Below are 66,310 nucleotides of genomic sequence, written 5' to 3'. Positions count from 1 at the left end.
TATATATATATATATATATATATATATATATATATATTTACACATAGTTGGTTTTTTTTAAGAAATTCAGAACAATAAAATTAACTATATAAGTAATATTATCATAATTAATGTATATAAATAAGTAAAAGAAAAACTTAATATATTTATTTATTAGTTTTGAAAAGACGTTAGTTTATATATACATATATATTTATTTACATGTTATTTAAAAGCCTAATATATTTATGTATATATAATATATTTTCTTGCTTGAAAAATGTAACTCTTTTTTTTAATTGAAAAAATATATATACTTGCTTGAAATAAAATGAGAGGTAGTTCTGAATTTAACATCGTCGGCTCGACTTATTATTATATGTATATATATATTAAGTAAAAAGAACCGTTGAAGCCTGTTTGTCAAAGATTCTGGTGACATAAGATTTCAATCGATGCTCGTTCACTTTGAATTTTTCTCCTCCATCTATGTGTTGTATTTCAAAAGCACCATAAGCGGTCACTTCTATTATGATTTACGGTTCTGTCCAACATAACTTGAATTTTCCAAGAAATAATCTCAATCAGCTATTGTACAATAGAACTTGATCTCCAAGTTTAAAATTCTTATGGCAAATATGGTTATCATGCCATTTTTTTGTCTTTTCTTTGTACAACTTAGCATTTTCATATGCTCCAAGCCTGAATTCATCCAATTCATCATGCTGCAACAAACGATTTTTACTTGCATCTAATAAATTTAGATTTAATAATTTTATCGCCCAATATGCTTTATGTTCCAATTCCACAGGTAAATGACAAGCTTTTCCAAAAACGAATCTGTAAGTGGATGTTCCTATGGGTATTTTGAAAGCAGTTCTGTAAGCCCGTAAAACATCATCTAATTTTAAAGATCAATCTTTTCGGGATGACCCAACAGTCTTTTCTAAGATTCTTTTTAATTCTCTGTTGGATACCTCTATTTGTCCGCTTGTTTGAGCGTGGTATGGAGTTCATATTTTATGAGTTACTCCATACCTTGACAGCAAGCTAGTGAATTGTTTGCTTATAAAATAAATTTCCTGATCACTTATGATAATTCGTGGGGTCCCAAACCTAAAGTAAATATTTTTTTTTTGAGAAAATTACAAACACCAACCTCATTTTTCTTAGTAGCTACTGCTTCTACCCATCTTGAAACATAGTCAACAACCACTAATATATATTCACAATCATTTGACGAAGGAAATAGACCCATAAAATAGATACCCCAAATATCAAATATTTCACAAACAAGAATGAAGTTAAGAGATATTTCATCCCTTTTTGAAATGTTACCGCTTCTCTGACATTTATCACATATGACAGCATAATTTCTTGCATCATTGAAAAGACTAGGCTAGAAGAAACCTACTTCAACTACTTTTGTTGTCATCTATCTTCCTCCGTAATGACCCCCCACTGCTCCATCATGACAGTGCCTTAAGATGTTGTTCATTTCTATTTCTGGTACACATCTTCTGATTATTTCATCTGCATAAAATTTAAATAAGAATTTTCCTAGTAATAATGTCGTGCATCTTTTTAAAGCTTTTTTCTTTGTTCGTATGAAAATTTTTTTGGGATTCATCCTTCAGCTAAATAATAAGTAATGTCAGCAAATCAAGGTGGCTGATTTATAGCTGATTTGATCACATAGATATGCTCATCAGGAAATTCTTCCTGGATTTCAGATGACTCAGTAGGAGGATTTTCTAAACGTGATAAATAATCAGCTACCTGATTTTCAGATCCTTTTCTATCTTTTATTTCGAGATCAAATTCTTGTAAAAAAAGTATCCATCTTAGCAATCTAGATCTGGCATTCTTTTTTGTTAAGAGATACTTTAAAGCTGCATGATCAGTGAATACTGTGACTTTCGCTCCTATTAGATAAGAATGAAATTTGTCAAATGCAAATACTACTGCTAGAAGTTCTTTCTCAGTTGTGGCATAATTTCTTTGGGCTTCATTGAGCATTCTACTAGTATAGTAGATAGGCCTGAAAATCTTGTCTTTTCTCTGTCCTAATACAGCTCCAATTGTTGTATCACTTGCATCACACATTATCTCAAAGAATTTGCTCCAATCAAGGAAAACAACTATTGGAGCATTAGACAACTGTTCTTTAAGAATCTCAAATGCTTTCCTGTAATCATCTGAAAATTCGAACTTCACATCTTTCATTAATAGTTTATTCAGAGGTTTTGAGACTTTTGAAAAATCTTTTATAAATCTTCTGTAAAAACCTGCATGTCCTAAGAAACTTCTAATGCCTTTAACAGTAATAGAAGAGGGTAATCCTGCTATAAGATCAATTTTTGCTTTATCAACTTCTATTCCTTTAGCAGTAATTTTATGACCTAAAACAATTTCCTCTGTTACCATAAAATGACATTTTTTCCAATTAAGAACCAAGTTTGTCTCTTCAAATCTTCTAAGCACCAAAGTCAAATGATAAAGACAATCTTCAAATGTCTTACCAAAAAGTGTGAAATAATCCATGAATATTTCAAGAAACTTTTCATTCATATTTGAGAAAATTGCCGACATGCAACGCTGAAATATAGCAGGAGCATTGCACAGTTCAAATGATATTTTTCGATAAGCATACGTACCTTGGGGGCATGTAAATGTAGTTTTATCCTAATCTTCTGAAGAAATTGATATTTTATTGTATCCAGAATACCCATCAAGGAAACAGTAAAATCCATGACCTGCAATTCTCTCAAGCATTTGATCAATAAATGGTAGAGAAAAATGATCTTTTCTTGTAACCTTATTAAGTTGTCTATAATCAATACAGACTCTCCATCCCGTGACTGTTCTGGCAGGTATGAGTTTATTATTGTCATTTTTAATCACTGTTATACCTCCCTTCTTTGGTACTACCTGCATAGGACTCACACAAGGACTGTCAGATATTGAATAACTAATACCTGTTGCTAGAAGTTTTATCACTTCATTCTTGACAACTTCTTGCATTTTTAGGTTTAGTCTTCCTTGAGGTTGGACTATTGGTTTGTAATTATCTTCCATAAGAATTTTATGTGTGCAAATAACTGGACTTATTCCTTTGATATCAGTTATAGCTTATCCGATGGCTCTTTTGTATTCTTTCAACACTCCAATTGATTTATTTTCTTGTTCTGTAGTCAAAGAAGAGGAAATAATCACTGGACATAATTCAGATTCAAGAAAGACATATTTCAAATGAGATGAAGTGTTTTGAGTTTAATTTTTTGTTGAACTTCTTCTGGTGAGATTTCCTCATTTACCATATTTTTTCTAGCATTTCTACTTCTTTTCTAATTGTGGGATCGTCATCACTTGTCGTACCTGACTTGGCCAAACATCTTTCCAACGAATCAGTAATCAACTGATCATCTTTGTATTTATCTGTAAGGTCATCTAGCACGTCAATATGAAAACAAGAAGATGATGACTCATTATCAGGAAATTTTATTATTTTTTGCATGTCAAAAATTACTCTTGCTTCATCAGCTCGCAGTATTAATTGTCCTTGATGGACATTAATAATTGCTCTTCCTGTTGCGAGAAATGGTATATCTAGAATTAATGGTACCTCAGTGTTTTCTTTTATTTCAAGTACTATAAAATTTACAGGAAATACAAATTTATCAACTCTTAAGAGAACATCTTCAATTATTCCTTGTGGCTTTTTAGTACTTTGGTCGGCCAATTGAAGAGATACTCCAGTATCTTTCATCTTACCAAGTTCTAGCTTTTTGAAAATTGAAAATGATATTATATTTATTGAAGCACCAGAATCGCATAATGCTTTTTCAAAATGAGCACCTCCTAAGATACAAGAAATTGTAAAACTTCCTGGGTCAACAAGTTTCTATGGCATCTTATTTTGAAGTATAGCACTACATTTCTCTGTAAGCTTAACCAATGAAACTTCTTCCAATTTTTTTTGCTCGATAAAATCTCTTTAAGAAATTTAGCATATGAAGGCATTTGTAACAAAGCATCTGTGAAAGGTATGTTAATGAAAAGTTGTTTTAAGATTTCCAGAAACTTTGAAAATTGTTTGTCAAGTTTTTCTCTTTTTATCTTTTGGGTAAAAGGAAGAGGTACAAAGTGAGGATTTGTGATCAATTCATTTTCCTGCTCCTTTTTTTCTTTAATTCTTTGTTCTTTTGAATATTCAGATTTCTCATTTTTTTCACCTTTATTTACCTATTTCACTTCTCGCGGACTTTCTTGTCGGCCTACATATGGATCATTAAGATTTTTACCTAAGCGCAAAGAGATGGATTTAAGATGTTCCTTTAGATTTTTCTCAGTGTTAATTGGTAGAGGACCTTGAATTTTTCCTGATATGAGTGTTGCTAATTAACTTACCTAATTTCTAAATTCTTGATGGCTGAATGTTGACTATCAATTTTTTCATCAGTTGCCTTAATGAATTTGTACATCATTTCTTCAAGGCTCTATTGGTTGGCTTTTTGAGGTTTTTGCTGGTATTGTGGATAATTTTGTTGTTCTTTTATCTGATTTTGAAAGTCAGATGGTCCCTGTAATTGTTGTTTTTGATTAAAATATTTCTGAGAATTTTCAGCACCATTAGGATTACTCCATTGAAATCCAGGATATTTATTTGCCACGAAACTACCAAATGGATAATTATTCTTATAACCAATTACATTTACATGTTCTTCATTTTGTATTGGAGCTTGACATTCATGATTAAGGTGATTACCTCCACAAACAACGCAATTTTCAAGTTGGGGAGATGACTGAGTGCTTACCTGAAAAGTCTTAAATTTTTGTGTGAGAGTTGTGATCTGTTGTGTCAATAAATTTAAAGCTTCAACCTGATTGACTCCTGCTGCTTTCTTGATAATTATACTATTAGATGGCCATTGCACTGCATTTTCTAAAATTTCATTAAGTAGTTGTTTGACTTCTGCAGTTGTTTTGCTCATTATAGATCCACCTGACGCTGCATCAATTACATTTCTAGTAGAAGGTTTAAGATCGTGATAAAATATATATAAAATATCAGGATCTAAAATTTTGTGGTGTGGATATTTTATTAACATTGCTCTTAGTCTTTCTCATGCCCGATAAACAAATTCAGTATTTGTTTGTAAAAAATATTAATTTCTTATTTCATTTTAATTGTTTTTGCAAGAGAAAAGAATTTGTTAAGAAATTTCTAGGTCATATGGTCCCATGTAGTGATAAAACCTCTTGGTAAACTTCGCAACTGTGTCTTGGCTTCTCCTTTTAATGAAAAAGAAAAAAGCCATAATCTGACAGCATCTGTTGTGACCCTATTGTATTTACATGTTTTAACTAACTCAAGAAAATCAATTAGGTGGGCGTAAGGGTCTTCACTTATATCACCTGTGAATTGACATGAATTTTGAATTGTCTGAACCAATCCTGTGTGAATTTCTAAGTTATTTGTTGCTACTGGTGGTCTCCTTACACTTGATTCTTCTTCAAAGTGATCTGGTCTTACATAATCTCTAAGTACCCTATTCACGTCGTGGTGCCACCTCATCAAACTGTTCTTCCATTTGATGTAGTGGAGGTGGATTGTTGTTATTGTTAAGCTTGTCGCCCTTCATTTCTTGTTGTAAAGACACCTGAGATTGTGTGTCCTGTTCTTTCCGTAACAAATGTAAGAATTTTTCAATTTAAGGATTGTATGATACTAATTCTCTTGAAGAAGAACGGGTCATACACTTTCTGAAATTTCAATTTGAAATTCAAATTAAAAAATAACTCAAATTAGTAGTAAAATAATTAATCTGCAGTAGATTTTACCAATTTTCGATAGCGGCGTAAAAATTTGATGAGTCAATGGCATACATATATTTTTTTACTCGCACTCTGTCAAATAAATAGTATAGAAAGATATCGAACCCACATAAATTGGTTTTATCTATTCTATGGATATTTCTAGTTTTAATTACTATTTGAGAAAATCAGAATTAGTTGAATGGTGAATTAACTAATTGTTAGTACATAAACAAATGGTAGAAAACACACACACACACACACACACACACACACACACACACACACACACACATATATATATATATATATATATATATATTTTAAATATGTTAAAGGTGTTGAGATTTTGACTCCACTCAATATTTTGTATATAAAGTAAACTCTTTGTTTCTCAATTTCTTTTTCTCAAAAATGTATAAATACCTCTCATGATTATATTTATGTTTTATTACTAATCTTGAACAATTAAATGCACTCCTCTCGGTTATACAATTTAATCATCAAAATAGTAATATTAAATACCCAAAAATATATATTTGAACTAAAACATGCTCTTTCTGTAGTAAGTCCCTTTCGGTTACCTTACTCGTTATAACTAATAAATACACTATTCTCCTTTTTCGATTACAAATAAGTGAAATTAATTATAATATAAATTAGATAGATGTCATTAAATAAATATTAACAATCTATCAATATTTCAATTAACGGTATTATTTCTTCTGTCTCTCTCGATTATATAATTAATAACATGTTAATTTGAAGTACAAAATAGATAGATTTAATAAATAAAGTAACATCTAACAGTAAAGCTGATAAAATTAAATAGAAAGCTTTAGCTCAAGTATGTGAAATTTTGGAATAATACTTACTGTTATATAGAAATATCAAGATTCATCATTTTCCCAACACAAAAGAAAATTACTCCATACTAGAATAGGTACTACTAACGAAAATATTCTTCTCCATTAAATAAGAAAATAGAAGAAATATTCAAGAAGAATAATTTCGCTATTTAGTTAAAAGCAGGATCTAGAATAATTTTCAACATTGAATAACTAACAAGTAGTAAAAGAAAACTTGAAGAAAATTTTTAAGTAGTTGCTTCAACTCTTCCTTTTTTCTGATGCCCTTTCCTTCCTTGTTGAATTCCTATTTATAGGAAATATAATGCAGGCCTCATGACTTTGTGGAGACATCAAATGTTGTTGCCACTTTAGAGATCATTTTTTCATTTGTTCATTGTTGCGACACTAATTTTTGTTGATGCTTCATTTCTCAGTATTTTCATGTTTACTCAATATGTCTTTCTTTTGTTCTCTTATTCTTTCAATATTTTTTTTCTGCAAGATTGTTAGTAAATATGGGATAGTAAATATATATTGTTCATGGGTTTACTTAAAATTTTTATTTATTTACATATGAAAATACATGAATAATTTATACTTATTACTAACATCTAAGAAGTACAAGTGAATCAATATCTAACTTAAGAGACAAAGGAAGAGAAGAAGAGAGAATTAAAAAACAGTCAAAGAAAAACGTAAAAAAAAGGGCACGCATATATGTTATTGAAAGACCTAAGCATATTGTGTGCATAAATTAGTATAAATAATTATTTTTATATCTCAATAGTTATAGAAGTATTTCCTTAAAAGAGTTCTATTTTAGGAGGATTTTTCTAGTTGACCAGTATAAAGGAAAATATTAATTGATTCTCCTTTCATATATTTTAGAGTACCATATATTTTTGGAGTTTAGTATAATAAAAAATAATTAAATAATAAATTAAATAAAATAATGAAAAAATAGTTTTATCTAAAGGAGAGTCTTTTCATGAAGAACAAAAAGTTCAAATCGCTTTTCTAAGGGGCTTCACTCTTTTAATATAATAGTTTAGCTACGTGCGTTGCCCGTGAATCTCATGACAATTAATAAAGTTATATAATATAGCTGATCTAATTCACCATTTTGTAACACTCGCCTTTAAATTTTGGTGATACAATAGCGTCCTTAAATAAAGCTTCTTACACAATCATATAATTTACATACTTTTCTAGCAGGTATTAGAGTGCTTAGGCAAGACAAAATTTTTATGAAAAAAAAATATTACAAGACGAAAAAAATATATTTAGCGGATATCTGAATTTAAGGAAAAACTTCCTTCAATGAAGAACCAATGCACTTCCGCACAAGAAATTGTGGAAGAACCAAAAATACAATAACCACCCACCGAAATTGATACAATATCAATATTCTTAGGTTTAGTTTGCCTGTAACGGGACAAAAAACATATGCATATACATACATACATATATGAAAAACATAGGAAAAGTAGAGAAATGACTGCCTAAAATAAATTGCATTCAAAATATAAGTTAAATATAATTCTTAAATGACTAAATTTATATTTACGTACCAAAATTCAATAGAAAAGAATCTTAGGTAATTTTTAAATCATAATTAATAGAATAAATTCTAATATGCATCTTGATGTTGAAAAACAAGTTATCAACCAAATTAAAGAAAAATATATTTCTTTATTTATTTTCACTTGTTCAATATATTAAAATTAAATATATTAAAAAATCACACAAAACTAAAGAATTTCAGCATTATGAAATAAAAGACTAAAAAAGGAACGTAAGTCAAATCATGTTAGAAAATTATCTTTTGTTATCATAAAGAAGGATGTAATTGAACAGAACCAAAACATACATACAATGAAGAAAGACTTTGAAGTGGAATTTTAAAGTTTTGGACATTAATATATGTATTTGAACCTCCTGGATGTGCAACTGTTTGACATACATAAAGCGAACTATAAACTGTAAATATATGATAATAGATATGCAAGCATAATATAGTTTATATAAATTATATAAATTTGTTGGTTTGAAACTTTCTCGGTGTGATTTTATACTTTGCAAAATATCTACCATTAGAAGAGACACTAAATTAAGGAAAAGAATAAAAAAATTGAATCAAAGTATAAGGTGAAGTAACAATACATTAAATAAGATAAATTAATAAGAAAATAACTTACTATAAAGAACCAAAATTTAAAAAGCTGAAAAAAAAAGGTCAATGTTAGATTTAATGTATTCTTCTAAGAAAGAAATATATTTCAAATAATTACATGATCAAAGAAGCTACTGGTCATATAATTAATTAACTCGTACAAAATATACCACAATTATACTTACCTCCACCCATTATTCCTTCTCCATTATATTTTCTCTCAACCTCGATGAACAATGTGGGATTCAAGTCCGGCAATCAAATTCCAGCAACCACAACTCTCACTCCCTTCTCCCTTTTGTTGGTTGTATGTCCATTCAGGTAATTCGTCAAAGCAATAATCCAGGGATGAAGACAAATAAGGTCAGAAATCTTTTATAGATGAATGAGCTTTTCTAACCCTAATAGAATAGGATTTCCTCTTACCATATATTTTAGAATTTTTAAAGAAAAAAAAATAAAAGGACGATTTTGTATATTGCTAAATATTTTTGATGAAGGACAAAAAATTCAAATTATTTTTTTTAACGATGTTTACACTTTTAATATATTGTAGATATAGATGTAAATAGATAGATGTAGTTGTAGATAAGAAAAGAATTTGTATAAAATACAATCCTAAATTACTGAAAATCCCAAAACTTATAAAAAAAAAAAATGAGAATAAAGGGTATTTTAGTTGTGTTATTTAATTTTAAGTATGTAAAGGATTTGTATCTTGTACCAAATAGAATTCGAAATTGATTAGAATCCAAAGTTTTAGCTTTTTTTTCTTTTTCTTTCTACAAAATATAATTAGAAATTGATTGAATCCTAAATTTTAGCTTCTGTTTTAAAAAATAAAGTAGTCTATGAGTTTTTCTTCTTCCTTTTTTGTATCAAGTTTTAATAAAATAGTCTATGAGGCCTCTTCTTTCTTTCTTTTTTTTTTTTGGTTAAGAAAAAAAACTCATACGTGATTCCTAAATTAGGAAGACTCTCAATTGTGTGAAAACTTTGAGATCAACGTGGAATTCTTATTTTTTGGATTAATTTGTATTTACCATATATTTTTCTCTTATAATATTATATTAGGACTTCTTAATTTAATTATTTGATTTTATTTACTTTTTAAATCGAAAAAAGAAAGTAAAAAGACGGTTTGTCTATTACAGAGTCTTTTAATGAAGGCAAAAAGTTCAAATAACATTTCTAAGGTGCTTCACACTTTTAATATATTATATAGATATAGATTATAAATATAGATTATAAATTATAGATATAGATTATAGATATAAATATAGATAAATACCTACTTTTGTTTTAAAGACATGTTGCTTTATTTGACATAACTTTAATTAATGACCACAAGATGCAAAAAAAAATATTATTTTCTTATACTCTATGTCAAGTTAAAATGAGACATTCTTTTCTAAATGAAGGGAGTAATATAATTTTTTATTTTTTTATTACTCAACTAAATAATTTACTATAACCAAATGTGCAAAAAAAATTTAATTCATATTTGCATGTGGATATTTCATGAACAAAATGAAATTGAAATTTTACCACTTATAAAAGAAAATAGAAATGGGTATTGTGTATTAGAATTCACAACAACATTTATAGAAAGTTGTGAAGATAATTGTGGGTCCACGTGAGATGTTATACAATTTGGAATATGATTGACATTTACAGAAAGAGGTTTATTTTTTTTTCACTAAAAGGAATGTACAAACTTTGAGGCTTACAAAATGAGCAAACAATGCACTTTTCTTCTTTGAAATGACAAGAATCCCTTGGTCGTCCTATTTACTCACTAAAAATATATAAATATATAAATATATATATATCACTGCGTCATTGGGTGTTTGGGCAGAAAAAAGAGAATAGAAGATGCCCTTGGAATGTTTCGGAGAATGGTAGAGGCTGGAATTTATCCCGATGAAACTATGTTTGTGATAATGATTAATGCTCTATCAAGAAATGGGAAAGCTATTCTGTGGCCCATGAGCTCTTTGAGAAAATGTTGGAAGATGGTGTTCAATCAAGCCGCTATGCTTATACTGCTCTTATAAGTGGGTTAGTTAAGAAAAACATGATAGCGAAGGGCTGTGTATACCTCGATCGAATGATAGAAGAGAGTTTCATGCCAAATACTGTTCTTTATACTTCTCTTGTAAAACAATTCTTAAGGAAGAGAGAGTTTGAATTCGCATTTAAGTTGATTGATTTGATGGAAAGAAGTGAGATTGAGTGGGACCTGGTAACTTATATTACTTTGGTCCGTGGCGTTTCTAGAAATATTAGGTCACTTGATGGAAAATGGCTTGTCCCACAGAGACTGTATGAAGAATCTAAGGAAATATTGTTTCGTCTACTTCATCAGAGTGCTATGTTGCCTACAGAAAAAATGTTTAAAAATCTCAGTTAGCTCTCATGAACAAATAAAATTTCTAGCACTTCGGCTGATAAACAAAGTGAAGAGCACTCCCCTAGGGCCACATTTGTACTTGTACAATGGCATAATTTCTGGGGTTTGCTGGGCAGAGAGTATGAAAGATGCATACAAGCACCTTAATACGATGCAAAATGAAGGCATCCAACCAAATCAAGTTACTTTTACTATTCTAATTGATAGACATTTCCGAAGTGGTGAGATTGATCGTGCTGTTGGTTTTTTCAACAGGATGAATTGACAGGGTTGTCTTCCAGATAATATTGTCTTCAACACTTTAATAAGAGGTCTATGCAAGCATGGAAGGATGCTCTATCCCTCTCATACACAATGCTCAAAAAAGGATTGACCCCTTCTAAGGCTTCATATGTAATTAAAGTTTCCTCAGTTCTCTTTGTGCTAATAATTGGGGTGTTCATGCACTGAAGATATGCCACGATATGCTTGCCAATAAATATGTCCCTTGTCGCTATAATCTTAAATGGTTGATTTGTATACTAGATGAAGGAAATAAGTGCCAGGAAGCTCGTTTTATGTATGATTTGCTTCTTAAGAAAAAAGGATTTATGTTGAACACAAGCTAGAGGCTGTATATGATCTCTCTGAAACTGTTTGGCTTCCTTCCCTGGTCGTGTGTATCAACAGAATATGGACTTTTGCAGGGAGCTGCACATTGTAGCCTTGTGTTCCCTCAAAATTCCCTTTGGCAAATTGGTGTAAGCCACCAACTCTCGATATTTCTTAACTCTGTTTTTCTCCTTAAAAGTTTTTAATTAGTATGGTATTCTCTTAACTCCTAACGTTAATGATCTATTGACCTGGAGGTTCTCAGGTGTAGATAATCCTTTTGTTATTCCTTTTTCAGGAATCTAACTTTTGAAGTGGTTGTATGCTATGTGCAATTGACAACCTCTAGGTAGTCCTCGATATTTATTTATCATATTTACCTTTAATATCTTTCATATATTAGGAAGTAGTGTTGGGTTCAATATGCAAAGTGTGAACAGAAAATGAAGGGAACCAAGTGGAGAAAAAAAATTGAGAAAACACTAATATGAAAAATGTTCTCTAAAATTGAAAAGTCTACTGATTCTCCCACATTGGTGGGGGAATGTGATTTTTGAGTGTTTATATTAAGAAACACTTACTCCATGTGGTAAGTTAGACGAGAATCAAGAGGTGCCCTGTGCTGTTGTCATCACTTGCTTGGCTTTGGATTGAGATCTATCTTTTTAGACAAAATTTAATCCGAAAACTAAAGGGAAGTTTCAAAATTCGAAATGTAGTGCAGAATGCGAAATGCTGTTTCGAAAGGAATACAACCCTTCGACGAAAGACACACTGATTCGTGAAATGGTATGCCTGTTTGGATAGAAAAGAAACACTCCTTGGAATGAATAGACATGATCTTTTAGAAGGGATGCACTTTTTCAGTGAACCATTGCCACCTTTCGAAAGGGGCACCTGATGGCTATGTAAAGCTGCTTTTATCCATGGGTTTAGAGACGAAATTTTTTGAATATAAAAACACTTTTTGTCTTCAAAAACATTCTGTGTGATCATTTAATCGTTGAGTGAGTTCTATGATATTCCAATTGTTTGAGGTACCACTACAGTTGTTTGTTTGACAATTTTATCCTGGGAGAAAAATTTCGCAACCTCGGGTACTTGAGGGGAATTATTTCCATACGGACGTTTCGTGAATTTGGAGGACTTGACCATTTCTGTTTTATCTTATTTTTCTGAAAAACACACTTCTTAGAAAGATCACTTTGATCTTGTGTTGAGGATTTTGTTGTACTTCATAGTGTTCTTGTTTTATACTTGAACTAGGTTTGAAATTATTCTTTCGAATTACAGATTCTGTGTACCCAAAAACATTAAAAAATAACAATCTTAAAGAAATAACTTTCAGAACCTGTATTGCTTGGTTTTTGGAGATTAAATCTTTAAACTTTCTACTCCATTTGAACTTAACTAGTGATTTGAAGAAATAAAATCTTTATCACAAGTTAAAGATCACTCGGTTGACGATTGGAAGTCATAAAAACTTCATCATTAAACTAGAAATAAGAGGTGCTTTAAAGTTGCTGCAACTTTATTAATAATATTTTGATATACTAAAGTTTTTGTCTTCTTGTGACAGGAAAATGACTACAGACAGTCAAGTGCATGATACTGCAATGACTGTGGCAGCAACTAATGTTGCCACAACAAGTAGTACAAATGCTCCGCCGGCAATGGCACCAGCGGAGAAACTCGACAAATTCGCGGGTATTGACTTCAAAAGATGGCAGCAGAAAATATTCCTCTACCTTACAACTCTTTGTCTTCAAAGGTTCACATTTGAAGAAGCTCCAAAGGTGCCCGAGGAAACCTCTGACCAAAAACGATTTGTCATTGTAGAGGCTTGGAAACACTCAGATTTCCTATGCAAGAATTACATTCTGAATGGCCTCCAAGATGAATTATACAATGTGTATAATGAGATAAAAACGACAAAGGAGTTGTGGGGGGGGGGGGGGGGGGGGGGGGGGGGGGGGGGGGCGCCGGAAAAAAAGTATAAGATTGAGGATGCGGGAACTAAAAAGTTCTTCGTTGCAAGATTCCTTGAGTTTAAAATGATTGACAGCAAGTATGTTGTATCTCAAGTTCAAGAACTGCAAGTTATCATCCACGATCTCCTCACGGAAGGTATGAGTTTGATGAATACCTTTGTTGAACATATTAAAAATGTTCTTAATGTTCACACGAACTTAATTGTAGGTATGGTTCTGAACAAGGCGTTTCAAGTCGCAACAATAATAGAGAAGTTACCACTTATGTAAAAGGACTTCAAGAACTACTTGAAATATAAGCGAAAGGAGATGACAGTCGAAGATCTTATAGTAAGACTGCGTATTGAAGAAGACAACAAAGCCGCAGAAAAAAGGTCGAAAGAAAATTCTGCAATAAGTAGAGAAAATATTATAGAAAATGACCACAACAACTTCAAAAGGCGAAAGAAAGCTAGACATGAAAATAATCAACCTAAGAAAAACTTCAAGGAAAAATGCTTTAACTATGGCAAGATTGGTCATAAGTCAACGGATTGCCGTATCCCAAAGAAAGGCAAAAAGAAGGACCAAGAAAATATGACTGACTCCAAGAAAGAAACGGATGATATGTGTGTCATGCTGTCTGAATGCAACTTAATGGGAAATCCTCGAGAATATGGATTCCGGTGCAACCCGCCATGTTTGTGCAAATAAGGAGTTATTTGCTGCTTTGGCTCTGGCTCAAGGGAAGAGAAGATATATATGGCTAACTCCCCAACTGCAAAAGTTGAAGGAACAGGAAAAACCTGTCTGAAAGTGACATCAGAAAAAGTTGTGAATTTGAACAATGTCCTGTATTTACTGGAGTTACGGAAGAACTTGATTTCTGTATCACTTCTTGACAAAAATGGATTCAAATGTGTATTTATTTTTGAAAAAATTATACTTAGTAAAGGAGAAGTGTACGTAGGAAAAGGCTACCTCACTGAGGGCCAATTCAAAATGAATGTAATGAATATTGAAATTAATAAAAGTTTAGTTTCTTCTTACTTGCTTGAGTCTTATGATTTGTGGCATGAACGATTAGGACATGTCAATTAAAAAATATTACGAAAATTAATTAACTTAGAAGTTTTGCCAAACTTTGGAAATAAATCAAAATGTCAAACGTGTGTGGAATCAAAGTATGCAAAGCATCCGTATAAGTACGTTAAAAGGAATTCAAATCCCTTAGAATTAATCCACACTGATATTTGTGATATGAAGTCAACACCATCTCGTGGTGGAAAAAGTATTTTATAACTTTTATTGACAATTGCACTAGATACTGTAATGTCTATTTGCTAAATAGTAAGGATGAAACAATAGATGCGTTTAGGCAATATAAAATTGAAGTTGAAAATCAGTTTTTAGAGAAAAAGATCAAAACGATAAAAATTGATAGGGGCGAAGAATATGAATCTCCCTTCGCGCAAATATGTGTAGAGAATGGAATTGTCAATTAAACTACGGCCCCATATTCACCTCAATCTAATGGATTACGGAAAGAAAAAATCGAACCTTGAAAGAAATGATGAATGCCTTACTAATAAGTTTAGGTTTATCGCAAAACTTGTGGGGGGAATCTATCCTTATAGCTAAGCGAATACTCAATAGAGTGTCCCATAGTAAGATACAATCAATTCCATATGAAAAATGAAAAGAAAGGAAATCCAACTTGAAATATTTCAATGTGTAGGGGTGTTTAGCTAAGGTCCAAGTTCTTATGCCTAAAAGGTAAGGATAGGACCTAAGACGGTGGACTGCGTGTTCATAGGATATGCTAAAAGTAGTAAAGCATGTCGGTTTTTTATTCATAAATCAAAATATTTGGATATTAATGAAAATACGATAATTGAATCAGATAGTGCTAAATTCTTTGAACACATTGATCCGTATAAAACTAGACATGAACAGTTTAGTGGGAGTCTAAACGACCTTGAGGTGAACCAAGGGAGAATGTACATAATGATGAGAATCTAAGACGTAGTATATGTTAAAGAACGTCAACTTCGTTTGAATGAAATTTTGTAACATTTTCTTAGAAAATGAGCCTCAAACATTTAAAGAAGCGATGTCATCGCCAGACTCATCCTTTTGGAAAGAGGCAGTCAATAGTGAGATTGATTCAATATTAAGTAACCATACGTAGGAACTGGTTGATTTTCTTTCAGGAAATAAACTTTTAGGTTCTAAATGGATCTTCAAAAGGAAAATGAAAGCGGATGGTACTATTGACAAATACAAGGCAAGACTTGTAGTAAAAGGCTTTAAACAAAAGGAATGCCTTGATTACTTTGATACATACTCGCCTGTAATGAGGATAACATTAATTCGGATGTTAATTACCTTGGCGGTGGTATGTGGTCTTAAAATCCATCAAATGAATGTGAAAACATCATTCCTAAATGGAGAATTAGAGGAAGAAATTTACATGGAACAGCTTGAGGGTTTTGTGGTTCCAGGAAAAGAAAATAAGGTATGTAAACTTGTTAAGTCACTTTATTGATTAAAACAAGCACCTAAACAGTGGCATGCGAAGTTTGACCAAACCATGTTGGCAAACGGGTTCAAGATAAATGAATGTGATAAATGTATTTATATTAACGACACTCTAAATCACCAAGTCATTGTTTGTTTGTATGTGGATGATATGTTGATAATCAGTAGAAACATTTCTGACATAAATGCTACAAAATGAATGCTCGAGAGCAAGTTTGATATGAAAGACCTTGGAGTTGCGGATGTGATCTTAGGAAAAAAAATTCATAGAACTCCACAAGGGTTGGCATTGTCACAGTCTCATTACATCAAAAAGGTACTTGACAAATTCAAGTATTTGGAATTTAGTATTGCCAAGACTGTATTGGACGTGAGCTTCATTATAATAAATATCCCGTTGTACTTGAACGATATAGTGGTGCTAATTGGATTATCGGATCGAACGAAGTAAATTCCACGAGTGGATATGTATTTACTATCGGTGGAGGAGCAATCTCTTGAAAATCATCCAAGCAAACATGTATTGCTCTCTCTACAATGGAATCTGAATTTATCGAATTGGATAAAGCTGGTGAAGAAATAGAATGACTCCGAAATTTCTTGGAAGATATTCCTTATTAGTCTAAACTAGTGGCACCATTATGTATACACTGTGATAGCCAAGCAGCAATAGGTAGGGCAGGGAGCATGATGTACAACGGTAACTCTCGTCACAAAGACGAAGACATAATACAGTTAGAGAACTTCTCTCTAGTGAAATAATCACTGTTGACTATGTAAAGTCAAAGGATAATATGTCGGATCCACTTACAAAAGATCTGTCTAGAGAAAGAGTTAAAAGGACATCCAAGGGAATGGATTTAAGGCCTAGGACAAGTCAGCATAGTGGTAACTCTACCAAGCAGACTGGAGATCTCAAGAGTTAGGTTCAAGGAGATCAAACAAAATTGTGTTTGACAGGTTTAACATTGTCAATTTACCCAATCCATTCTTGTGATGTAGACAATGTTTAGTAAACGAGGATAAAACTTATGATGTGAAGTCTTTTGATGATTATCTAAATTTGGCAGATTTGACCAAATAGTTTAATCTTCAGCATTGAACGCTTAGAAATCACCTATGTGAGGGTAAAGTTGAAGCCGCTTCAAGGAGAATGTTAGTAAAGGCATGTTTTCTAAGCTCTCATGAAATCGGGACGTGTTCATGGCTGAAACGAACAAAATCGTGAGAACCATAGACGGTAAAAGGCTGATTGTGTGACATATGTTGTCTAGGTGTATATTAAAGCTCGACGGTTCAAAGATATCAAATCTACCAATTGACCAAGTGCATTCGATGCATGTTCACTACGGAAAGTTCAAAGGGAAGCTCACTTATCCAAATGCAATCATGCTTTGCTTGATGATCACATAATTGTCCGTAAAATTTTACGAAAAAGTAGCCATTCCCCATTCACGTGGGGGATTGTTGGGTTCACTATGAAAAGTGTGAATAGAAAATGGAGAGAACCAAACGGAAGAAAAAAAATTGAGAAAACACTAATATGAAAAGTGTACTCTAAAATTGAAAAATCTACTAATTCTCCTACATTGGAGGGAACATGTGACTTTTAAGTGTTTATATTAAGAAACACTTACTCTACATGGTAAGTGAGGCAAGAACCAAGAGGTGCCTAGGGCCGTCGTCGTCGTCGCTCGCTCGACTCGGTTTTAGCTTCGATTTGAATTTGAATTTGTCAAATAATCGATCGATGAGATCTATCTTTTTAGACAAAATTTATTTGACAGAAATTTAATCCAAAAAAATCAAAGGAAAAAATGCAACAAAAACAGAAACTTTTGTGTGTTTTTAATCCTCCATTAACGTGCATGCATGCAGTAACATAGTTTCGAAATTCGAAATGCAGTGTAGAATCCGAAATGCTGTTTCGGAAGGGATGCAACCCTTCAGTGAAAAGACACACACTGATTCGTGAAATGGTGTTCCCGTTTGGATAGTTGTGACTGTTCGAAAAAAACACTCTTTGAAATGAACAGACATGATTTTTCAGAAGGGATACATTTTTTCAGTGAACCATTGTCACCTTTCGAAAGGGGCACCTGATAACTATATAAACCTGCTTTTATCCACAGGTTTAGATACAAAATTTTCTGAATATAAAAATACTTCTTGTCTTCAAAAATGTTCCGTGTGATCATCTAATCATTGAGTGAGTTCGAAGAGATTCCAATTGTTTGAGGTACCGCTACAGTTGGTTTGTTTGATCATTTTGTCCTGGGAGAAAAATTTCGCAATCTCGGGTACTTGAGGAAAATTATTTCCTTAAGGACACTCCGTGAATTTGGAGGACTTGATCATTTCTGTTTCATCTTTTTTTTTTTTCTAAAAAACACACTTCTTAGAAAGATTACTTTGATCTTGTGTTGAGGGTGTTGTTGTACTTTATAGTGTTCTTGTTTCATACTTGAACTAGTGTTGAAGTTATTCTGTCGAAGTACAGATTTTGTATACCCAAAAATATTAAAAAAATAATAAGTAGATCATATATAATTAGACTAAAATATTCTTTAATTATATTTATCATGTATAATTCTTACCATTTATAGGATTAGCCATGTATAATTAAGAAAGAGTGAACGAAACTTGACATAAGAGTTGTTCAAACAAGCCAAAACTCAAAACTTTTCAAGAGAAGTAAGTTTGGAAGTTGAAGAATAGCATATTTGCACTACAGTGAGCAAGTAAGTAGCAGATCCCTGAGCAGCTAAGAAGGTCTTAATAATTATCAATTCTAGAGTAACCCCACCACCACTTCCAATGAACACGGTTGAGCAGCTCGAAATGTATCAATCGAATCGAAATATGAAACACTTTAATCACAAAGTCAGGTTAAAAAAAATTTTCCAACAGCCTGAAACTTCAAAAAAAAAAAACATGAAACTTTAAACACGAAACCAACTTCAGCAGGATACTAGCGATTAGAAACAGATCGAAGAACCTGAGACCTTAGCTAACAAACCCGCGTTAACAAGATACCAGTTATTCCAAACAACAATCAGAAGCACGAACTTCACAAAAATGTATGGTCTTTAAGACCTCAAGAACTAACAAATCCAACAACCACGATTCACAACATAGCTAGACGGCTAAAATACTACAGCAGCATCGCTTAGAAGAATAAAGAAAAAGAAGAACACATTTCGAAACCAAAAGAGATGAAGGGTTACCTGCTTCAGGGAAGCAAAACAGGACTCCCAAGCTAATATTAGACTCCAACACATGCGAAAATCGGACCCTCTAGAAAGATGAGTAATTGACAGCTCGAATAAACTTATTGGAAAATTGAAGTTTTATTGTGTTTTCTTCCCCTCCCAGACCCTAAAGAAAAATATTTCCAACCGAGATTTCTCGCCCAATTTTTGAATCCTAAACAGTAACCCCTTTCCCAAAGAAAGATCTCCCCAAGCTTCTAACTCCAAAAATTTTTTATTTAAATTTTTGAACCCTCGCCTCTTCGAGAAAAGAACCCCTAGAAAACCTCTCCAAATCCCTTACTTTGAATTAATGTCAACCAAAACCCCAAATTTCCCCACTCTTAAAACCTTAGAGCTCCCAGAAAAATCCCCCTCTTCAGCCCCTAAAGAGAGCTATTTATAGAAAGGGGGGTTGAGGGTTCGTTTTAAATTCAAAAGAGGAGAATCCTCACAAATCGCACCCCTATTGATTTTCTTGAACGGATTTTCAACAGATGGACAACAACCATTGGGGGAAAATGGATCATTTTCCCAAGAACCAATAAAAATTTGCCAAACAGGTATGAATCCGTATGCGTTATCCCAAAAATCACGGAATTTGGACGTTGGGAGTAACACCTCACCCTCTTTCTAGAAGATTTCGTATCAAAATCGTGTGGAAAAGCACGTGACTGTGAAGAGGAAGCAGAAAATGGGTTGGATTCGGGTTTAGATAAGGGGAATCGGGGGGAAATGGGTTGGGGTTTTGCATCGTGTTTGGATGGTGGTTTTCACATTGTATTTGGATGGTGGTTTTCGCATTGCTGTTGGTGTAGCTTGTACGCGGTTTTTATCGTGGCTGTTTTTTGTTTTTGGTAAGCTATAAGCAGCTTTTGTTTATTGAAGGAGAAAGGATTAAATGATGTAGGCTAGGTAGGTTTTGTAGATGTTTGGGTTGTTGTTGGATGTAGTTTTAGGTGAGCTGCTTAAATTTGGGGCTAATTTGGCAAAGTCAAAGGAAATTGGGCTTTGGCTTGTTAATTTGAAGAGTGGGTTGGTAATTTAAAAATAAGAATAAACTGAAATTGGGGTTATTTAATTGATAACCCCAATCAAATTAAGAATTAGTCAAATACATTTAAATTTTAACCAAATTGAAGTTAATTGGCCAATTGCATTGCAATTGAAGTCAATTTTATTTGAATTATAGTCACTTTAATAGATTGACCAAATTAAACCGAAATCCGATTCAAATTAATACCTCACTTAATCTCGAGCTTCTTGGTTTAATAAAATCAAACGTATATTTATTCAATTAAAATTATTTTGAGAATAAATTACGTTTAAATCAAGATTATAATTATTTATTTATTTTTCAAATAATCCTTAATTTAAAGCCCAATTTGATGAAAATGTTCATTTAAAATGACATCATTTATACAATCTCGTATATGCAAATACGAAAATATATAATTATTACTTAAATGACAAAATTAGCCCAAATACCTATTTTAAAATGCATTTATTTGGAAAAATAATTGTTATGGTTTTATTTGAAAATCGAAGAAACTCGAGATTAAACGTAGTTGTGGAGGGCAAAAATTAGGTGTCAACAACTGCCCCCTCCCTTTGAGTAGAATGGATGCAAGTAATCCTAGGCAAAGGAAGGTTGACATTCCTAATTTTTGTCCGACCATAAATTTGTATCTAAGAGAGGCTGGTTTTTCGCACGAGTTTCATGGAATTATGGCCGAACCTCGGTATCAGGTTTCCTACATATCTCAGGTTTCATGAGAATTCAGGCCACTTGTAGTTTATAAAGCTTGATTTTAAGCATAATTTTCAAAAAATTCACAAGTTATCTCGATTTTAGAGTTTTTGATAAAATCGAGAAACTAGGAAATAAAGGGATTAGGGGGAGGTTGGAATGCAGTCAAGTTTTCTACAAAGATCCCAGCCTACATATCCCCAAGATTTTAGGGAATCAGACTGTTTGTAGTTCGACTCTATCGGTAGAAAAGATAGTCTTTTATTTCAGACGATCTTTAGCTCGGGATGAGTGACAAGTTAATGAGTTACAGAAAAGAGGCTTGTAACCTCTTAACCATGAACGTGGAGCTCTTCACATCCATAGGTAAGAATTTACCTGGACATAATTTCCAAAACTCTTAGTATGTTGTCACCCAAATTTGAAATAAAAAGAAAGTTCCCTCGATATGAGTTAAGAAAACATCCCAGAGGTAAAGATGAGACCAGAATATCCAAAAATACCCCCATGCCTTCTAATAGAGGCGTGGTTAGATGGTGGCAGTGATCATCATTTAGCTCGCGTCTAGAGAGTTTGACATCCCTTTCTAGACTATGTCCTGTTTTGCTGCTGAGAAAGAGTTCCACGTTGTGCTGCGTTCTTTTTGGAGTCGTCCACACCTGTGGTTTTGATTTGAGATTTTTATCATTTCGGATGCTCTCGATAATTTCTCACACAAAAATCATTAGTGATAAGCTCAATTCACGAAAGAAGTATATAGTATTTTACCATATCTCCGCGTGAGTTGTTGTCTAAAAAACGAAGTCATCCTTTCTTGTACCTATTTGATAGGAAATAATTGGCAATAAAAAACACAACAACCCTCTTGGTTGTTGTATAATTATGACATTTTTCGGTTGAATATGTCTTCAAAGTGGGTGGCCCTTTTGGACACCGATGATACTTTATGCAGAACGGTCGCTACAACCGTGTAATCTTGTGCTGGAGTGAAAACCCTTTTGATTACCTATAACACTTGTATATGGAATGATAGATTTATAAATTTTCCTTAAATTGTCGATCTTTGGATAATCTTGCGCATTATTTGACGTTGGATACGAGGCGACTTACAGATATCTTTTGAATTGCTAGATTTTAGGTGATCCTGCACATTATCCGACCTTGGATAAGAGATGGCTTACAGATATCCCTCCAATCGCTAGCTTTTAGGTTTTCTTGCACATCATCCGACCTTGGATACAATATGACTTATAGATATCTCTCAAATTGTTAGTCCTTGGGTAATCCTGCACATAATCGATCTTGGATATGACGTGGCTTATAGAGAACCCTTGGACGTATCAATTTGATAATCTTGCATATTCTCAGGTAAGGATTTAGTTGTGACTTACGAATAACCTTCAGACTATCAATTTTTTGGCGATCTTGCACACTATCCGGTTAGGATGTTGTTGTGTCTTACGAATGACCTACAGGCTATCAACTCATAGGTGATCTTGCACACTATCCTATTTCAAATAATATGACTTATAGATGACCCTCAAATTGTCAATTTCTAGGAAATCTTATATATCATTCATCCTTAGATAGCGACTTAAAGACGTCCCTTCAAATCGTGTGCTCTCGATGCATTCAGATGCTGATTCATAAAATGATGAGATATCCTCGATGCCAGCATTTATGTCTTATGTGTCAACATATATAAAATGATGATGATATCCTCGACGCCAGCGTTGTGTCTTGCGTATCAATAGATGTATTGGATGCTGATTATATCCTCGACGTCAGCGTTGTGTCTAGCGTGTCAACAGATATTGAATGATGATGATATCCTCGACTCCAGCTTTGTGTCTAGTGCATCAACAGATGTTGAATAATGATGATATCCTCGATGCTAGCGTTGTGTCTAGAGCGTCAACAGATATTGAATAGCCTTCTTAGGCGATGGTATGAGATGGCCCTTTTGGCAATGATATGCAATGACCCTTGCGGCAATGATATGTAATGGCCTTTGCAGCAATGATATGTAATAGCCTTTGCGGCAATGATATGTAATGGCCTTTGTGACAATGATATGTAATGACCTTTTTGACAATTTAAAAACAGTTTTACCTGAGTTCATTTGTCAGCGTCTTGCTTTCTACATGTACCTGTACTCAAGGTAGACAATTAGTAGACACAAAGTCGCTTTGGCTAGCGATCATTTTTTGAGAAAAATTCTAAATACAATATTTGTAAAAAATACAAGCTTTTGTTTGTCCTCTATGATCTCAAGAAATGAGATGAACAATTCAAAAGGTCCTCAATAAATGTGTATTAAACCCATCTTTAGGGATACCCAAAAAGTACCGATATTAAGCATTATATGCTCTGTTATGGCTCCTAACTTGCTTGGGGATTTCTCGAAAGAAATACTCATTTTTGTGTATCGATCCCTGCATCCACACAAAATGATTAGTTTGAATGAAACTACTCCGTGTTGACCTCCTTCGATCCTTGATTTGCCCCCCGCCATCTTTCAGGTACTTCGTCATATTGGGTTTCCACCCATGACTCCCCGTCCCAAGTGATGTCTAGGCAATCACTAAGTAAAAAATTTATATAGATTTTTGATAGTTCTTAATTTTTAGGAGATAGTTTCGAAAGCTTATATAAAACTTTAGAAAATCTCTGCCAGTTATGTCATGTAATAGCTCAACGAACATCTGCCTCTTGATTTTAACTATATCTGACGGAGGATTTCCAAAACTCATCATCATTGTTGGAGGGTTCTTCAAATAGTTCTGTCATAGACAGAAATTGAGTCTACCTAGACTTTGTCACAATTGGTGTCTTCAAGAGCTTGGCTTAAACCTCAGGTGCTGGGGAATTTGAAATATATTCCAGTATTTGGTGGAAATTTTGAGGCTTCCCTCAAAATTTCTGCCCCATTTTAGAGTAGTCTGATATGATATCATCTTGAGTGGATCTGAAGCCTTTGCTGATCTTCTTTCTCTTTGTTGGATGTTGATCTTCTCTTGTGAATTTTTGAGATTTCTTCTCGAAAATTCTGCCCTAGTTTCCATTTCTTGGGTTATATGATCGAGATCCCGTTGAAGCAGGAATCAGGTCAAATATAGTTCAAGCTAAGCTAGGGATATATATAGAAAAATCTAATGGGTTGACCGAACCCGACATAGGCCGCCTACGTATCTTATTCTTGGGAATTCAGGTCATCACGTAGTTCATACATAGAGGAAAGGATAAATTTTTCCAAGGGGTTGACCGAAGCCGACATAGGCCGCCTACATATCCCTTTCTTGGGAATTCAGGTCAAACGTAGTTCGTACATAAAGGAAAGGATTCTAGGCGATTACTCATCATAAAATTGATACTATTATAAAGGTGATTACAAATAAGCCTAGAAAAAAAAACTATAACATCTTTCAAGCATGATATATCTTTACCGCATCAGAATTGATTGGTTTGGTCTAATCTTGACCATCCATCTCAGGTAGAATTAGGGCTCCTCCAAGTTGGGCTTCTTTTGATTTTCACATTCCTCTGTATCTACTACTAACTGCTCCTCATCACCTTTTATGTTTATCATTATTTCTTTCGCCTTGTTTGACTTACCCTCGACATGACATGACAATGACAGGTTTTAAAATTATTGCTACCAAAACAAACCATGCTAGATAATCATATTTAAAAAGTAACTTCTTAAATAAAGGGACGCCTTTTGGAAAATAAATAAAAACTATGGCTTATGACCCACACAAATATGGGCCCATACCTTTTTAAAAGTTGTAAAACACGAAATGAAAATTTGAGACATAAAAGGGTGGATCACGGGGCTTTCTCCAGATAATCGCCGATTTTAAAAACTATTAGTAATTTCCCTTTCATCTACCGCGATGGGTGACGGGTTATGAGTGGAGTGGAGGTCCGGTTTTGCAAGGCCTCCCATGATGCAATCCTCTTCACCCCACTGGACTTTGGAAAATCATCTGGTAGAGCATTGTTTTCTTTGAATAGATCTTTTATCCCATCCCCAAGACCATCATCGTTTGACACCTCATGTACGGGAAATGACTGGTACAAGATCGACAAGGGCCTAAACAGACTCTCCTTTGAATTATCTTCGATCTCATTTTTGTTTCTTAGATGGTACTCTATTCCATGCTTAAAGACTTCTTCTGGGACCATAACAGGCTCAATAATTCCTTCCAAATTCTTACTTAAGGAGGCAACAACTTTCTCTTTCTTCTCGATCTCTTCTGTTCTTTTGAGTCCTTCTGAATTTAACTTAGTGATGGTCTTGCTAGACGCCCATTTACCCTCGATTTCAATCATGTTAACTGTAGGTCCCCCATGGTTAGGCAATAGATTACTATTAACATTTGGTGTCGACGGCTGAAGTGTGATGACCTTCTGATCGATCAAATCTTGGATCTTATGTTTCAAGTTAATACAATCCTCGATACTGTGCCCCGCTTCTCTTGAATGGTAGGCATAATTTTGATTGGGATGATAAAACTGGGAGTTGGGATTGATAAGCTTTGGCTGGATTGGTTGCAAATAACCAGCTTTCATCAATCTTTCGAAGAGCTGGGTACAACTTTCAGCTAGCAGTGTAAAGTTTCGAGGAGGTTTCTTTTCGAAGTTCGAACGTGGAGGGTTATAATGGTTCTGATTTACAGAAGAAGGTACTTGACAATAATTTGGAGATGTTTACACATTTACTTGGTTATTTGGAAAAGTAGCTTGAGTATGAGGCTGATAAATTGGCTGTGGAACTTGGCATTGGGATAAAATATTTGAAATTAGAGCTTGACATTGGGGTTAAGCAAAGAATACAAGCTGAAAGCTTGATGGCGATGATGAGGAAAGAATATTCCTAGGCTTGAATTTCCTCTTTAACTTATCAATAGAATTAGTAGAGACTGCAGTCGCATCCTCTCTTTTCTTCTTTAGGAATGCAGAAGATTTAGATGATGTTGGGGTTTTGGAAATTTTTCCTATTCGGATGCCTTCCTCTAACGATTCCCCAATCTTTACTAAATCTGCAAAAGTTGCTTGGACCACGGATACCATCTTGGTATAAAATTCTCCTTCCTATACGCGAGAGAAAATCGATGCCATTTCTTCTTCAGACATGGAAGGTTGTACTTTAGCAGCCTCTTTTCTCCAATGAAAGGCGTAGTCTCGAAAACACTCATTATTCTTTTGTTTGATCCGATATAGTGAGTATCAGTAAGGGACTATCTCAATGTTAAATGCGAACCTGTCAAGGAAACCCTTGGCCAATGCTTTCCAACCAGTCCATCTTTTCAGTTCCTAAGACATGAACCACTCTAAGGCTTTGCCACCTAAACTTCGGCTGAACAGACGCATCAATAACGTCTCATTTTTTCCTACCCCCACCATTTGATCACAATACCTTCTCAGATGGGCCATTGAATTTTTAGTGCCATCGAACACTTCAAATTTAGGGACCTTATACCCTTCTAGTAGATCTATTCCAGGGTGAACACATAAATTATCATACCCTAAACCGTCGTGGTCCCTCACTCCATGAGATTCTTTGATCCTCATGATCTCTTCATTCATAGCTAGCAACTTCATTTTATGCTGGGTCCTTCACTCTTTCTCCTTCTCCTCGTAATGGTCCATCTCGAGATTAGGAAGAGGATTATAAATATCAAGGGGTATAATGGCATCGAGAGGATTTGGAAGGGAGACTTGATTTTGTGGATGAAACGAAGTGGGTTGGTAGGTAGGGTGGACGTTATGAAAATTAGAAAGGTTTTATGAAATTTGAGAGTGGTTTGGTGGAATCTGAGAAGGATATTGCGGATTTGGAAATGAATTTGGTGGATTCGAAGGTAGGTTTGACGTATTTTATGGGTTTGAGAGTGAATCTTGTGGATTTGGGAATGCATTTTGTTGATTTGAAAATGTATTTTGAGGATTTAGGAATGGATCAAAGACAGGTTCTGTGGGGTTAGAGATGGATTATGCGGAGGGTAGGTGTCTGGGTTATTTTCACCATTGATATTTTGGACAAATGGGGAGTGGAGACGGATGATACGTTATTTGGATGATCCCCAAGAGTAGGGGTGCTGAGGGGAGGAATTTGGAGTAGAGTCCTGTGTCCTCCCGGAGCGGGAGCATTGACGGTGATGGATAAGTTAGCCAAATCCCAAGTGCGATTATTTCTTCCTGAAGCATTTCTAACTTTCTTGCAAGTTCCGCAATCATCCCATTCTGTTCCGCTATCACATTATCCCGGATAGTCAGTGCCCTTTCTTCATCATTTCCTGTCATTTTTGAATGATGGTCAGAGGATGGGATTTTGTGCGCTTTTGATCAAGTGAAGTAGGGATGTTCTGCTAGCTTATATCAACACGGAGTAATTTCTATTATCTATAAAGTAAAACAACTCAAAGGTAGATGTGTTAGTTTTCGTATGTGATAAGTAATGCAAAATATTTGACAGAAAATAACCACATAGAGTTGTTTGGGTCATAGGCAAATTCATCCGTAGGAGCATAGCGGATAAACTTGCTTTTGATCCAAACAAGCACACAAGACAGTTATATTACACAAACATTATAATAATGCGTATCCTAACTGGGGTGACCCTTTTTGAGCCAAGGGTTCAGACTTACCAATTTTGAAGAAAATATATGCTTCCTTAAAGTCAATCCATTATTCCTCAACTTATATAGACACTAAAAGGGCATAAATTCCTACAAAAGATAATGAAAGAGGGATACAATCTTTAGAAAAAAAGGGAAAAAACATGAAAGAGGATAAGTTCCCGCGCAGAGGAAATAGAAAAACTAGCTACTGGAGGCTCCTTCGTCTGCCTTTTCCTTCTTTGCCTCGTCCACTTCTTTTATTGGTGACATACATTGACGTTCAAACTCTGCCTTAGATGCAACCTCCCAAATCGATCAATTTTTTGCTTATCTTGCTTCAATTCTTCTTACAAAAGTAAACAAATCAAGCTTTTTCCTGACACCCAAAGGATAATGGATTGAATTTAGACAAACATGCATTTTTTCAACACATAAATATGATTCATCTGTAATTAACTCGAGGTCAATAGACGCAGGGCAGGTTTTCTAATGGGCCCAATACCCTGCTCGGGTATTGTGCCGTCCTAGGCTCATGCCTAAAATAGGGTTTTGGTTTCGCTTTATCCTAAGTATTTAGAGTGAGTTTGAACACTGGTTCTCAAGCGGACAAATTGAGTTTGAAAATACAAACAATCATCAGACGACTCACGTGCTAATAAACTGTTTGTATTTCCAACACATTTTTGGAATTGATCAATAAGGACTGGGATACCCACGAAATTCCAAAACAGTTTAAATAATGTAGGAATATGCCATGCGATGCAATAGTTAAACTTTACAAAATCGAAGCATATAAACACATAAACAGATAATCAAAAGAAGAAATCAAACAATTGGTTAGAACCTAATTCCAAATCCCCAGCAGAGTCGCCATTTCTGTTTTGCGGAGAAATTTTAACTTTTTGAGAAGAGTCGTCACTTAATTTTGAAAAGGAATTAAGAAACCTTTAGAGAGTTACTTCAAACGATCCAAAACAGAAAAATCGTTTAAGTTAAAAAATTCTGAGTAAGCGATTTTTATTAACGTTTAGGAAGGTGCTAGACACCTAAAACGCCTGCTAACTTGCGGTTATCCGATCTATTTGAAAACGTCTTCAATTAACTTCTAAAATTTGATTCATTGAAAAATGGTTGGTTTTAGAGATATTTTTGAAAGTTTGCAAAAAATTAGTTTTTAGCGAATTCATTAGGGGATTTGACTAGGTTCGTAAAAGACATGTAAAACAAATAATCAAAAAGAAATGGGAAGGGAGGAGAAGTAAGATTTAGGCTTTGAAGCCCAAACCGTTGAGCCTGTCCTAATCTAGTTGGGTTTTCAACCCATTTTTCCTCTCACCTATCCTATTTCTATGTTTTCGGGCCCTTTGGTTCGAGTTTTCACTTCACCTGTATTAAATACAACTTTGGCTTCGAGGTCCAAATGAATGAATAATATGAATAAACAATAAAAAAAAACACTGATTAAACAAAATGAAATAATAAATGAGACTTTTGTCTCTTAGCCGCTTCAAATACGGGACTTTAACCTTTTCCTTTTCTTGTGACTCCTTGTATTCGCGCGCTATTTATCCGGCTTTGGGCTCTTTTTCTGGATTGACCCAACAAGATGGGCCTCACTGGCCCATGATGAATGTGCAAGAGGGAGAGAGTCCATGTAGGACTCAGTCGATTCATATGCAAGAAAAGAAAGTAGGAGAGATTAATGTGCAGGCCCGAAGCGCAGTACACCATACAGATATCCAACACAACAAATCAATAACAAAAGACATGGAATTATTGTAATTTTAAACGACATAGCAAATAGTATGCAAAAGTATAGAAAGTAAAAGAAACGGAATTATTGCTAGCACAAATATATAAATGAAACGTTTAAGACCAAATTTGTAAGAATACTCATAAACAGGAATAAGTAAATAAGGAAACGTACAATAGAGTTGGGAATTTAAAATAAATCTCTTAAGCGACCTATTCATAACATTAAGTGGGGAAAGAGCCATTCTTTTTAGAGAGATAAAACAGAGCCCCTCCCTGTACAATTTCTTCAAAAAGGATACAACTCCTCAACACACCATACCAAAAATCGGATAGCTTGGAACAGCGAACAACGGAATACAATAATGACTTAAGAAAGAGTGAATGAAACTTGACATAAGAGTTGTTTAAACAAGCCAAAACTCAAAACTTTTCAAGAGAAGTAAGTTTGGAAGTTGAACAATAGCATATTTGCACTACAGTCAGCAAGTAAGTAGCAGACCCCTGAGCAGCTAAGAAGGTCTTAATAATTTTCAATTCTAAAGTAACCCCACCACCACTTCCAATGAACACGGTTCAGCAGCTCGAAATGTATCAATCGAATCGAAACATGAAACTTTAACCACAAAGTCAGGTTAAAAAAAAATTTCCAACAGCATGAAACTTCAAAAAAAAAAAAACATGAAACTTTAAACACGAAACTAACTTCAGTAGGATACTAGCGATTAGAAACAGATCGAAGAACCTGAGACCTTAGCTAACAAACCCGTGTTAACAAGATACCAGTTATTCCAAACAACAATCAGAAGCACGAACTTCACAAAAATGTATGGTCTTTAAGACCTTAACAACCAACAAATCTAGCAACCACGATTATACACAACATAGCTAGACGACTAAAATGCTACAGCAGCATCGCTTAGAAGAATAAAGAAAAAGAAGAACACATTTTGAAACCAAAAGAGATGAAGGGTTACCTACTTCAGGGAAGCAAAACAGGACTCCCAAGCTAATATTAGACTCCAACACCACCAAAAATCGGACCCTCTAGAATGATGACTAATTGACAGCTCGAAATAAACTTATTGGAAAATTGAAGTTTTACTGTGCTTTCTTCTTCCCCTCCCAGACCCTAAAGAAAAATATTTCCAACCTAGCTTTCTCGCCCAATTTTTGAATCCTAAACAGTAACCCCTTTCCCAAAGAAAGATCTCCCCAAGCTTCTAACTCCAAAAATTTTTTATTTAAATTTTCGAACCCTCGCCTCTTCGAGAAAAGAACCCCTAGAAAACCTCTCCAAATCCCTTACTTTGAATTAATGTCGACCAAAACCCCAAATTTCCCCACTCTTAAAACCTTAGAGCTCCCAGAAAAATCCCCCTCTTCAGACCTTAAAGAGAGCTATTTATAGAAGGGGGGTTGAGGATTCGTTTTGAATTCAAAAGAGGAGAATCCTCACAAATTGCACCCCTATTGATTTTCTTGAACGGATTTTCAACAGATGGCCAACAACCACTGGGGGAAAATGGATCATTTTCCCAAGAACCAATGAAAATTTGCCAAACAGGTATGAATCCGTACGCGTTATCTCAAAAATCACGGAATTCGGACATTGGGGGTAACACCTCACCCTCTTTCTAGAAGATTTCGTACCAAAATTGTGTGGAAAAACATGTGACTGTGAAGAGAAAGCAGAAAACAGATTGGATTCGGGTTGAGATAAGGGGAATCAGGGGGAAATGGGTTGAGGTTTTGCATCGTGTTTGGATAGTGGTTTTCGCATTGTGTTTGGATGGTGGTTTTAGCATTGCTGTTGGTGTAGCTTGTACGCAGTTTTTGTCGTGTTGTTGTTTGTTTTTGGTGAGCTATAAACAAATTTTGCTTATTGAAGGAGAAAGGATTAAATGGTGTGGGGCGGGTAGGTTTTGTAGATGTTTGGGATGTTGGTGGATGTAGTTTTAGGTGGGCTACTGAAATTTGGGGCTAATTTGGCAAAGTCAAAAGGAAATTGGCCTTGGGCTTGTTAATTTGAAGAGTGGGTTGGTAATTTAAAAATAAGAATAAACTGAAATTGGGGTTATTTAATTGATAACCCCAATCAAATTAAGAATTAGTCAAATCCATTTAAATTTTAACCAAATTGAAGTCATTGGCCAATTGCATTGTAATTGAAGTCAATTTTATTTGAATTATAGTCACTTTAATAGATTGACCAAATTAAACCGAAACCCGATATAAATTAATATCTCACTTAATCTCGAGCTTCTTGGTTTAACAAAATCAAGCACATATTTATTCAAATAAAATTATTTTGAGAATAAATTACGTTTAAATCAAGATTATAATTATTTATTTATTTTTCAAATAATCCTTAATTTAAAACCCAATTTGATGAAAATGTTCATTTAAAATGACATCATTTATACAATCTCGTATATAATACGAAAATATATAATTATAACTTAAATGACAAAATTAGACCAAATACCTATTTTAAAATGCATTTATTTTAAAAAATAATTATTGTAATTTTATTTAAAAATCGAAGAAACTCGAGATTAAACGTAGTTGTGGAGGGCAAAAATTAGGTATCAACAATACACACTTTAAAAATATTATAATTGAATGAGTATCATAGAAAGTGATAACTAAAATAAGTAAAAATATTTTAGTGATATTTTGAATAAAAGATAATGATTTATTAGCTTATAATTTGATAATAAAAATAGAAGTGTATTATTGGTATAAGTATTATTATTATTAATTGATTAGTTGTCCTATAACTTGATAACTATACTAAGTAGTTATGCACTACGAAATATTATTGATCGATTAATCTATATGCCAATAATTATAATAAAATAGAAGTGCATTTTTAATATCTTTATTAAAATAATATTGATTTGTTAACTTATACGATAGTTAAACTAAGTAAAGTGTATTAGTGTTTTTTTTAAAATATGATTGACAGGCTAACTTATACATTGACAAATATATTAATTGTAAGAACATTAGTGATATCATTTAGAATTATTAGCGAATGATATATTTAACATATATTTTGACAACTATATTAAGTAGAAGAGTAATAATAGTATTTATAAAGAAGTATTATTGATTTATCTACATATACAAGATAATAATTGCAAATACAAGCACATAAGATGCATTTTTCAAAAAATATTATTGACTATTAGTTTATTCGTCAATATTACAATAAATAGAAGTGCATATGTGATATTCTTAATAAAAGGCTTCTATTACTTATTGGTTAGCTTACGCGTTAACGGTTTAATTAAGTGAAGTGTACTCGTGTTATTTTTAAAAATGCTATTGATAATTAACTAATAAATAGGATAGGGTCAAAGCCGACTCCACCCCTACCTATTTAAGCCGGCTTAAAAAATATTTAAAATACAAAAGTAAATTAGTGATATTTTACACTATGTTACAGATTGATTAGCTTATAAATTGATAACTGTACTAACTAAAAGTGCATTAATGATATATTTAAAAATATTATTGATTAATTAACCTAAGTCAATGACTACAACAAGTAGAAGCATATTTGTAATTTCTATAACAAATGTTATTTATTGATTAATCTATAAATTAAATTGATGATTATACTAAACGAAGTGTATTACTGGTATGCTTAAGAAACATTAGTGATGACCAATTTATATTGACTCTTTTCCCTTTTTATTTATCACATTTCGCATTACAAGAATTAATTTGACCAATCTTTAAAGCTAAATTGATTTATATTAATTTAATTTTTAATTTAAAATTTAAAAGTTAGAAAACTATAAAAAAAAAATACTATAAAATGCAACGTATGTATTATTTTCATATTAATATAATGAATAAATACATCACGGGTCAAAAGTTAATTTAAATTTTAGTGATATTCTTAATAATTGTTTTATTAAATAATATTAGTGATTGGTTCACATATACTTTAAAAATATTATTAACTAGAAGTATTTTTAGAAATTATTTCATTTAATAAAATAAAATTAAAAAGACTTGAGTTAAAACCTTAAAATAAAAAAAAAGGTCTTGTTCCCCGCCCCCTCTCCCTTTATTATTTTCCTTCTGTTATAAATGCATTTTACATTATAGTGAATGTCTATCAAGATCTAAAAAGATATATCAAGATCTAGTTGATATCTATCAGGATTTGAAGTATCTGTCTTTTAGTCAAAAAGTAGGAGTATTTTCCCCTATAAATAGAGGGATTTTGTTCATTGTATTCTCAATCTTATGATCTCTCATCCTCAAGAGAAATACTCTTCCCTCTTTATCCATTCTTCTTGTTCTTTATACTATATTTCATAAGACATTATCAGCACGAGGTCTCTAACCAATTAAGATTTCTATCGGTTTGTTATTAATCAATAATGTGTGCTGACGAAATCCTTTGCTTAGAAAAGATTTAAGCTTTGATAATATAATAGTACTCATCTTCAAAGATATTAAAGTGATGCTAATTTGTATCTATTAGTAGACTTATTAATATACAAGTTGTAGAGGTACTTCTTGCACTTTAACCCTTACAAAGTTAATACATATAAGAGCAAAAGTACATAATCATTATTGATGCTTACTTTATTATTGTAATCTGCATCTATTGTCATTATTACTCTAAGGCAAACATGTTAACTGATGTTATATTGTTGTTGCATATCATCTATTTTAACACTTCTCTTGCTACAATGACTTGCTAAAGTATTTTTGGAGATTTGTATTTGTTTCTATCAATAAGTTGAGTTTTATTTAACTTTGACCATTATGTCATTGATTGATGTGATGATGGATTTAAGTTTCATTGCTTTAAGCAAGTAATACATCGGGTTAGAGTCCCGATGCACCATGATGATAAGATGTTGGGTTCAAGTCCCATCGATTTATGCCTAAGACACCTATATATGGATAAGACGTTGAATTTGAATCTCAATGCACCATACTGATGGTATTATGATGGTTAAGGCAAAGTAATGGGTGTTTGATGAAAAGCCATGAAATCCGACCCATTGAATATGATCAATTCCATGAAGTGAATGTGGTAGCAGTGAATAATAAGTCTGAAAGAATAAAGGTGATTGAATGCACAAATATACGCATGTAGGGACAATATGATAATTATCAAAAGTGATATTTTCACACGCATATTATGATCATAAGATATGTTAGAAAAAAATTCTTTACGTCATATGTATGCCTCAATTTGCTCTTGAAGTAACAATAGCTTGAAAGAGGTTCTAAGCTATCATAATTTGATATGCTTAAGGCACAATTATATTCTATTTTTCGGGAATGAGAATTTTGATTATTATAAACACAGATCTAGACCCTGAGGGTAAATATGACTGTATATAAATTCGAACGTGCTTGTGGTTGTAAGGAAATCACAATCCACCTCTGAAAGAGGTAAAATATTTAAGAAAAGTTATTTTGAAATCTACTTTTAAAGTAGTAAATCTGAAATTTATTCATATAATAGTAAATCTGAAATTTACTAAAGTAAAAGACACATGTCATAGCAAACTTGGAGTTTACTAGTATAAAAGTTCATAAATTGACATGAATGATTGTGACATCTCAAAGATGTGCATACTGAGTATTGAGCAAATATTGAAGAGTTAAAAAAAATCTTTAGTTTTAGTGTTGTTTGTTCTCATGATAAGTTGGTTGGACCAACTAATATTGGGATTGGATCCCTTCGAATTTAAAAAGTATAAAAGGTGAATAAGGGCCCGTTCGTCAGTCATGTGATCTATTAAGATGCATCGATAGAAGATGATCACATGCATGTTTATTGTCAATTTGCAGTTTGACATTTATAAAGTTGTCTGCTCAATAAAATTGAGTTAAAAGCATAATTTTCAGATTGTGCAATCATGACAATTCATCTTGATGATGATGGTTTGACATTGAATGCCTTTAATAAATAGCTAAACCATTGATAATGAGAACAAAGTTTTATGTGTTAGTCTGAAATATGACATGTTGCATACAATAGCACTTGTATGCATTAGACCAATAAATTATGATTATTTCTTCCCTCTCAATTGGTTCAAGGTCAGGAACCAACTATTCTATCTAATAATTTTGATATGCGGTATATGATTAATGAATGGACTATAATGCACAAAGATAAATTCCTCAAAGAAGATGGAGGATATATGTTAGTTTTCCTAACATAAAGGGGAGATTATAAGCAACTAAGAAATATGTAAAGAATTATCATCAGATCCTCATTCAAAATATAATTCAAGTTAAATGCCGAAAGCATCTCATATTTAAGCTTCAAGTGCTCTTATTTTGTGTCCCTAAAGGATAAAATCTATGCATGCGTGAAGCATGGTAGACCAATCAGTTCCAAATGAAATAATCCTTGAAAAATCATAAGCAAATAATCATAATAAGAAAGCAATGTGCTCTTGAAGAGCCTATGACATAACACTTCATGAAACCTTATGAGAGGTTTAGGTATCTGAAAATAATGAAGTGATGAAATCTCAAAATGTTATGTCATACTGTGAATCGATACGAAATGATATATCATTAATGATATCTTTGATACAATATTGGTGCAATATTGTAAAAGATTACGAGGATCCGAATTCTACGTTTATTTAAGCATGCTGACATAGAAACATTTATCAAGTGACATGAAAGGATGCATCTTGGTAAGCGTAAAACTTATTTGATTTGCAGTCTAGACACTTGAAGATGTCACATATGAAATGTTGAATATTGTCACTTGACAAAATTTATATAAAAACTACTTTAAGGGTTCAACATATATAAGTTTCTGAGAAACTTATTGATAATCTTTATATTGTATAAGCTTATAACTTGAAATTTATTGAAACTCTTGGAGAGTTTTCAAAAGCAATAGATTGTTTACTGAAATGAAAACTATACCAATTTAGATTGGTTATGAAGTACCATATGTTAGCGCAATTGGTGCACTCGTGTATCTTGCAAATACCACAAGACATGATAAAACCTTTTCGATCAATTTGTTAGCAAGGTATAATTTTGATCCTACTAGGAGACATCGAAATAAGATCAAACATATGAACTTATTTGATCTAAATATTGTAGTTCTGATCTTGTTGATTATGCTAATGTTGGGTATTTATTTAACCAATATAAATCTCGATTTCAAACATACAATGTGTTCACACGTGGGGATACTGCCATATCTTGGAGATATATAAAGCAGTTTATCTAGCCATTTTATCAAACCATGCTGTGATAATAGCTATTTGTGAAGCTGGCCGAGAATGTGTATAGTTGAGATCCATGATACATTTCATTCGAGAAAAATGTGATTTGAAATATGACAATATACCTATAATTTTACACGGAGATAATGCAGCATGCATAACACATCTTAAGGGAGGATTCATAAAAGGAGATAGAACGAAACACACTTCATTAAAGCTTTTCTACATACAGGAGATCCAAATGAATGGTGATATTAACGTTCAACAAATTCGTTTAAGTGATAATGTGGCTGATTTATTCACCAAGTATCCTTCAATTACAACTTTCAAGAAGATGGTGCACACGACCGGGATGCAAAGGCTAAAGAATGTTCTCATTAGGGGGAGTTAATACGCATTGTACTCTTTTTCCCTTTTGATGTTTTGTCCCACTTAGTGTTTTAAATGAGGCAACCGAAATGCATATTATTAGAGATGTGTATTCTTTTTCCTTCACTGGATTTTTTTCCACTGGATTTTTTCTAGTAAGGTTTTAACGAGGCACATTATCTATCAATTAGACATTCAAGGGAGAGTGTTATAAATATATTTACATTATTGTGAATGTCTATCAAGATCTAATAAGATATATCAAGATCTAGTTGATATATATCAAGATTTGAAGTATCTGTCTTTTAGTAAAAAACTAGGAGTATTTTCCTCTATAAATAGAGGGGTTTTGTTCATTGTATTCTCAATCTTATGATCTCTCATCCTTAGAAGAAATATTATTCTCTCTATCCATTCTTCTTATTCTTTATATTATATTTCATAACACCTCCTTTTTTTCCAGATATTTTTAACAATTAGAACTTGGGTTAAATTTTAATTTCTCAAAAAAACCCTAAAGTCTAATCACATCTTCCTTTCCAAAGCTGCCTACAGCCGAAGCTCTCGAGGTAACTTTGTCTTTTATCCATTTCTCAACTTTTTGTTGTTGCCCAAATTTACACTTGATTGGAATCCAATGCCCTATTTGCATTTGAATTCCCTTTGATCTATATGTATTTGGATTCCCTTTGTTGTTAAAGCCCAAATAAGATGTAAAGGAATTTCTTAAACAAGTCAATTTATATTGTCAATCATACGAGACAATTAAGTGTTCTTGTATGGATTATTAATCAAACAGGATAATTAGGTGTCCTTATATGAACGATTGGAGATAATTGTCATTAGGGGTGGGCATAAGTACCAATTGCACATTACACATTTATGCATTAGAGGCTGTAAGAAAGGTGATGCTTCTAATTACGGTAGTACAAAAAATATAAATTAGCTAAATTTACCTAATTCAACTGTAGGATCCCGATGGAAGATTTAATTAGGGGTAAATGTGGAGAGCACTTATCAAAAGTTGGGTTTATTAAGCAAATGGTTTCAATGGACCATCAAACTAGTGGAGCTCTTGAACTTTGAAAATATCCAATGTGGATGAGGAATCTTATTCCCTAAGATGTTGATGGAACTGATATATCAGATCATGTTGACCTTATTGCTCTTAAAAGTAAGATTATTTTACACAAGAATTATAGTTTTTACTTTTCTTTGATGAGTTTCGTGCGGTTTATATTGATCACATATTTGGATGCCACATAGTTTATAGAGATAGAGAAAGAACTGTTGCCATGTACAATGAATTTTGCAGGAGAATGTTGCATCTCAATGATGGTGAAATCACTTCTGAGGCATGGAATCTCTGTGATGAGTATCAATATAAAAATTTGGAATAGGTAATGCAAGAGTTTTCTTTTAAGCACTTATTACTATATTAATTTGCGTAATAATTATTTTTGTCATTTTGTTCATTGCCTTTATAAGAGGCAGAACATGGTTGTGTTGTTGTTTATTGCCTTTAACAGGCAAAACCTACGTAACATTATATTTGCTGCTGCATATCCCTTTCACTAATGACATTAAGTTGCATTTGTTTCTTGGTTTGTGGTGGATGAATTTAACCATCCTTTTTTGAAACTCTTGTAACTTCTACCATTATTTTGCCTCTTTACTCTTGAACTCTTCACTTGTAAATAGTGGTAGTCTTGGTTAATTTCAGCAGACAAAATCTACTCTTCACCTATAAATTGTAGGTGGAGAGTTCAATAGGAATGAGGTACTCTTAAAAGCTATTAATTTCAAAAGCTATCCTTCCAATTTCTGAACATTCAAAATGAATCTACTCTTAAACTGTACTATTGTATGTTATCACATTCAAAAGGTACGCTGTGTCTACAATCATGAACAAAGTACAAACATTTTAACTTTAGTAGAAATATTCTGTACAACACTTTATTTAAAAAACATAACTTAGGAAAATAAGAGTAGTGTAACAATGTCGATTTTATAAGGATTAGGTTATTCAAAGCAATTTAAGAAAACCTTCGTAATTGGATGATCTTGTTTTCTATCCTTATAACCTTAAAATGTCGATTTTTAAGTCGATTCAAGATCAGGAATGTCAATAGGTCACCTCGGGCGAGTATCAAATTTTTGGGACGTCGTTAGAGGCTTAATTGGATGTCCAAAACAGTGAATCGATGCAATCTCGGTGTGACGCATTGGTAATCGCATCGACATTATCGTCACTAGTGTCAAGCGTCATCACGTCACCATCGACATGGCGCGTCGGCCTTATCATCGACCCCATCGACGCTACACGTCGGCTGCAGCGTCACTGGGCAAGCCTCCAGTGCAATTTCCAGTGAGCCAACGCGATCACGACGCGTTGCTTTGGCCATCGTATTGATCCCATCGATGCGAAGCGTCAGGTATCACGTCACTGGACACATTTCTGCACATTTAATTCCGACTTTTCAAGGGTAATTGAGTTAATTTCCCCTCACCCAAGTCTGTCAAAACATGAAATTGAACTCTCAAAATGGAAAATTACATTAATTATTCACAAAATTCACTCAAGAAAAAAACTCTAATTCATCAAGGTCATGATTAAGTTCCAAGCAATTCCCTACAATCTTCAAGAAATTAACAATCAAGGTATGTAAGTGTTCATCCTTGGGTTTTCTTCCACCCTTGGAGTTCAAGAACCATTTTTAAAACTACAAATTTATTGAATTCATGATTTACATGTTTGAATTTGGATTGTGTTCATGTATGTATTGTTGTATGGTTTTCAAATCAAGATTGATACAAGTTTCAAGTGAATTAATTAGCAAGTATGTAGAATTATGTGATCCTCATGTTAAACCCTGGAATGCAAGTTGAATGTTGTATCCATAATGTTTATATCTTGATGATTTCCATGTGCACTAGTTGTGCTCCCCAAGTGTTTTATTGAATGCCTATATAAATTAAAGAATGAATTCATGACATGTTATAATGTGGTCCATTCGTGTACAAGTTCATTTCTCTCAAGTGTTTGACAAAATGTCTAAATAAATGCATGATGAATAAGTAATTAATGTAATGTTTTCAAGATTTTGCCATGTTTTAATATTGATGCTATCGAGTCCTAGGGGTATTCAATACCCAAAAATCTATCTCGAAAATTTGTACATGGAGCTTTTCTAAGTATTAGGTTATTCAAAGCAATTTAAGAAAAATGCGTCTTCTCTATTGTTATGCATGCTTTCTAAAGCTTGACATAGTGGACGAATTGGATGGTTTGGGTCAGATTATTGGGATGAACTTATTGTAGTACTAGGCTCTCCAGAGTTTCAAAAGAAGATCATCCAGACAAAGGCAACCCGAAATTCTAAGAAAGGTGGCTCATTGCACACTTGTGGTTTGATGTCCATGAAGATAACTAAGAGTAAATTGGTAATTATTTATACATTTAAATGGTAGTCGAATATTTATACGCTTGTGGTTCACTATGTTTATTTCATTTGCTGGAAGCATCTCATGGCAGACCAACTACTCGTGAAGAAGTAGGGAAGAGGACCCATATGAAAATTAGAAATAAAAAAAAAGTCTAGGTCGAGACATGGGCTGAGTATACTTATGTAAGTTCAATCTTACTTAGAATTTATTTTATACCATTTATTATATACTAATTTTACTTTTAGGGTGTATTTTTTTTTTTAAGATTCAGACGTCTGAATCTGAATGATTAAGATGTTGTCTCTAGATCTGAAAACTGAATGATTAAGACTGTTTGTTTTTCAACATCTGAATGTGCAAAAAAATTTTATTTGTATATATAATAAAATAAAATAAAATACAATTCAAATGAAAAATTAATTATATATTATAAAAGTATGTAATTTAATACAACAAAATTATTATTTGATTAAGAGAAAACATTTATGTTGTTAGTGATAATGAAGATGGTTTATAATGGTGGTTGCGGTGACAATGATTGATGTTGGTGATAAATAATGTTGGTGGTGATAGTTGTGAGGGTTGGTATTGTAGTGACTGTTATGATGGTAGCGATTGATGGTGGTAGCGGTGGTGATGTGACACTGCTTAATATTAGTAGTTTTAGGTATTGATTGTGTTGGCTGAAACATGAATGCATGATAGTTGATGATGTGTTGGTGCTAGTTGGAGATGTTGTTTGTTGGAATAGCGGAGATGATTGTTAGTAGAGATAATTTGTAGCGATGGTAGTGGTTGAAGTGTAGTAGAAGTGACGTTACTAGTGACAATGGTGGTGGCGGCCGAAGAATGTGTGGAGGTTGTGATGTATTAATGGTAGTTAGTGGTGGTCCTAGTTGTGATAGATGAGTTGGTCGGTAGTAGGGATTGGCCGATAGTGGTTGATGATGGTGGTGTTATCGATCCTGGTGGTGGCGGTGAATATAATAGAATAATAGAGGAAGTAGGTGTGGCAGCAGTTGACAATAGTAGTTGGTAACGATATTTATTGTTGATGGTAGTTATGATAGTGAAGATGGTTGGTGGTGGTGGGTGGTGGTTGACAATGGTAGCGGTGACAAAGGTGGTTAGTGGTGGTGACTGCTGATTATGAATAGAGTGGTGAATACTATCAAACACCAGAATATCTCTTCAGACCTATTAATACTTGGTTCTAGATCTGAATGATCAGGATCTATTCAGACCTATTAAGAGCGAAAATCTTAATATTAACAAATATACTTAATGGTCTGAAGTTTGAACCATTCAGATTCAGACCTCCATTAAGTGCAAATAAATGAGGCCTTAATGTAGAATCGATATGTTCAAGAAATCGAAGAGCTCAAATTGGCTAGCTGGATATAGTTGGAGGCGTGTATAAGGGCATGCGACCTTTTCTCTAGAAGAACTTTCACAGTCTTCTATGTGGATTGCAAAGTATAGGGAGCTCTACCATCATGTTAGATGAACAGCTTGATGAGATGCGACAGAAAGTTCAGGAGCTTGCTAGGAACTACTAGTAACGAAAAAGATGGATAGAGAAGGAGCGACGTAGAACGACACTTGAGTCAGATGATCAAGAACTCAAGGCTTAAGTAAATACCTTAATAAAGCTTCCTCGTTCTCCGCCCCTTAGCGCTCATGATGGTGGTGAAGAGAATAAGGAGGATGGAATAGAGTATTAGGTGGTATTCTTATTTTAGTTCTGGATTTTATTAGCTTGTAGTGTTTGAAAGAATTTGTGTTGGTGATTGTTTGTGTACTTTTTTTAATACTTGGTTTGCATATTGTTTAAATTGGATGAATATGTATGAAGTTTGGTTGCTTAATTTTAATGTTTGAATTGTTTTGGAAGTATTTTTCTTATTGTGTTGTTAGTTGTTATTGGTTGTACATTGATTTTCAATTGAAATGTTGAGTTTTGGTGCAGTAAAAAACTTAAATGCTACCAGATTAACAAGGGACTTTGAGAGGAAATATCAAAATATCAAATTAATTTTTTATTTAACATAGCAAGGGATATCCCTCACTATATTTAAATTTATAATTTTTATTAATTTTCACGTATTTGTCTCTCATTAAATTATAAATTAATATTACATATATTTTTAATATAGCAAGGGATGTCCCTCACAAAATTATAAATTAATATTATATATATAAATATATATTTTTAATATAGCAAGGGACATCCCTCACTACATTACTCTTTGACTACTTTGCGAGGGTCTCCCTCACTAATAATTAGCTAGACACAAATTAGCAAGACAACTTGTAGCGATGACTGTCCTCACTAAATCTTAATTAGTGAAGAATGTCCCTTGCTATATCACATGGCTAAAACAAGACATTTTAGTAGTGACAAAAAATATAAGTTATGTACTTTACTTTTAACGGCTGACCATAAACGCTGTTAACTTATTTTGGAATGTGCATAACTCATAATTTTTGTGAGTCATCCATTTTATTTTAATATAACTCACAATTTTTGTGAGTTATCCATTTTATTTTAACATAACTCACAATTTTTATGAGTTATGTACATAACTCACAAAAATTTCGAGTTATTCATTTTGGTTTAACATTCCATCAAAAACTTTTTCAATCTTCTATTATATAACTTATAAAAAAAAACTTTTTCGATCTTTAATTATATAACTCATAACCCACCTTTCTTTGTGAGTTATGCATCTAGTTACAATCATGCATAGCTGGAGTATTTTAAAGCACACTGATATTGTCGACTAGTTAGACATAAAAATAAAATATTGAGATTGAATGACCAAATGGACGAAAGGTTAATGTGGAAGAGGCCATGACTAGCATCACGACAGAACAGTGAAATCTTTGTTTTCTTTTTCACTCCCTTGTATTTTTTTAATAATTCAATGAAAAAAAGGTGGTATGGTAAGGTAACTACTAAATTACAAAGCAATTATATAGGCCATTGATTAGAAAATAGTATAGCACTCATGCAATATTCATACCGAAAATTGAGTAAGAAATTTAACTCACTTTAAAACAGATGAGGTGAGTTAGGTTAAAATATATGCATAACTCATAAAAAAGTTGAGTTATATATATAATCACTTTTTTACAAGTTATATAATAGAAGATTGAAAAAGTGTATAATAGAAGATCGGAAAAGTTTTTTATTGAATGTTAAGTCAAAATAAATAACTCAAAATTTTTGTGAGTTATGTGCATAATTCATAAAAATTGTGAGTTATGTTAAAATAAAATGAATAACTCACAAAAATTATGAGTTATGTTTAAATAAAAATGGATAACTCACAAAAATTGTGAGTTATGCACTTCCAAAAAAAGTTAACACCGTTTATGGTCAGCCGTTAAAAGTAAAGTGCATAACTCATATTTTTTATGAGTTAAACATATTTTGGTACCATTTTAAATATATGATATATTTTGATTTTTTTTTTTTGTTTGGTGAAATTGTTTAAATCCGAACTCTGCGTAGAACGATTCGATCTTTGAATCTTAAGCTTCAAGGTATTACAGATAATTCTTTTAAAGAGTACATAATTAATAAAAAATTGTGATGCTCTTGACAGAGCATGGACTGGCCAGAGCAAGTAAAACACTGTGTCCTGTTGAATAAGTTGTCATTAGATCGTACCCATTTTATGGCCCATTAAGCAAACTTTTCTCATTCATATAAGTATATAAATTGAATTTCGTCTCTTTGAAAATCCAGACACGAAACTTCATTCATAATTGATCAGATCTTCATTGAATAGCTTTAAATTTTCTAAAAATTACACAAATACATAACTTATGTTTTAAATATTACAAAAAATCCTAACTCCCTAAATATATTACAAAAATCCCAACATATACACAAAATGTTATGTATATGTCGGGAATGTTATGTATATTAATAAAGAGAGAGTAAAGTAATTAAAAAAGTGGAAGAAAGTGTAATTACTTTCAAAAGGATTGATATTTATGTTATTTATATTTAAATTTTAACACAACTTCAAAGAAATTTAGTGATAGACAATTCAAAGGACAAACGATAATTACACAAACACTAGAAAATTCATTATTATATACTAGCTATAGATTTTAACACAACTTCAAAGAAATTTAGTGATAGACAATTCAAAGGACAAATGATAATTAGACAAACATTAGAAAATTCATTATTATATACTATATGGTTCATCTGAGTAAAGTATAAACTCAGAATTTATTTTACATATATGACCATAATCTATTGGAAATTTTAATGTTATAACCCCTTTGAGAAGTGTCAAAGGTGATTATTTAGGTTCCAGTACATCTTAAAGACCCATTTTTACGGTAAAGTTTGCAGCCCTTTCCTGCTTTGCAACAATTGATACATTTTGGATAAAGTTTCTTGTGTCCTGTGGATGGACAAGTCATGTAACCAATATTTGGTTCACAAAATTGAGGACAAATCTTAGCGTCTGCAGATTCCACATAATTGCTTCCCACTAGCAATACTGTTTCAAAGACAATAAATAGAAAGATAATTAAAATTTTTTAAGTGTATAAATAAAAATAAATTGATGCAAATTTTCATGTAGTAATATTTTATTGAATGAAAAAAGAAGGAAAATTATTAGAAATAACAATAGTTTAAGGCTTAATTATCAAGCATGGTGATAGTTTGGATAACTATTAAACGTAGTAGCCGTGTTTTAATATGCTTTGTATCAGTAATACAACAATCCGCTTTATATTCAGTGATATATCAACCTATACAAAGCGAATTAGGGTATCACTGATACAAGGTGAATTTCAAATATTATTGTATCACTGATACATGTGAATTTTAGAAATTCTCAATATGTTTGGTAGTTTTTTTTAAACTCTCATTATTTTTGATAAATATAGTGTATAAATTTGTCTAGTTAAATAATTATCCAAAACAAATCAATATTAAGTAAAAAAACGTACCACATAGGAGGAGGAGAGTAAGGACACCAACTTTACTACTAGCCATGCTTCTTTGTTTTTATATTCTGTTTGGAGGATTTATATGTTGTCTTAGGGAGTATTTATAGCTAAGAAATCTAGTATTTTATTTTTTCACACACTAAGAAAACCTTCGTGGACAAAGTCACAAAATAAATAATTACCAACTACGGACGATTTTAGTAATCAGAACAATTAATTTATTCATATATGCGTATGGTCAACGACTCAATGTATTACGTCTGTTTGAAAATTGTACGTGAGTTCGTAGACCGAGTCTAATTTTAGAAAACTAGACCCATTCAAAATCGCCTACTCAAAATCATTTAAAAATTTTGTCGTTTTATTAGATGTTTTTGTTATTTTATGGTGTTTCGGGTATAAGAATCTGTATTTAGGCACAACAATTTTAACACTAGTTCAAGTTTAAAACAAGAACACTATGAAGTACAAAAACACTCTCAACACAAGATCAAAGTGATCTTTCTAAGAAGTGTGTTTTATTTTTTCAGAAATTAAGATGAAACAGAAATATAAAGCCAAGTCCCCCGACTTCACGGAGTGTCCTTAAAGAATAATTCCCTTCACTGTACCCGAGGTTTTGGAATCTTCCTCCCAAGATAAAATGACTTTCAATCCAACTATAGAGATACCTCAAATAATTGGATTCGTCGAACTCACACAACGATTTGATTGATCACAAAGAATGTCTTGAAGACAAGAAGAGTTTTTATTTCAGAAAATTTTTCATTCTTTTTTTTCTAAACCTGTGGATGAAAGTAGGTTTATATAGCTATCAGATGTCTCTTTTGAAAGGTGGCAATAGTTCACTTAAAAGGTGTATCCTTTGAAGAGTCATGTCTGTTCATTCGAAACATTGTGTCTTTTTCTGAACAGACATAACTATCTGAACAGTCACACCTTTTTCAAAACAATATGTCTTTTGCTCAAAAGTTGTGTCCCTCTATTTTCCATTCACACCAATTAAACCCAACAATCCCCCACATGAATGGGGAATGACTATTCTTTGTAAAACTTTACGAAAAAGTATGTGATCATCAAGCAAAGACCGATTGCATCTGGATAAATGGGTTTCCCTTTGAACTTTCCGTAGTAAACATGCATCGGATGCACTCGATCAATCGGTAGATTTGATATCTTTGAACCGTCAAACTTTAATGTACACCTAGACAACACATGTCACACAACTAGCCTTTTACCGTTTATGGTTCTTACGATTTTGTTCTTACGATTTTGTTCTTTTCAGCCATGAACACGTCCCAATTTCATGAGAGCTTAGAGAATAGATTTTTACTAACATTCTCCTTGAAGCGGCTTCCACTTCGCCCTCACATAGGTGATTTCTAAATGTTCAATCCTATAGATTAAATTATTTGGTCAAATCTGCCAAATTTAGATAATCATTAAAAGACTTTTCACCTTAAGTCTTTTCCTTATTTACTGAACATTGTCTACATCAGGAGAATGAGTTGGGTAATTGACAATGTTGAACCTGTCAGACACAACTTTGTTTGATCTCCTTGAACCTAGCTCTTGGGATCTCCAGTCTGCTAGGTAGAGTTACCGCCATGCTGACTTGTCCTAGGCCTTAAACCCATTCCCTTGGATGTCTTTTCCACTCCTTCTCTAGATAGGCCTTTTGTAAGTGGATCTGACACATTATACTTTGATTTTACATAGTCAACAGTGATAATTCCACTAGAGAGAAGTTTTCTAACGGTATTATGTCTTCATTGTATGTAACGAGATTTACCGTTGTACATCATGCTCCCTGCCCTACCTATTGTCGCTTGACTATCACAGTGTATAAATACTGGTGCCACCGGTTTGGACCAATAAGTAATATCTTCCAAGAAATTTTGAAGCTATTCTGCTTCTTCACCGGCTTTATCCAATGCGATAAATTCAGATTCCATTGTAGAGCGAGCAATACAAGTCTGTTTGGATGATTTCCAAGAGACTGCTCCTCCACCGATAGTAAATACATATCCACTTGTGGATTTTACTTGGTTCGATCCAGTGATCCAATTTGCATCACTATATCCTTCAAGTGCCGCAGGTTATTTTTTATAATGCAAGGCATAGTATTGAGTGTATTTAAGATATACCAAAACTCTTTTTATTGTCATCCAATGAGTTTTGTTGGGATTACTTGTGTACCGATTCTATTTACTAATAGCGCATGCTATATCTGGCCGTGTACAGTTTATTATATACATTAAACATCCCAATACTCTTGCGTACTCCAATTGTGAGTCACTTTCACCTTCATTCTTTCGAAGTGCAAAGCTCACATCCAAAGGAGTCTTGACAATACCGAATTCCATATACTTGAATTTGTCAAGTACCTTTTTGATATAACGAGGCTGTGATAATGCTAACCCTTATGGAGTGCTATGGATTCTTATACCTAAGATCACATCCGCAACTCCAACGTCTTTCATATCGAACTTGCTTTCGAGCATTTATTTTGTTGCATTTATATCTGAAATGTCTCTACTGATGATCAACATATCATCCACATATAAACAAACAATGACTTGGTGATTCAGAGTATCTTTAATGTAAACACATTTATCACATTCATTTATCTTGAACCCGTTTGCCAACATGGTTTGGTCAAACTTCGCATGTCATTGTTTAGATGCTTGCTTTAGTCCATACAATGACTTAATAAGTTTACACACCTTATTCTCCTTTCCTGGAATCACAAAACCCTTAAGTTGTTCCATGTGAATTTCTTCTTCCAATTCTCCATTTAGGAATGCGGTTTTCACATCCATTTGATGGATCTCAAGACCATATACTGCCGCCAAGGCAATTAACATTCAAATTGATTTTATCCTTGTTACTGGCGAGTATGTATCAAAGTAATCAAGACCTTCTTTTTTCTTGAAACCTTTTACTGCTAGTCTTGCCTTGTATTTGTCAATAGTACCATTCGCTTTCATTTTTCTTTTGAAGATTCATTTAGAACCTAAAGGTTTATTTCCTGGAGGAAGATCAATCAATTCCCACTGTAAACATTGTAGAGGTCGTCTTGGAGACCACTCAATATATAATTCCTGCAAAGGAAGTCCGAGTGTTTCCAAGCTTCTACAATCATGAAATGCTATTTGTCCGAGGTTCCCTCGATCACCTCAGGAGCATCCTCAGTAGTGAACCTTTGAAGACATAGAGTGGTGAGGTAAAAGAACATCTTTTGCTGTCATCGCTTAAAGTCAATGCCCGTAATTTTTTTGGACTTCTTCGTAGGTACCATTGGTTGCAGAGCATTTGCTCGACTTGTTGAGGCAATACTAGTTGCCCCCACAGTCGTAGCCGCATCTTACATTTGATTTTCGTTAGTCATTTTTTCTTTCACCACAAGACAATAAAATTTAGTATTTTCAGAATACTATTTATAAAGTTAAGCAACTTTAAACTCTTCTTTTTGTTTCTAGTTAACGATAAAGTTTTTATGACTTTCAATCGTCAACCGAATGATCTTTAACTTGTGATGAAGATTTTATGTCTTCGAATCACTAGTTAAGTTCAAACGGAGTAGAAAGCTTAGAGCTTTAATCTCCAAAAATAAGCAATACATATTCTGCAAAAAAATAAATTATTCCTTAAGATTGTTATTTTATGGTGTTTCGGGTACAAGAATCTGTATTTAGGCACAACAACTTCAACACTAGTTCAAGTTTAAAACAAGAACACTATGAAGTACAAAAACACCCTCAACACAAGATCAAAGTGATCTTTCTATGAAGTGTGTTTTATTTTTTCAGAAATTAAGATGAAACAGAAATATAAAGCCAAGTCTTCCGACTTCACGGAGTGTCCTTATGGAATAATTTTCCTCACTATACTTGAGGTTTTGGAATCTTCCTTCCAGGATAAAATGGCTTTCAATCCAACTATAGTGGTACCTCAAATAATTGGATTCGTCGAACTCACTCAATGATTTGATTAATCACAAAAAGGTTTATATAGCCATCAGATGCCTCTTCTGAAAGGTGACAATGGTTCACTTAAAAGGTGTATCCTTTGGAAGAGTCATGTCTGTTCATTTGAAACATTGAGTCTTTTTTTGAACAGACACAACCACCTAAACAGTCATACCTTTTCCAAAACAATATGTCTTTTGCTCAAAGGTTGTGTCCCTCCATTTTCCATTCACACCAATTAAACCTAACAGTTTTTTGAGAATTGAGCATTATTAAGAAAAAATAGTTCTTAGTATAAGAATCAGAAACAATTACTATTTTTGTCTTTGAACTTCTAAAGCGATACGTAATTTGTGACGATTTTTATTTTACTGAAACAACACTTATTTTGATACGAAAAGACCGAATAAAATCATAAAAGGTTGTTCAAACCCAAATGTTTATAAGTTATAAAATCATAAGTTAGCGCGTGAGCGATTTATGACTTATGGCTGATTTTGACTCATAGCCACTTGATTTATAAGTAGTTGGTGTCACCAATCACATAAATAAACTAAAAGGTGTTTATAAATTAGTTTTACCAACTTACAAATTTAATAAAATACTTTTAATATTTTTCCTATGGATAAATTCAACGATAAAAATTTGAAGCCGCCATTCCTATCCAATATATTCACCTACATTCATTTCTACCATGACACGGACATTGTACAAAACTTGCACGGAAGAATTTCAAGGAATTTTTTTGTCAAAATAGGGTAGTTGAGTTGGACTATACATTTTAGTATTATTTTTAGCTATAGATAGAACATTCTGTTCCCAGCAATTTGTTGCTATTGATACAAAGGGGTTAAAGTAACTGGCTGTTCATGTATAATCTGCATAGTTGTGATCCGAATATTGGGTGACATGCTGCAGTGAGCTTGTCCCACCTTATGCTAAGGGGGTCAATTAACTTGGTCGAAAAATTACAACATTTAGTTACATCAAAATTTTAATTTTATCCATGAATATAATATGTGAACTTTCCTTATTTTTTTTTTTATATGTGTTTACTTTATTATATTTGAACACTTTTTTAATAAAAAATTTTGTCACTACATTTGTTGCCCCAAAAAGGTAAAATATGACCGAGACATGATATCATCAACTCACATCAAGCTGACCGAGACACGATGTCATCAACTTGCATCAAGCTAACCACATAAACTTGTCTACTCATTATACTTGAATTTTCGTAAGTGATCATGGGTGTGTTTGATATGATAGCGAATATTTTTTATGAAAAATGTTTTTGTAGAAAATGTATTCATAGAAAATAAGTTGGTGTTTTACTTATTTTCTTATGTTTAGTTGTTGAGTGGAAAATATTTTTCAAAACATATTTTATGGTGTTTGATTGGTGCATAAAAAATATATTTTTTTCTACCTAAATTTTAACTTTACATGAGCGTGTGACCCTTGAATTAAAAATATAATATATTTTCTAAAACATAATATTTAACTACACATTTTTAATCATTCGGTCAGTTTGTATGAGATGTGACATCAACAATTTTACATTCATCTGATCAAATTTAGAAAAAAATTTAATTTTTTATTACGTATTAATAAAATAAATTTATAATTACTTATCTTTTTCAATTAAAAAGTAACTTCTTAATAAGGTTTATGAAAGAAAAAGTCAAAAAGAGTGAGCTAGGTGGTACTTGATTTGACAAAACGAAGCAATAACTTTTTTTAAATTTTTTTTTGGTAAGAAACGTAATAAAAAATTATAATTTATAAATTGTAATAAAAAGTTTTAATTTACAAAAGTTAAAAATGTTATAAATTTTTAAGTTTTATTTTTTTAAAAAAAATTCAGTGTACTATTATATCACTTCTTTATGCCAAATCATGTAAACGTAATAAATTATTACGTTTTACGAAAAATTTTGTAAAACGTAATAAATTATTATGTTTTAGAGAAAATGGCCAAAGGACCCCCCCCCCCCCAAAAAAAAAAACCTTTGCCCTAAATCCCAACTACACACTTAATCTTCACGGGAGTCCTATCACCCCCCTGATCTATTTTTTCATATATTTATTACCCCCAAATGCTGACCTGTCATCATAAACCAAATCATAATAACTTTGTATTTATACGCACTGGGCCCACGCCTTTCATGTCATTTTCCTCCTAAACGTAATCTGATCTCATTTTCATTCTAATTACCCTTCCAACTTCCTCTCCCCCCTCTCTTCACAATTTTTCTCCTTCCATGTGAATTTTATCCATTTTGGTGTGTGAATCTACTCTTAGTGATAAAGTGTTGTAGATTTTCAAAGATTAAGCATCTAGTTGCTGGTTTAATTTAGTAGAGGCGACTCATTTTGATCCTAAACTAATTAATTGTTAATTAGGATTTGCCCTAAGCATCTGGTGATTGTTAATTGTGTGAAAATTAAGTTGTGCTTCTTGCTAAAATGTTTTCTAAGTGTTCAATTAACAACATATTACGTTCTTAAGGTCATCTCTAATTATAATTTTTGTTGATTGTTTAAGTGAGATGATTAAAAATTAAAACTTTTGTAGGATTTACTGTCAATCTGAAAAATTAAGCAATAAATTGTGTGTAGTAGCATGTGCATGTAAGTATATTGTTGTGTAGGTGTTCAATTTGTACCATAGTACAATAATTTTCATGTAATCGATTTTTATCTTTCTCGTCTAAGCTGGATAGTGTAATATAAATTTATGCCTTAGTATTAGCTTGTTACATTGTTCAAAGAGTAGTATATTACAGTCATGTTTTCATATTATGTGTTTTTTCTTCATTGTTTAAGCATGATGTAATTGTATTAAAGTCTGTTAATGCTTGATTTTCGATAATATATCTGCTGTGTTACTTTGTCTTATTTGAGTGTTTATTGCCATAAGATCAAACATGAATGATTTTACTTTGATTATTTTAAGATGGTACCATGATAGGGTGTTAGATGTAAGTAGTGAGGAATCAGTTTATAAAGGTGGAAATATTACAGAATTTTTAGATGTTGATGTTGACAAAATGTCATATTTTGAATTGAGAGACTATATTAGAAAATTGGGATATAGCACAAGCTGCACCTTTAGTATTAAACCACCTAACAGTGACATTTTGATAGATGTTGTTAATGATATGGATATTCTAGACATGATGTGTTCCTTGAAAGATGGGGATGAAGTGAATGTATTTGTCAAGCATTTGGTTGATGAGCCAATTATTGTCGACCCCATTTTATTAAAAAATGTTAGTCATAGAGATATAAAAGAATCTGGTGCATCTTTTAATACTAGGCCTAATTTTATGTTAGGTGAGGACCATTTAAATGTGGAGAACCCTTTTACTTCTTTTTCAACTTCACCCTCTTTCACTACTATACCTCATTTCACTACTACAGATAGTGCTGCTGCACCTAGTGCTGCTGCACCTAGTGCTGTTGTAGCTAGTGTTGCTTCACCTAGTGCTGCTGTAGTTGATGATATAAATATTGATCCTGCTGAAAATAATTTCTCAAAAGAAGAAATAGAGGGTTCTGATTACTCTACTGAGGATAGTGTTGATTCAAAGAGAGGATTAGTTGGAGATAATAATGATGAAGAGTATGATAGTGATATATTTAAGGAGGTTAGGGAGTTGAGATCTGAAAAGAGGATATTTCAAAGGAATAAAAGAAATGAGAGAGTACCATCTAACAATGCAGAGGTACCAATAGGTGAAGCATGATCAGATCTAGGGTTTGATGACACTAAAACGGGTAAAGTAAGTCATGAAGAAAGGCTGAGAGGTGATGAGTCTTACTTTGCAAAAACTGATGAGGGTAGTTTGAGTTAGATGAAGACGATTGTTGTGGTGATGAAGAGCATGATGTGCTTACATCTGATAGGGCAAGATTTTTTAAGTTGTTAAGAAAAAAAGGACAAGAGCACAGAAAATCATTCATGCCCCAACTACAAAGAAAGTTGTTTGGCAGTTGGGCATGGTTTTTAAAGACATGAATGAATTTAAAAGAGCAGTGCCTAAATATGCAGTAAGAAATTGGGTTCCAGTAGAGAAGTGGGTGAATGAAACAAAAAGGTTAGGGTTAGATGCAAGGATGGTTATCCATGACTTTTTTATTTAGGTTTCAACAATACAACAAATTATTTCATGATAAAAATTTACATTTCAAAACATACTTGCAACAAGACAACTAAAAATTACTTGTGCAATGTAAAATTTTTAGCTGAAACATTCAGAGATATTCAAGCTGCAAAAGTTGATTACAAAAAAATTCAAACTGTATATTGGTAAGACTACTGTGAGAAGAGAAAAAGCTAAAGTGTTGAAAGATATCATGGGTCATCATGTTGTGGAATTTGAAAAAAATTTTTACTACAAGAATGAACCGTTGAGGACAAATATGGAAAAAAGTTATGTTGTTAAACTTGGTGAGGCTAATGAAGAAGGTAAACCAAAATTTCAAAATTTTTACATCTGTTTTGATGATTTGAAGAAGACATGGGTACATTGTAGGAAATGTATAGGTTTAGATGGCTGTTTTCTTAAAGGTGTTTGTAAAGAGCATTTGTTAGTTATTGTTGGCAAGGAAGGAAATAACTAGATGCTGCCACTTGTTTGGGCAGTAGTTGAAAAGAAAAATACAAACACATGATCTTGATTTGTTAGGTCCATAAGGGATGACCTGGGACTTGGAGAAGGAGAAGGTTTTACCTTGATTACAGATATGCAGAAGGTGTGTGTACTGTTCTATGTGTAATTTCTTTTTAGTTTAGCCAAGTAGATGTAATTATGTACTAATTTTACCTTGTTTTTATTGCATGTATTGTATTGTAGGGAATTTTTATAGCAATTGAGTAGGGGTTACCTTAATCTGAGCATAGAAAATGTGTAATGCATATCTTAGCTAATTGGGCTAAGGACTGGAGAGGTATTCAGAGAAGACAATAATTTTGGAGGATAGCCAAAAATACATTTGAGTCTCAATTGAGAAAAAACATACAGAAGATGAAGTTGCTTGGTCTTGAAAAAATAATGTATGAGTTAATGTACTTCAACATTAATTACTAGTGCAAGCTTTACTTCAACACTGAAGTGAAATGTGATTCTGTGGATAACAGCATGTCTGAGTGTTTTAATTCATGAATCTTAGCATCTAGGTACAAGAGCATCATTACCACACTTGAAGAAATTAGAGTAAGGATGATTACAAGAATAGTCACTTTAAGGAAATTTTCAAGTATTTGAGAGTCTAATTATTCTCCAATGTGTTTGAAGGTTTTAGAGGAAAACATCAACAAGTCTATAGATTGTACCATTGAGTTTAATGGAATTGATGATTTTGAAGTGAAAGAAGTACTTTGTCAACACAAAGTTGATATTGTCAAGAGGACTTGTAGTTATAGGGTGGGGCAGTTAAATGACATACCATGTGCACATGGTGTGGCTGCAATATTATTCAAAAAGTACCCTCTGTATGAATATATTGACAGTTTCTACAGTAAGGAAACATATCTGAGGACTTACGTCAATGTTCTTGAACCACTTACAAACATAAAATATGACCAATTTTCTCAAACATTACTGTTGCTCCACTTGAAATCACAATCCTGTCTGACAGGCCACCTAAGATTAGAAGGAAGAAAGTTGGAGAAACAAAGAAGTCAGAAAAATTGTCTAGAACTGAACTAGCAATAACATGTAGTGTGTGGTATATTAGAGGCCATAATAAGTGGGGGTGTCCTCAAAGTACACCTTCAGCAAAATTAAGTGCACTATTAGTAGAAACAACTACTGGTTAAGGCAGGGGAAGAGGCAAATCAAAGGTAATTTTTTTCACTTGAATTCATTATATTATAACTAGTCTAATTGTTAACATTCTTTTTTTATATGTAGAAAACTCCACCAGAAGCACCTAATGTTATTTCTCAAGGAAAAAGTAATGGTTCAGATAGGGAAAGAGGCAAATCAAAGGTAATTATTTTCACTTGAATTCATTATGTTATAACTAGTATAATTGTTAACATTGTCTTTTTATATGTAGAAAACTCCACCAGAAGCACCTAATTCTGCTCCTCAAGGAAAAAATAATGGTTCAGGCAGAGGAAGAGGCAGATTAAATATATATTATATTTGAATTTAGTTTTAATTTTCTCAATTTATAGCATTCCTTTTATATTTATAGAAAACTCCATCAGAAGCCATTAGTGAACCTCCGCAAGAAAAAAAGGAAGAGGGAGACCCAAAAAAACAACTTCAGTAGGAGCTACTGCAACTCCTCTATCTACAACACCTACTATTTTTTCAGCATCCTCTTATGCATCTCCTAATTTTTGTGCATCATCTTTAATAGATGGAACTACAAAAAAAAGAATGGGCAATGACAAGGAAAACACAGGTCCATTCAAAAGGCAAAGAGCAGTTGAAATAGGCGTGTTCCAAACTGAAAATGGCTTCAAAGTTCTAAATGTAAGTCTCTTACTTTGTTATATCATGTGTAAATTATAATTCTTTGATATATGTTAATTGTTAAATTTTTTATTCTTCATTGCAGTCTGACATGCTTAGCAGTAAGATATACTCTACTAGTCAAGTAAAAATGGCAAGATCAATTGATGTAACTGGTGACATTGGTTATACGCTAAGCAATACCAGTAAATTAAAATGAAATGACAAATCAGCAATCTCAAAAATAAAACTACAAGAACTTAAAGAGAAGAAAAGAAAGAAGACGGTGGAAAGTAGTTCAAACAATCCAAGTCAAAATAACACTTCTTTACAGTCCAAGATGCCATGAAAATTATAGTGATGTTGATGCATTTTAAACACTATTTTAAGTTAGTCCAGTTGACATGAAAATAATTTTATTTTGTTGTTGAAAAATTGATTTTGGGCTTATTAATTTTGGGTTTTTTTGTTGATGAATCTTGCCTTATGGTTAGACATTATGAATGTGAATTTATTTTGGTATGAATGATGATGTTGTGTGAAGTTGGAGTGTTTTGTTGATGAATGTTGCTATTAGGCATTATTGTTGTGTTGTTTAAATGGTGGTGATATTGCTATAATGTCAAGACAACATTTTCATTACACGATCTAAGTATAAACAATAACATAGTAGTAACACAGTGTTGTTGTTGCCTACCCAACATTATCATTATACAATTTTATAAGTATAAACAATAACATGGCAGCAACATAAGATAGAATTTTATAAGTGTAAACAATAGCATAGCAGCAGCACAAGATACATCTGAAGTATGATTAGGCAAAAGACACCATAACAAAACGTAATCTAATATATTTAGAGATAGGTATACAAAATTTACACCATAATAGACCAGATCTAGCAACTACTTTTAGTTGATTTGTTGCTGATGAACATAGTAGCAACATAAATCAAAATATGTAAAAATATCTTCCTATTGAACCTACACTATCTCTATCTTTCATTGAGCCTTTTCTCTTACATTAAGTTATCAATTTGGACCAATTTAAGCCATAAGTCTTTTTTCAACTCTTTGATTTTGTTCACCAATCTTTGAATGATAAAATTTGATCTTGGATCCACTTTTTCTTTGTCCGTCCATAGAAAAAATTATATTTTTGAAATTGAAAATTTTTGTAAAAATCAGTTCATTAACATAATTTGAATATAAAGTGAGAGCAAAATACAATGCAAAATACATACACCATAGTAGGGGCAAGACCAAAATTTTCTTCTCGGATTTGACTTCGATCATGAAGTTTGCAAGTCAAGCAAAATATTATGTTCGCATCTCACAACAACATTGAGCATTTGGTCTGATTCATCCATACAAAGCTTATTCAATTTTGAATTTGTCATTTGATGAATTCCGACAAAATCGATCATCAAATTACGAACTCTAAATTAATACTTGGACCAAATTACAAACCAATACTTCAAGAATTCAAGTAGAAATTGAAATTAATAGCTAAAACGTAGGTTAAAAAAATAAAAAAGAATGGAGCAGATGAAGGCAGATGGTGGATAAGAGGTCATCTCTTATACAAAGAAGAGATATGACCGTTGGAAGATGGAGTGTTATTGTCACGCCTCAAATCCTATTGGGACGGACTGGCACCCATAATCGAGGAGGCCCGGGAGAACCAGCTCATAACCTTATACTTCCCATGCATACCTCTATGACAACTCGAAATTCGGACAGCATCATGTCGCATATAAAAAGAAATAATCACCTGTATAAGCTCGAGCACACATATATATGTATATACAATATTTGGCCGTTGGAGCCATCATGTCTATTAACAAAACACCACCTTGACTATACATTAGGTCTACAAAGCCTCTAGACAATACACAGAGTTTAACTAAGGTCGGGACACACCCCGCCATATAACTAAATTCTATACAATACCAAAAATGACTGGATATGACACGAAAAGCCCCGAAGCAAACTGGAGTTCACCAAAAGCAGCTGGATATCCTGGCTCCTACTTGTGCGGTGTATGAGCTGAGGTACCGGTGCCTGCAGCATAAAATGCAGGTCCCCCGTGGGGGACGTCAGTACGAAATATGTACTGAGTATGTAAAGCTGTAGATAATCACATATGATATAGGAGCTCAATAGAAATCAGAAACAAGTGAATAAATCGTAATAGGAGTGGACCACACTTACTAGAACTTGTGACAACCTGTACATTGTATTTATTCAATCACTTTACCTTCATTCTTATCATCTTTGTAATCATTACTGTACTGTACTATGACCATTAGGCTGCCTCTAGTACATATCAACTGGGATCGACCTATGATAGGCTTATGCCCCTGGGATACCACCCATAAATACATAAATAGGGATCGACCCATGATAGGCTTATGTTCCTGGGATACCACCCAATAAGAGAGAACTTTCATCACTTAGTTCAATTAATCTTTGAGATTGTTATTTCGGTAGCCACCGCATCTTTGATACTTTGAAACAATGATACATCAATAAGAGACATATAAATAGACCATCAATGTAATAACAATGAAGTAAGAACTCATTGGCACATCAATAAATTATTTTGGAGTCATCAATGCCATAACAATGAAGTAGGAATTTATTGGTATATCAATGAAACATTTTGGAGTCATTAATAGCACATGGATCTTGTTTGAGTAACCGGATACCTTCTGACATTCATTAGTGCAATAAACATGTAAGATTCGGAAGACAAGTAAGTATTGGAATGTCTTGATATCTTGTAGGGTGGAAACAAGTTCATTGGTAACGTAGGACATCATACAAAACCATTATGGATCACATGTTATTGAATAACTTTGGAAACTTTCTTAATAGAACAATTGTTCACTTTCATGCCAAAGATATGGTATAAAGTATGCTTTACATACCTGACTGTCAACCTTCAATACTAGTCCCAAATGGACTTCCCGTCTTTTCGGATTACTTATCTACAATGAACATATATAGCAATCTAGTATTAGCAACCAAACGTCACAATTCAATTATTTGAATTCACCAAACTAGTGGTTGAGTAGTAAGCCTTAATTACACCATAAAGGGTGTCACTTTAACCTTCTTATACTCCAATTACATTCACATACCATGCATATTCATACAACATCCTCCAATATCATGTTTGGATTCATTTATCCTTCCAACCAATCCATTAAACCAAATTGAGCCATAGACATAAATAATCATCAATTCAATAGTATATCACCATATCCACCTTCCATAACTCAATTACCATATCCACCTTCCATAACCCAATTACCATATCCACCTTCCACAATTCAATACAACCAAACCATGCAAAATAGTCCATAACCCTATTTCCATCACCTTTCAATAACAACCAATACATATAATCCTCTATCACACATATACATATGGAAAAGAACAAGGCAAACAATATTCATATATTAGAATTCACCTATTGATTATTCAATCATGTTTCCGCAAATAATAGGTGCCGTTCGAAGCTCTCGAGATGACAAACGCAGTTATCGAATTACTTTGGAATTTCTACGGTTGAATCAAAAGTAATTTAAAGGTCAAATTGGCTAGGGTTTGTTGTTTCTCAATGATTGATGATGAAAATGAGTTTTTGAACTCATATACATGTATATATACACATATTCCCGCCCATAATATAATAGAAAATGACCAAAATGCCTTTAAAATTTAAATAATGTCCAATCTGTCCTTTGGTGGACTGTTTTGATAAGCTAAAGTAGATCGACCATAAATCTTTGCTTGGATATCGAATTTGGGTGAAATTGGTATAGTTGTAAAGATAACTCAAAGGGCTTTCATTTCATATAAAATAGGCCACCCAGTTCGTCCTGTACAAGGAGTTATGGTCGTTTGAAGTTGACCCTAAAAATCTGTTTTGAGAGACTGAAGTAAAACGAGTATAAATCCTTACTCAGACGTTGGATTTGGATGAAACCAATTGAATTGGAAAGAAGACTCAAAGATATTTATTTTCATAGGTCGCAGATCTCCCAGTTCATTATATTAAGAGAGTTATGATCGTTCGAAATTGACCCAAAAAAATTGGCTGGCCTCAGTAGTTTGTGTGCAGGAAATTTTCCTGCACATTTACTATTCCCAAATATCCTGGCCACCGTTTTATAGTTTCAAACGTGCTCGATTATATCCGAAACCTATCCGTTTTGGAAATATTTATATCGTTGGAAAGCTTATTCAATAACCTTCGCATGGAACTATGGACGGGCAAATTCCGGTATAAATAAAATAAAAATAAAAAAAATTTATTCCATTTAAATAAGACCAATACACGTACTTGAATACGCCAATACACGTACTTGAATACGAGGTGTTACAGTTATTTCATAATTTATTTCATGAAATAATCACTTAATGACGTGTATTATATACGTGGCAAGCCAATTTCGTAATTTTGGAGTTGTTGTGCCTATACCAACGCGCTTAGAGGGGGTATTCTCACCTTCCTTGACAGGTCAACATTTGGGGGATAATAAATATAGGAAAAAATAGATGGGGGGGGGGGGGGGGATAGAATTCCCGTGAAGATTAAGTGTGTAGTTGTAGGGTGGGGAAAAGGGGGGGGGGGGTGGTCTTTTGGCCATTTTCTCTTATGTTTTATAAAATAGTTTTGTAAAATGTAATAAATTGTTACTACGTTTTACTAGAACTTTTTTACTGTACACATCCGCTGTCAAACTGTTAAAAAAAGGTATAAAACATAATAAATTATTACGTTTAGTCTATTTTGATAACTTATTAAATAAGTGACCTATTTTGGTCACTTTATTCATATTTTGGTTCCAAGTTCCAATAAGTCACATCTCAATATTTTTTAGAAAATGACTTTCCTTGGCCCATGAGAAAAATTATTTTCTTTCAAATGGAGGAAAATGAGTTCTTTAGAAAAATATTTTTCCAAAGTTATATTACAACCAAACAAGGAAACATAGGAATCCATAATACCAAACACACCCCATCTAAAACATATATGCACAGTTTAAAACTTTCTTATACAAACATTTGGCTTATGGAGTCTCATCATACTCACAAAAAGTATATTTCAGATTGATTTTTGGCCTAGAGCATGAGTACGGAATAGATTTATCATCATCATTATAGCATGAAAAATTACATACTATGAGACATGTTTCTAAAAAATGATGTTAAATGAAAGATATGAAAACTTTGATTTATTCCAATCAAGATAAAAACCTCTTATATTGCCTTTAAGGTGGTTTAAAGATTAAAAAATTAACAACTTGCCATGATAATAGTCAGTGTCAAATTGAAGGCTTACACTTTTAACAAATTTAAAGTTAATAACTTGGTATGATACTACATTGTCCAACTCCAATATTCAATTTCTCAAAATACATAAATTGGTCAATGACCAAATAATTCACGAAATATTGTAGAGAAGCAATATTTGAAATTGTAATATTTCTCTTTTATAATCACTCGTGTAAATGGAGAAAATGGCTACCCTCCACCCCTAAAAAAATCTATTTATCATTTAATCAACTACACACTACTTCTATACGGGGTCTCATTAGCCCTTCAAACTTATTTATGATGAATGTTATACGATCATCATTGCGACCTTGTGTAATACACAGAGGAAGTAATTAGCACAGAAAGAAGAAAAGGCAGTGAAAGATCAGAGAAAGAAGGAAAGAAGAGAATATAGTGTAGAGCAGATTATTATTCATCAATCTTGATCTCTAAATGTACTGATGATCAGTATATATAATAATAATAATAATAATAATAATAATAATAATAATAATAATAATAATAATAATAATAATAATATATATGATTAGTTGTAACACGCCGATTCTGGTAATCGAAACACTACATGGTGCCCATGACCCCGAAGGACCACTAGCTAACCCATGACTGATATCTGTACCTGTACACAGCATAATATATTGAATAAATGCGGAATGAGTAAAAGTTATAAGGCCATAAGGTTCACATTTGGTGAAGTCATAACATCTGAAATACGATATCACAATACCACAGCTGAAAATACTAAAGTCTGAATCAAATCTGAAAGCCTCTACATATGTCTGAATAAGGAGTTGAGGGGACATATTCCCAACTAACTCCATATACTGAAAGCAACTGACATAAATAATGATAGCATAATAGTCCTTGAAGTATGAGGACTCACTGCGACTCTGCTGCTGAAACTGAAATGCTACTGGTTCTCTGGAGCTCGTGCTGCTGAACCTATGGTATAAAATAAAACACCATAATGCGAATGCGTCAGACAATTGAATATACTGAATATGCAAGTGAGGAAAGATAATGCATAGGGTTCATATGCATGAACAATATTGACTAACATGAACGTGAGAATACATGCATAAATACATAATAACTGTAACTGAGATCATGATACATGATTACTGAATTTGGGTACTGATATCAGGAGTTTACTGATAACTGATAACATGAGTGACTGTATCTGATAGTCCTGATATTCTGAGGAACTATCTGAGTTCTTTTACTGAAACTGATACTGAGACTATGGGAATTAGTTATCTAACCGACATGCCCCATATATTGCTATTATAGCTGAGCTGGGGTTCAATCTGTACCCTGATTGGAAGGGTGTCAATATCACGCCACTGGTAAGGACAAACTGTGAGTGACCCTCATCTGGTAGGTACACTAATGAGAATGGTGGGAACCCTCACCTGACAGGTTAAACCACCTCATCTACCCTCAACTGACAGGCATTGATGTCTCAACCTACGCTGGCTACGTAGTTCTGGAATGCAAGGATTACTTCTAAGTATCACACCCTCTACTGGCAGGTGAGTTCCCATCCTTGTATTCACTCGGTGCTAATTACTACTCCCATCTGAATCGACATTGAACATAATAAACTGAACTGTACATGACTGAGTTTACTGAATTTCATTGTCTGACGAAATGTTATTGAATTCTTTTTACTGACTGAGTACATGAGATTACTGGGATTTTTTTCCTGAGTCATATGACTGATTAAATTCTACTGAACGTGGCTTGACTGAGGATATCGTGAAAATATGACATGGCTCTAGGCACACAACTATATTTTTCGGGTACAAGTACCCCCAGGACTCGATAGAAGGAAACTAAAAAAGCATGACTTTCTTGAATACATGACCAGCATCAACAGTCCACAATACCATGACTTGAGAAATTTCATAACATACATGGTTATCATAATCTTGTACATAAATGGGATTGCAAATAAACATAGCATAAATTCATAGAGCTAGTTCATGAACAACCCAACAAGGTTTACAAGACACCTTCATAGCATGGAAACTATTTGGACATAGAGGTGTATCATGAATCCATCATTTAGTCATAATTTAGCTATATTACATGATTTCTAGTTTCTTAGGCATATTATCGAACACCTTACATGTACAATTTTAGACATAGTTAAAATCATCAATTCAACAAATCTTAAACTACCAAATTTATGGATTTCAACTTATATACTAACATGTTTCATAAAATCACTGAAAGATTCCAACTTAGGAATCATCCAACACCAACAACATGATCATCAACGTCCAACTTAAAATTTCAAGAACTCAACATAAAGTTCATATGAATAATACTACAAAATAAATTAGTTTTCATGATTTCTTGAGATAACTCATGGAATTAAAATTTAATTTACATCAACAACATGGTTATAATCAACCCACAACATAAATATAATTATTTATAAATTTGAAAGAGGGTTTTTGAGCTTCATGGATGAAAGGAATCCATGAATCAATACTATACATACCTTAGATGAAAGATTCTTGAAGATTAACGGTGAAATTCCTTGATTCTTGAAGCTTCGATGAAAACCCTATACTTGTTCTTGATGAATTTTGAGAGAAAACAAGCATATGTTGCTAAATTATAACTGATTCTCGTGTTTTTGTATAAATATATAGAGGTGGGAAAGACTAAAATACCCCTAGAGAAAGAGAGAAAGACGCAGCTGTTCTCTGTTGTTTTCAGGCTGATAGGCTGAAGTAAATTGATCATAAATCTTTAATCAGATGTTCAAATTGAATGAAACTAATTGCATTGGAAAGAGGACTCAAAGATATTTCGATTTATATATAGAATCTCTCCCAGTTCAAAATATTTAAGAAGTTATGATCGTTTGAAGTTGACCCTGAAATACTGAAAACTAGGCAAGCAGTAGAGTTGCCAGGAGACGCAGGCCTTATGGCCCGTAGCTACTATTTTGGGCACCCAAAAGTGCCCTTACGCTACTCCAAAAATTATGAAACTCACCCGGGGTATGATACGACCTTTTCCCATTGCAACGCAACTTGAAAATCCAAAAACGGAGGTTAGGAAGGTCGTCAAATAAATTCCCAAAGTTCGGAGGTATAAAATAAAACTAAGCGTTTTCAACACTTAGCAAAAATTCTTCTAAGTGTTGGATTTTCTTATTAAGCCTCAAGGAGCTGATTTAGGCTTAGAATTTTATGGGGTATTACAATATCTCCCCCTTGAGAACATTCGTCCTCGAATGAGAATGACTGAGAGGGAATAAATTAATAAGCTGAACATGAAATTGAATAAGCTTAGGAAAGACTATTACCTTGAGCTAGATCTGAATTAGTGGAGAAGAGGTGAGGATACTTGGTCCGCATATCTACTTCTGCTTCCCAAGTAGCTCCCTCCATGGAATGATTCCGCCAAAGAACTTTAACTTCATAAGAGAGGCTGTTCTGAATATCTATGCTCTGAATAGGGACTACGACTGCTGGGTCACCTATACACTTCTTGAGCAAAGAGACATGGAATGGCTAGATCTGAAGGCAACTCGAGCTCATAAGCTACTTTGCCGAAGCGATTGAGAATCTTGAAGGGACCGACGTATCGGGGACTGAGCTTTCCTTTCTTGCTGAATCTCTTCACTCCCTTCATGGGAGATATTTTCAAATAGACATAATCACCAATCTCGAACTCGAGATCCTTTCTGCATACATCTGCATAAGACTTCTGTCGGCTCTGAGCTGCCCGAAGTCTCTCTCTGATCAACTGAACTTTCTCTAAGGTGTCAAATACTAATTCAGGCCCTATGACTGCGGCCTCACTAACTTCGAACCAGCCAATTGGAGATCTGCATCTCCTACCATAGAGAGTTTCGAATGGAGCCATCTGAATGATGGAATGATAGCTATTGTTGTATGCAAACTCAATCAAAGGCAAGTGGTCATCCCAACTTTCCTTGAAATCAATTGCACATACCCTTAGCATATTTTCTAAAGTCTGAATGGTCCTTTCAGCTTACCATCTGTCTGAGGATGAAAGGCTGTACTGAGATGGACTTGGGTACCAAGACCCTTTTGGAACGCTTTCCAGAAATGAGAGGTGAACGGGGTACCTCTGTCTGAGATAATAGACGATGGAACACCATGCAATCTGACTAACTTTCTGATGTAGAGTTTGGCATAATCCTCAACTGAATAAGACGTATGAACTAGAAGAAAATGAGCTGACTTGGTCATTCTGTCTATAATGACCCAAACTGAATCATGTTGACGATGAGTACGAGGCAAACCCGTCACGAAGTCCATGTTCACAACTTCCCACTTCCAAGTAGGGATAGAGAACTCCTACATGGAACCACTAGGCTTCTGATGCACTATCTTAACCTGCTGACATGTAGAGCACTTAGCCACAAACTCTGCAACATCTCTCTTCATCCCACTCCACTAATAGATCTCCCGCAAGTCACGGTACATCTTTGTTTCCCCTGGATGAATAGAGTAGCTCGCACCATGCGCTTCTGCAAGAATTCGCTGCCTCAAGTCATCTATACCTGGAACACAGAGACGACCCTGACAACGTAAGACACCATCTCCCCCTTGGGAGAAAACCTCTACTTTCTGATCTCTGACTGACTCTTTTAGCTTGACAAGGTTGGAATCTCTATCTTGCTTTTCCTTCACCTCAAAAACTAGGGATGATTCTGAACTGCTGTGGACACATACCCCACCTTCTGAAGAATCAACTAGGCGGACACCTAGT

General features: G+C 33.2%; 1 non-coding gene across 1 annotated transcript; it reads right to left on the bottom strand.

Annotated features, from left to right (window-relative positions):
* Positions 1 to 44,950: 44,950 nt before the first annotated feature.
* Positions 44,951 to 45,894, bottom strand: LOC107877299. The gene is made up of 2 exons (XR_007057716.1): positions 45,755 to 45,894; positions 44,951 to 45,297 (listed from the first exon to the last, which is right to left on the bottom strand). It is a non-coding gene; the product is annotated as an uncharacterized LOC107877299 (transcript).
* Between the last annotated feature and the right edge of the window lie 20,416 nt (positions 45,895 to 66,310).

This window comes from Capsicum annuum, chromosome 7 (assembly GCF_002878395.1).
Source record: "Capsicum annuum cultivar UCD-10X-F1 chromosome 7, UCD10Xv1.1, whole genome shotgun sequence".
NCBI classification, from domain to species: Eukaryota; Viridiplantae; Streptophyta; class Magnoliopsida; order Solanales; family Solanaceae; genus Capsicum; species Capsicum annuum.
This window is presented reverse-complemented; position numbering and strand designations above follow the sequence as displayed.